This window comes from Pseudophryne corroboree, chromosome 5 (assembly GCF_028390025.1).
Source record: "Pseudophryne corroboree isolate aPseCor3 chromosome 5, aPseCor3.hap2, whole genome shotgun sequence".
Classification (NCBI taxonomy): domain Eukaryota; kingdom Metazoa; phylum Chordata; class Amphibia; order Anura; family Myobatrachidae; genus Pseudophryne; species Pseudophryne corroboree.
Genome location: NC_086448.1, coordinates 209,748,643 through 209,820,731, shown reverse-complemented (window position 1 = coordinate 209,820,731; position 72,089 = coordinate 209,748,643). Strand labels below are relative to the sequence as shown.

General features: G+C 44.8%; 1 protein-coding gene across 4 annotated transcripts; it reads left to right on the top strand.

Annotated features, from left to right (window-relative positions):
* The first annotated feature begins 43,948 nt into the window (after positions 1 to 43,948).
* On the top strand, positions 43,949 to 70,585 carry ZNF438 (zinc finger protein 438). 4 transcript variants are annotated; one of them, XM_063922065.1, is made up of 4 exons: positions 43,949 to 43,975; positions 44,447 to 44,542; positions 63,775 to 65,458; positions 66,307 to 70,585. In XM_063922065.1, the coding sequence occupies exons 2-4, from the start codon at positions 44,497 to 44,499 to the stop codon at positions 66,896 to 66,898; spliced, it is 2,322 nt and encodes a 773-aa protein (XP_063778135.1). In that variant the 5' UTR covers positions 43,949 to 43,975; positions 44,447 to 44,496; the 3' UTR covers positions 66,899 to 70,585. The 4 variants fall into 4 exon arrangements, with proteins under 4 accessions (XP_063778135.1, XP_063778134.1, XP_063778132.1 ...); XM_063922064.1 differs by lacking the exon at positions 43,949 to 43,975 and adding an exon at positions 44,063 to 44,255; XM_063922062.1 differs by lacking the exon at positions 43,949 to 43,975 and adding an exon at positions 44,064 to 44,223.
* Positions 70,586 to 72,089: the final 1,504 nt, after the last annotated feature.

Genomic DNA, 72,089 nt, shown 5'->3' with positions numbered 1-72,089 from the left:
TCATCTAATTCAGTATTAGATTCCAGCTCCTCCCCCTCTTCCACCTCCTCCTCGGAGTCCGAGAGTATATCAGGAAACCCCCTTTTTTGTGGTAATGGATTTGGAAGAGGAGAAACACGTCTGCTGTCTGCCTATTTTTTGTCAGAGCAGCCATAAACTGTTGTAACTGCTGCCTTTCCTGTCTGGCAGTAGTCAATTCATTGGACATGTCAGCCATCATAGTTTTTAATAGAACTGAGCCAAGCTGGCTCCTGCAAATCACTCCCAGAAGCCCCACTACCTTGTGAAGGCTGAGTGCATTGTTCACACATGAGAGAATCTGCAGGGGAGGGGGAAAACCTGGTGTGACAAATAGTGCACACAACTTTTTTCACCATTCTGACAGAGGACATTTACATTCACACACACATACACAGATACACAGGTACAAGCAAGCCTGCCTAGCCCAGTATGTGTGGAGAGACTCAGAGAGGAGGAACCAGCACTGGAACTAACAATTGTAACTTGAAACTAACAACTGAACCTAACAATTGTACAATTAGAAGAGAGGAAATTTGGTGTACAGTGCGTGAGGAGCCTAATACAAGGGTCCCCCAGCTTACTCTCTCCCTTAACTACACCCCTGTACCAGTGTCTGGCCGTGGAGAATCACTTGGAGGAGCTGACAGTCCTGCAGCAATGCTGAGAGTGCAGGAAATGGCGCCAGGAAGCCACTGGTCCCGCTCTGAGGAAGCTCCGCCCCTTGCAATGGCGCTGGAGCAACATGTATATTTATACTGACAAAAGTCCCCAATGTGTGTAAAATGAGGCACCAACACCTATTTTCACAACCGCTAGCCAGTCTACGCGGGGGGCTATAGGATCACCCCAAGGGGAGTCCGTATGCCCGTCCCGTGATCATGCCGCACAAAGAACCGGGGCCCCTGGTTGTCACTCACCAGTATGCCGACCTTCAGGCTCTGTACTGGGGGTGTGCTGTGTGCTGCGGGTGTGTGCGCGAGAGCGCAATGCCTGCGGTACACTGATCCTCAGGACCATTGTCCTGTCAGCGGGATCCAACTCAGCACTTCCAGGAGGCCAGTGTCCCCCCCACCCCCCAGTGTCCCTCAGTGCAGGTAAGCTGTTGCCCAAAAACTTACCTTAAAATAAAAAAAATTAAAATAAACTGAAGAAAAACTCTCTGGACTCCAGAGTGTACATCCTCTCCTAAGGGCACATTTTTCTAAACTGAGCTTTGAGGGAGGGCATAGAGGGGAGGAACCAGCATGCCCTGTTGAAGAAATTTAAAGTGCACCGGCTCCTTTGGACCTCATCTATACCTTGTCGTACTAAGTGTACCCAGTATCCCTTATGGATGATAGAGAAATAATCTATTAGAAAAAAATATCTTTTTGAGCTGTAAATTTCCTTTGAACAAATTTTCTGAATAGAGCTCATAATATTAATAATTATATCAGCATAAAACAAAAGACAAATTGTGGAATATTTTATAAATAGTGCAAAAATCTGAAAACGTTTGTTATAAAGTGTTTAGTGCAATGATTATACATTTTTACACCATATTCTATTAAAAGTCTTTATTTAGTTTTATTCATCAACATAAAAAAGCTATAAAGGTTTATTGAATATATTACAAAAAGAAACACTTCTAAAGACAATTTACGAAGTGACCATAAACAAAAAACTATGTAGGTATGTTTTATAGCAGTGGTTGAACGCACACCTAACTCAGAATAAACAGAGGAACAAAGGGAGTCGTTCCGACCCGATCGCTCACTGCAGTTTATTGCAGCGATGGGGTCGGAACTGTGCATGCGCCGGCGCCGCTGATTGACAGGCTGAAGCGGACGCTAGGCAGGAGGGGGCGACGCGGCAGCGTTTGGCCGCCATTATGTGAGCGCAGTCCGGCCAACGCAGGCGTGGCCGGACCGTGCGGGGGTGAGCATCACACGCAGCCGCTGCGACGATCAACTCCCAGTCAGCCGCAGGAGCTGCGCTGACCGGGAGTTACTCCACAACTACAAAAGCATCGCCACTGTGCGATGCTGTTGTACTTGTGAGGGGGGGGGGGGCGGACTGACATGCGGAGCGGACTAGCTCTGTGCTGGGCGTCCCCCCGCATGTTAGGGACGATGATCGTAGCTGTGCTAAATTTAGCACAGCTACGATCAACTCGGAATGACCCCCAATACCTGTTCTTATTCCACCCTTTACACAGCTGAGCTATATGTTTCTGCTCTTTAAATTAAACCTGTTTCAGGATTGTTACTGCATCTGATACATCCTCAGTTTCTTCAGTAAAATTGGGAGCTTCCTCTTTTTGTTTTGTATTTTTCAAACTACCCTTATTAGCCACTTATCCATAACTAAATGTTCACAAATACAAACATATAATAACTCAATCTCTTTATAGGGGACTTAAAGACAAGGACACCCAGCATTTAGTGGAGTCATCAAGGACAGTAGTCCAAAATGTCTGGAGTGAACCATCGGTGCAGCGGAAGATTGTCTGTGCGGAGTAGTTATTGCCAAATGTCGCCACACACGTCATTTGTTACAAACAAATTTGGGGCTACCATTAATTTTCTTTCGCCATTAGGCATTTTCATCTCATGGAACTTGTGATATCCCTTGGTGTTATGGCGAAACAAATTTCGAGGAAACACTGTGTTACATTATTGTGATACATATCCTTCTGTACCTTCTATTTAAAATTGTTTCTGTTTGCCTATTTCTGCCTAGCAAACCACACCATAAAGAAAAGGTTACATCTGAAGAAAAGGTTACATCTGTGCGTACGCATAGTAACACACACACTGCACATTACTCAGTCTGTATATATGAATGTTTTGAAGGGACTATAGTAATGCTGCTTATGTGATCCAGCCAGGGCCGGATTAAGCCTTGGGCGTGCCCAGGGCACTTTAGACAGGGGGGCCCTGGTGGAAGGGGGGGCTGTATATAAGATTGTGCATACCTCCCAACATGACCCATTTCAAGAGGGACGAAATGCTCTTACATGGACTTACCTCTTAATATAGGATTATAGTCACCTGTGTTGAACTATTTAAGTGATAAGAAAGGTGTTTCAACACAGGTGATTGCAATCATAACTTAAGAAGGAAGTCCAGGTAGAGAGCATTTTGTCCCTCCTGGAATGGGTCATGTTAGGATGTATGGATTGTGTATATTAAATTTTGGTGCATGTTAGATTTAAACTAAACACCTAATTGAAAGACAACTATTTTATAAAATGTTCTTGTAGTGTAATAAAGACAACTTAAACAACCTTAAAATATACATAGAAAAATAAAATCTATAATTTATCTTGTCACATGCAAAAATAGCTGCAGCCTCTGTACTACTTACACACTGGGACAGGACTCATGAGGACTCTGACTGTGTGTGTGTGTGTGTGTGTGTGTGTGTCTCTCTCTAGACCCTCATTAGATAACAAGTTACACAGGACTCAGAGACCCAGGTGTGGAGAGAGCTGTAAGTGACACAGGGATCCCACCCTGTGTCACTTACAGCTCTCTCACCCTCATATCTCTCCTCTGGTTGGGAAGCTCCATCGATAGTTCATGAAATTTGATACTCCTGTGTCTCTGCCTGCACTGCATACTGTCCTGCTCGCATTCTGGCTGTCTGGTTCTGCTGCTGCATAAGAGGGAAAGCTAGTGATGTCAGTGTACTCTGGCCGGGGGGGCCCTCTGACAGAGGGAGGCCGGGTTACAGTCTACCCTGCATCCCCCCCCTTAATCTGGCTATGGATCCAGCAATAAAACTTATTAACTTTAATTTGTATCAATATATTTTTATGGAATAATGGATCTTGAACAATTAATTGACCACATATATCCTACTATGCTATATAAATAACTGTTAATATATATATATATATATATATATATATATATAAATTATGATAAGTAAGGCAGGCATTCTTGTGTTGTATGGTGGACCATCCACATAGAGTATAGAGGCAGTGTCGTAGCCAGCTTTTGACATGAGGTTGAGCGAACATGAAAACAAAGGCTCCCCAGGCTGAAGTGTTTCTTATGTGCTCCTTATAGGGTTCATCAGACCCCTCACATGCCCCCTTTCAGTATGTCCTGTTTTGTGCCCCCCCCCCCAGATATCTGTATTGTTCTCCCATTCTTGAATTGTGTCCCCCCAAATAAAATCTATGTATTCTATCTATCTATCTATCTATCTATCTATCTATCTATCTATCTATCTATCTATCTATCTATCTATCTATCTATCTATCTATCTATCTGTGTGTCCTATATTGTGCCCTATCCCCTCATCTGTATGTCCTGAAGTGTATGTCAACATGCAGTGGCAAATTTCCCATTAGGCACGTGCCTAGGGGTGGCACTTGTTTGGGGGCAGTACTTGTAAACTTGTGTTGGTACTGTCAGCCCGAAACGTACCAGTAACTGCTAAATATTTCCACTGTACTGTACCATATGCCATCTTGATTGAAGTGTAAATGGGTAGGTCGTGCACATAGTGACCCTGTAAGCTGTCCTACTTATGACCCTTTCACACTGCACAAATAACCCGGTATATTGCCTGGTCGACACGGGTCACTGTGCAGTGTGAACGGGTCACTGCCGAATTCCTGGGTCGCCTGACCCGGTAAATAAACCCGGGAATAAAGAAGGGATATTACCGGGTCAGGTGCAGCGTGAACGGGTTACCCGAGTCGATGCGACCCAGTACCTGTTCACAGCATAGGGAGAGGTGGCGCAGAGATGATCTCATCTCCCAGCACCATCTCCGCACCTGCCTCCTATGCTGGTTTCGTCCCCGCCCCTGATGGCAACCCGAACCGGCATATTGATGGTTCAGGAAGCGAGTCTGAAAGGGTCTAATGCCTGGCACCCGGGAAGGACCCATTTTCAATTCCCAGGTATGACCCGGCATTTGCAGTCTGTAGTAAATATGTACACATAATTAAAAATAAAAAAATTTCACAGTCTGAGGCTTTTTTACATTATTCTATTAAATTGGCTATCAACAAATGGGCGCTTATAACCAATTAATAAAAATAATTAAAATAAGTAAGCGGGGGCGGACATCACTGTTGTGCCTAGTGGCGCCCTCACCCCTAAATCAGCCCCTGTCAACATGTATTATACTATTAGCAGTACTGCTTCTATTCTTACCATTAGTGTCAATCCAGGTATAAATATATCATACCATATATGCATTTATGATGGAAAAAGCTATAGATCCTCCCCAGGGACACATTTTCAGACTGTGTACATCTGGTATAGCTACATACTGAAAGCCAGTGACGTTGATAAGAGTGTGGGAACATCTGCCCCTGAGAGACACTGCAGTACAACAGCTGCTCATATCTATGTCCACAATGTGCTAAGTGAAAGAAAATATATGCACATTGTGCACAAAAACCCAAAAACTATTTTATTTATGATCCAACAAACACAATGGTGTATAAAACTATAAATGTGTCACACAAACCAGTCAGACAAGAACTTTGAGATTTTCTAAATGTGATTGTAATCTGCTTTCTAATGTCATACCTGATGATTTAAACTGGTGCATAATTCACTTTTAATGTTAAGATTAACATGGATAAATGTATACTGTGTACATTGTAAACATTCACAGTATTAGAAGACAGCTAAATACAATAAGAAAATTCATTATAACATATCCTCAAACGTAACCTAACCCAAGTCGACTGAAAATAAGAATTTACTTACCGATAATTCTATTTCTCATAGTCCGTAGTGGATGCTGGGGACTCCGAAAGGACCATGGGGAATAGCGGCTCCGCAGGAGACTGGGCACAAAGTAAAAGCTTTAGGACTAGCTGGTGTGCACTGGCTCCTCCCCCTATGACCCTCCTCCAAGCCTCAGTTAGGATACTGTGCCCGGACGAGCGTACACAATAAGGAAGGATTTTGAATCCCGGGTAAGACTCATACCAGCCACACCAATCACACCGTACAACTTGTGATCTGAACCCAGTTAACAGCATGATAACAGAAGGAGCCTCTGAAAAGATGGCTCACAACAACAATAACCCGATTTTTGTAACAATAACTATGTACAAGTAATGCAGACAATCCGCACTTGGGATGGGCGCCAAGCATCCACTACGGACTATGAGAAATAGAATTATCGGTAAGTAAATTCTTATTTTCTCTAACGTCCTAGTGGATGCTGGGGACTCCGAAAGGACCATGGGGATTATACCAAAGCTCCCAAACGGGCGGGAGAGTGCGGATGACTCTGCAGCACCGAATGAGAGAACTCCAGGTCCTCCTCAGCCAGGGTATCAAATTTGTAGAATTTAGCAAACGTGTTTGCCCCTGACCAAGTAGCTGCTCGGCAAAGTTGTAAAGCCGAGACCCCTCGGGCAGCCGCCCAAGATGAGCCCACTTTCCATGTGGAATGGGCTTTTACAGATTTTGGCTGTGGCAGGCCTGCCGCAGAATGTGCAAGCTGAATTGTACTACAAATCCAACGAGCAATCGTCTGCTTAGAAGCAGGAGCACCCAGCTTGTTGGGTGCATACAGGATAAACAGCGAGTCAGATTTTCTGACTCCAGCCGTCCTGGAAACATATATTTTCAGGGCCCTGACTACGTCCAGCAACTTGGAATCCTCCAAGTCCCTAGTAGCCGCAGGCACCACAATAGGTTGGTTTAAGTGAAATGCTGAAACCACCTTAGGGAGAAATTGAGGACGAGTCCTCAATTCTGCCCTGTCCGTATGAAAAATTAGGTAAGGGCTTTTATAGGATAAAGCCGCCAATTCTGATACACGCCTGGCTGAAGCCAGGGCTAACAGCATTACCACTTTCCATGTGAGATATTTCAAGTCCACAGTGGTGAGTGGTTCAAACCAATGTGATTTTAGGAATCCCAACACTACATTGAGATCCCAAGGTGCCACTGGAGGCACAAAAGGAGGCTGTATATGCAGTACTCCCTTGACAAACGTCTGAACTTAAGGAACAGAAGCTAGTTCTTTTTGGAAGAATATCGACAGGGCCGAAATTTGAACCTTAATGGACCCTAATTTGAGGCCCATAGACAGTCCTGTTTGCAGGAAATGCAGGAATCGACCCAGTTGAAATTCCTCCGTAGGGGCCTTCCTGGCCTCGCACCACGCAACATATTTACGCCAAATACGGTGATAATGTTGTACGGTTACATCCTTCCTGGCTTTGATCAGGGTAGGGATGACTTCATCCGGAATGCCTTTATCCTTCAGGATCTGGCGTTCAACCGCCATGCCGTCAAACGCAGCCGCGGTAAGTCTTGGAACAGACATGGTCCCTGCTGGAGCAGGTCCTGTCTTAGAGGTAGAGGCCACGGGTCTTCCGTGAGCATCTCTTGAATTTCCGGGTACCAAGTCCTTCTTGGCCAATCCGGAGCCACGAGTATAGTCTTTACTCCTCTCCTTCTTATGATTCTCAGTACTTTTGGTATGAGAGGAAGAGGAGGGAACACATACACTGACCGGTACACCCACGGTGTTACCAGAGTGTCCACAGCTATTGCCTAAGGGTCCCTTGACCTGGAGCAATATCTGTCCAGTTTATTGTTGAGGCGAGACGCCATCATGTCCACCTTTGGTTTTTCCCAACGGTTTACAATCATGTGGAAGACTTCTGGGTGAAGTCCCCACTCCCCCGGGTGAAGATCGTGTCTGCTGAGGAAGTCTGCTTCCCAGTTGTCCACTCCCGGAATGAACACTGCTGACAGTGCTATCACATGATTTTCCGCCCAGCGAAGAATCCTTGCCACTTCCGTCATTGCCCTCCTGCTTCTTGTGCCGCCCTGTCTGTTTACGTGGGCGACTGCCGTGATGTTGTCCGACTGGATCAATACAGGCTGACCCTGAAGCAGAGGCCTTGCCTGACTTAGGGCATTGTAAATGGCCCTTAGTTCCAGGATATTTATGTGAAGTGACGTTTCCATGCTTGACCACAAGCCCTGGAAATTTTTTCCCTGTGTGACTGCTCCCCAGCCTCTCAGGCTGGCATCCGTGGTCACCAGGACCCAATCCTGAATGCCGAATCTGCGGCCCTCTAGGAGATGAGCACTCTGTAACCACCACAGGAGAGACACCCTTGTCCTTGGAGACAGGGTTATCCGCTGATGCATTTGAAGATGCGATCCGGACCATTTGTCTAGCAGATCCAACTGAAAAGTTCTTGCGTGGAATCTGCCGAATGGAATCGCTTCGTAAGAAGCCACCATCTTTCCCAGGACCCTTGTGCACTGATGCACTGACACCTGGCCTGGTCTTAGGAGTTTCCTGACTAGGTCGGATAACTCCCTGGCTTTCTCTTCCGGGAGAAACACCTTTTTCTGTACTGTGTCCAGAATCATCCCTAGGAACAGCAGACGTGTCGTCGGAATCAGCTGCGATTTTGGAATATTTAGAATCCATCCGTGCTGTCGTAGTACTATTTGAGATAGTGCTACTCCGACCTCTAACTGTTCTCTGGACCGTGCCCTTATCAGGAGATCGTCCAAGTAAGGGATAATTAAGACGCCTTTTCTTCGAAGAAGAATCATCATTTCGGCCATTACCTTGGTAAAAACCCGGGGTGCCGTGGACAATCCAAACGGCAGCGTCTGAAACTGATAGTGACAGTTCTGTACCACAAACCTGAGGTACCCTTGGTGAGAAGGGCAAATTGGGACATGGAGGTAAGCATCCTTGATGTCCAGAGACACCATGTAGTCCCCTTCTTCCAGGTTCGCTATCACTGCTCTGAGTGACTCCATCTTGAACTTGAACCTTTTTATGTAAGTGTTCAAGGCTTTCAGATTTAAAATGGGTCTCACCGAGCCGTCCGGCTTCGGTACCACAAACAGCGTGGAGTAATACCCCTTTCCCTGTTGTAGGAGGGGTACCTTGATTATCACTTGCTGGGAATACAGCTTGTGAATGGCTTCCAAAACCGCCTCCCTGTCGGGGGTAGACGTTGGTAAAGCAGACTTCAGGAACCGGCGAGGGGGAGACGTCTCGAATTCCAATTTGTACCCCTGAGATACTACCTGCAGGATCCAGGGGTCCACTTGCGAGTGAGCCCACTGCGCGCTGAAATTCTTGAGACGGGCCCCCACCGTGCCTGAGTCCGCTTGTAAGGCCCCAGCGTCATGCTGAGGACTTGGCAGAAGCGGGGGAAGGCTTCTGTTCGTGGGAAGAAGCTGTCTGTTGCAGTCTTTTTCCCCTTCCTCTGCCCCGGGGCAGATATGAGTGGCCTTTTTCCCGCTTGCCCTTATGGGGACGAAAGGACTGAGCCTGAAAAGACGGTATCTTTTTCTGCTGCGAGGTGACTTGGGGTAAAAAGGTGGATTTCCCAGCCGTTGCCGTGGCCACCAGGTCCGATAGACCGCCCCCAAATAACTCCTCCCCTTTATACGGCAATACTTCCATATGCCGTTTGGAATCCGCATCCCCTGACCACTGTCGCGTCCATAATCCTCTTCTGGCAGAAATGGACATCGCACTTACTCTTGATGCCAGAGTGCAAATGTCTCTCTGTGCATCTCGCATATATAGGAATGCATCCTTTAAATGCTCTATAGTCAATAATATATTGTCCCTGTCCAGGGTATCAATATTTTCAGTCAGGGAATCCGACCAAGCCACCCCAGCACTGCACATCCAGGCTGAGGCGATTGCTGGTCGCAGTATAACACCAGTATGTGTGTATATACTTTTAAGGATATTTTCCAGCCTCCTATCTGCTGGCTCCTTAAGGGCGGCCGTTTCTGGAGACGGTAACGCCACTTGTTTTGATAAGCGTGTGAGCGCCTTATCCACCCTAGGGGGTGTTTCCCAACGAGCCCTAACCTCTGGTGGGAAGGGATATAGTGCCAATAATTTTTTAGAAATTAACAGTTTTTTGTCGGGGGTAACCCACGCTTCATCACACACTTCATTCAATTCATCTGATTCAGGAAAAACTACGGGTAGTTTTTTCACACCCCACATAATACCCCTTTTTGTGGTACTTGCAGTATCAGAGATGTGCAAAACCTCCTTCATTGCCGTGATCATGTAACGTGTGGCCCTACTGGAAAATACGTTTGTTTCTTCACCGTCGACACTGGAGTCAGTGTCTGTGTCTGGGTCCGTGTCGACCCACTGAGGTAACGGGCGTTTAATAGCCCCTGACGGTGTTTGAGACGCCTGGACAGGCACTAACTGAGCTGCCGGCTGTCTCATGTCGTCAACAGTTTTCTGTAACGTGCCGACACTGTCACGTAATTACGGCCATCCATTCAGGTGTCGACTCCCTAGGGGGTGACATCACCATTATAGGCAATTGCTCCGCCTCCACATCATTTTCCTCCTCATACATGTCGACACACACGTACCGACACCCATCACACACACAGGGAATGCTCTGATAGAGGACAGGACCCACTTAGCCCCTTGGGGAGACAGAGGGAGAGTTTGCCAGCACACACCAGAGCGCTATATATGTATAGGGACAACCTTACAATAAGTGTCTATCCCTTATAGCTGCTTATATCTGTTATTTTGCCAAATAAGTGCCCCCCTCTCTTTTTTACCCTGTTTCTGTAGTTGCAGGATGCAGGGGAGATTCTGGGAGCCTTCCTACCAGCGGAGCTGTGTGGGAAAAATGGCGCTGTGTGCTGAGGAGATAGGCCCCGCCCCCTTCACGGCGGGCTCTTCTCCCGCTTTTTACTGGAAAACTGGCAGGGGTTAAATACATCCATATAGCCCAGGAGCTATATGTGATGTATTTTTTGCCAAATAAGGTAAATTCATTGCTTCCCAGGGCGCCCCCCCCCAGCGCCCTGCACCCTCAGTGACCGAAGTGTGAAGTGTGCTGAGAGCAATGGCGCACAGCTGCAGTGCTGTGCGCTACCTTATGAAGACAGGAAAGTCTTCTGCCGCCGATTTATGGACCTCTTCTTGCTTCAGCATCTGTAAGGGGGCCGGCGGCGCGGCTCCGGGACCCATCCATGGCTGGGCCTGTGATCGTCCCTCTGGAGCTAATGTCCAGTAGCCTAAGAAGCCCAATCCACTCTGCACGCAGGTGAGTTCGCTTCTTCCCCCCTTAGTCCCTCGATGCAGTGAGCCTGTTGCCAGCAGGTCTCACTGAAAATAAAAAACCTATTTAAACTTTTACTCTAAGCAGCTCAGGAGAGCCACCTAGATTGCACCCTTCTCGTTCGGGCACAAAATCTTAACTGAGGCTTGGAGGAGGGTCATAGGGGGAGGAGCCAGTGCACACCAGCTAGTCCTAAAGCTTTTACTTTGTGCCCAGTCTCCTGCGGAGCCGCTATTCCCCATGGTCCTTTCGGAGTCCCCAGCATCCACTAGGACGTTAGAGAAATATTCTTGGTATTTTAACAGTGTTATGTACAAAAGCTAAGCCATCTGATGCATGGGGATACATATGATATCCCATCGGATGAGATGCCGGCGGTCATATGACTGACACTGGTATCCCAAAGCAGAGACTCCCAACGAGTCGTATAAGTATATTAACCCTCCCTCCCTCCCTCCCTTCCCGCAGCCTAGTCCCCCCTCCCCACAGCCTAACCCTAACCCTCTCTTCCCCGCAGCATAACCCTAACCCTCTCCCCACAACGTAAACCTAACCTTTACCCCCGGCTTACCAAGCAGGAGTCCCAGAAGAGCTTGATCGGGATTCCGGCGTTCGGGATCCCGACGTCGGCATTTGAATCCATGTCGGCATGCCGAATGGTATCCTGAATGGATCCTGATGCAGAAGCAGTTCTCCTTTATATGTACTTTGAGAGTACAGATATAAAGTGTGGCGTTTGGAGAAGACCGCCCTCCTTTTGTCAACTGTCCTGTCAGCATTATCAATATATTTGCAGGGAAAACTGCTGCATACACATACTGAGGTCATCGGATCGTGCAGCTGGAAATTAGCTGATTGGCCGGATTATTGCATTGTGTGTACCTAGATGCTTAGAAATAAAAATTAACAATGCCAATTAGCTAATATTGATTAAACACAATGTGGCTGATGTAGAAGTGAAACAGGTGGGATGCATCTTGAGTGGTTCCGCAGCTGATTACAGCGAGCAGGCAATGCAAAGCCAATTACATCTCAGACATCAGGCAATTTGTAATAGCCTGAGAGGTACAGACTGTTCACGAATTCTCGCGAGCCTGCCCGTATTTTTAAAGTGGCAATCATTTACAAGACACATGCCTTGTAGATAATTTCCGCTTCAAAATTACGAGTAGACTCGACAGAATTCCCAAACATCTTGCTACTCGCAGGCTATTACATATTGCCTATTATTTTCACTTGTGGCTGAAGCGGTGTAACTGACTGGGAATGGGGTATTTGACCGTAGGCAAAGTTCACAGAGAGCATGTCAATGGGACTGTGAGCTATGAAGAGTCATCATGTGAATATATGACTATTTCCAGACGGATGTTTTGCACCAAGGATAGGGTTGATACAAGAGCTATGAAATCAAGTGGGGCAGTCTGACTGCATATATATATATATATATATATATATATATATAAGATAGCATGGGTCCGGCACTCCTCGATGAAATTCACTATTGCATCGGTGCCTTCACATGTACTGCTGTACACAAATATAGTTACCCCAGTGCGGCACTCGATTCATAACAAACGGACTCTGGAGACCAGTAAAGTTCAACAACGTTTCAGTGCTCGCAAGCACTATCGTCAGGTTTATATCATATAAACCTGACGATAGTGCTTGCGAGCACTGAAACGTTGTTGAACTTTACTGGTCTCCAGAGTCCGTTTGTTATGAATCGAGTGCCGCACTGGGGTAACTATATATATATATATATATATATATAAAATGTCCGGCACTCAGCACACACAGCAACACGCTGGGGTGCCCGAATAATGAATGAATATAAGACAGTGGGTAAACGGCACTACACAGACTTTTAACAAAGTTGACACTACTCCAAGAGACATCTCTTGGAGTAGTGTCAACTTTGTGTTAAAAGTCTGCGGTCTGTGGAGTGCCGTTTACCCGCTGTCTTATATATATATATATATATATATATGTGGAAAAGAGAATAATGGAGGGCACAATGGTAAGTATAAAATCACAAGTAATTTACTGGCATCATAATCACTCACGTACATTCAAAGTATAAAATAACCAGCGCGATGTCGATCATCAGTGGAGCCTCCGGATACCCACACCGATGAACCCCCGCGCCGACACTTCAAACGCTGGATCCAAGTACCTCGTCCTGCTGGCCACGCGTGGCCAGCAGGACGAGGTACTTGGATCCAGCGTTTGAAGTGTCGGCGCGTGTGGTCCGTGAATTGAGTCCGTGCGGCTAGAAGGATTTAGCGGCTGTTGGTATCCGGAGAGCGACGGGGTTCATCGGTGTGGGTATCCGGAGGCTCCACTGATGATCGACATCGCGCTGGTTATTTTATACTTTGAATGTACGTGAGTGATTATGATGCCAGTAAATTACTTGTGATTTTATACTCACCATTGCGCCCTCCATTATTCTCTTTTCCACATGTGCTGAGGAGTACGGGTTTACTCCTAAAGGAGGATTGCTGCAATAATACATATGGACTGACATATACTTCAAAGACTTTGTGTTGGATTGCGCGACTACTTTCTGTTTAAATATATATATATATATATATATATATATATATATATATATATATTCTGGCTGACTTGCATTGAAATATGAATCAGCCACACTAACAAAAATACAATAACTATGAATAACGCATAACTGTAGTGATATGTAGGGTTTTATGAAAGTTTTACAATTGAGTATTGTTTTTTATTTGTGCTTTGTATAAAAGGACATTGTCTTTGCATAAGTTATACAACTGCACACTCTTAATTATTGAAAAAAGATTTTAATAAATGTGTTATATTAGAACTACTGGTTTGTTGGTTAGGATATAATTATACATTTTCCAGTGTGCGCCCTCAGAAAACTGTATGGATAGTATCGAGGTGCAGCCCATCCACAGCGCAAGATAAGGGTTATCTGTTTATAAATAAATATATATATATATATATATATATATACACATATACATACATACATATTCTGGCTGACTTGCATTGAAATATGCATCAGCCACACTAACAAAAACACAATAACTATGAATAACGCATAACTGCAGTGATATAAACTTTTCCGCAGCTTTCAATCACTTCAAATCACCAAGCAGGGTCACTTTGAGTAATGTTTATAACAAGACGAGAACAGTTGTGTAAAAATATACCCAGACTTTTCTATCTTCAGATAGTTTGTAAACTGTGCTTTTCAGTTTAATACATAAAGGGCAATATTCAAATGATATATCACGCCCAATCTCCTTTCTAAAGTGATCCCTATTATCGCGCATATTGCACCCATAGTAATAAGGTTTAGCTGCATAAAGGGTTGGACACCCTCGCTACCCCAGGGGTAGCGAGTTGAAATGATTATACCACTCCCGTCAGCAGAAACAGAACGGGTGTAGAAGGGGGTGAAAAGAATTGAATACCGCCCAATATGTCAAAAGTGATAATATTTTAACGTAAAAGTTCGGCCACCTCCATCCACGCTACTATACATTGTACACAATATCCATATCTGCTTGCATAATGTCTGAAATACTGTAAGAGTTGCTCGTAATTTATCACAAAATAGCACCATGTCCCCAAAACTACTGAAATGTGCAGTTTCCACTTTAGAAACAATGTATGTTCAGTTTTCCTAAAGAGTGTGTCAGGAAACAAAGCTACTGTAGATGTGTGATAAATATTTCAGGTAATAAGAAAATGCTTAAAATCTAGCGAAGCTATGCAGTGGGAAGTATATGTGAGTCATCAATTAACCAAACAGTGCATTTCACTTAGGCATACAGTAATGTAAGCCCTATTCTAGTTTTGCTTATTACAGTATTATAATATTGAAGTGCCAATAATTTTTTTTTTAAAAAGTCTGCTGTAAATTTTGTTCATGTCCAGCTGTTTGTGTCCAAATGTAACATAACATACAGCACATGTTATTGCAACCAAAGGCAGAATATAAATAATGGATGCTTTTACATTAAAGTTAGGGATTAGTCTAAAGGTGGGTACACACTAGATGGTGAGCGACATCGCCTAGTGTATCCCCCTTCTGGGCCACCCGACGAAGGGCATACACACTGTGCTATATCGCTAGCGACACTGTACAGTGACGTCATGCCGCGGCTGGCCGTAGCATGTGGCTTTGGACGATGAGTCCAAATTGAGCTGAATGCTAGAGATGTGCACCGGAAATTTTTCGGGTTTTGTGTTTTGGTTTTGGGTTCGGTTCCGTGGCCGTGTTTTGGGTTCGAACGCGTTTTGGCAAGACCTCACAGAATTTTTTTGTCGGATTCGGGTGTGTTTTGGATTCGGGTGTTTTTTTCAAAAAACCCTAAAAAACAGCTTAAATCATAGTATTTGGGGGTCATTTTGATCCCAAAGTATTATTAACCTCAATAACCATAATTTCCACTCATTTTCAGTCTATTCTGAACACCTCACACCTCACAATATTATTTTTAGTCCTAAAATTTGCACCGAGGTCGCTGGATGACTAAGCTCAGCGACCCAAGTGGCCGACACAAACACCTGGCCCATCTAGGAGTGGCACTGCAGTGTCACGCAGGATGGCCCTTCCAAAAAACACTCCCCAAACAGCACATGACGCAAAGAAAAAAAGAGGCGCAATGAGGTAGCTGTGTGACTAAGCTCAGCGACCCAAGTGGCCGACACAAACACCTGGCCCATCTAGGAGTGGCACTGCAGTGTCACGCAGGATGGCCCTTCCAAAAAACACTCCCCAAACAGCACATGACGCAAAGAAAAAAAGAGGCGCAATGAGGTAGCTGTGTGAGTAAGCTAAGCGACCCTAGTGGCCGACACAAACACCTGGCCCATCTAGGAGTGGCACTGCAGTGTCAGGCCGGATGGCCCTTCCAAAAAATACTCCCCAAACAGCACATGACGCAAAGAAGAAAAAAAAGAGGCGCAATGAGGTAGCTGTGTGACTAAGATAAGTGACCCTAGTGGCCGACACAAACACCTGGCCCATCTAGGAGTGTCACTGCAGTGTCACGCAGGATGGCCCTTCCAAAAAATACTCCCCAAACAGCACATGACGCAAAGAAAAAAAAAAAAGAGGCGCAATGAGGTAGCTGTGTGACTAAGATAAGCGACCCTAGTGGCCGACACAAACACCTGGCCCATCTAGGAGTGGCACTGCAGTGTCACGCAGGATGGCCCTTCCAAAAAACACTCCCCAAACAGCACATGACGCAAAGAAAAATGAAAGAAAAAAGAGGTGCAAGATGGAATTGTCCTTGGGCCCTCCCACGCACCCTTATGTTGTATAAACAGGACATGCACACTTTAACCAACCCATCATTTCAGTGACATGGTCTGCCACACGACTGTGACTGAAATGACGGGTTGGTTTGGACCCCCACCAAAAAAGAAGCAATTAATCTCTCCTTGCACAAACTGGCTCTACAGAGGCAAGATGTCCACCTCATCATCATCCTCCGATATATCACCGTGTACATCCCCCTCCTCACAGATTATCAATTCGTCCCCACTGGAATCCACCATCACAGCTCCCTGTGTACTTTGTGGAGGCAATTGCTGCTAGTGAATGTCTCCATGGAGGAATTGATTATAATTCATTTTAATGAACATCATCTTCTCCACATTTTCTGGAAGTAACCTCGTACGCCGATTGCTGACAAGGTGAGCGGCGGCACTAAACACTCTTTCGGAGTACACACTTGTGGGAGGGCAACTTAGGTAGAATAAAGCCAGTTTGTGCAAGGGCCTCCAAATTGCCTCTTTTTCCTGCCAGTATACGTACGGACTGTCTGACGTGCCTACTTGGATGCGGTCACTCATATAATCCTCCACCATTCTTTCAATGGTGAGAGAATCATATGCAGTGACAGTAGACGACATGTCCGTAATCGTTGTCAGGTCCTTCAGTCCGGACCAGATGTCAGCATCAGCAGTCGCTCCAGACTGCCCTGCATCACCGCCAGCGGGTGGGCTCGGAATTCTGAGCCTTTTCCTCGCAACCCCAGTTGCGGGAGAATGTGAAGGAGGAGATGTTGACAGGTCGCGTTCCGCTTGACTTGACAATTTTCTCACCAGCAGTTCTTTGAACCCCTGCAGACTTGTGTCCGCCTGAAAGAGAGATCCAAGGTAGGTTTTAAATCTAGGATCGAGCACAGTGGCCAAAATGTAGTGCTCTGATTTCAACAGATTGACCACCCGTGAATCCTTGTTAAGCGAATTAAGGGCTCCATCCAAAAGTCCCACATGCCTAGCGGAATCGCTCAGTGTTAGCTCCTCCTTCAATGTCTCCAGCTTCTTCTGCAAAAGCCTGATGAGGGGAATGACCTGATTCAGGCTGGCAGTGTCTGAACTGACTTCACGTGTGGCAAGTTCAAAAGGTTGCAGAACCTTGAACAACGTTGAAATCATTCTCCACTGCGCTTGAGACAGGTGCATTCCACCTCCTATATCGTGGTCAGTTGTATAGGCTTGAATGGCCTTTTGCTGCTCCTCCAACCTCTGAAGCATATAGAGGGTTGAATTCCACCTCGTTACCACTTCTTGCTTCAGATGATGGCAGGGCAGGTTCAGGCGTTTTTGGTGTTGCTCCAGTCTTCTGTACGTGGTGCCTGTACGCCGAAAGTGTCCCGCAATTCTTCTGGCCACCGACAGCATCTCTTGCACGCCCCTCTTGTTTTTTAAATAATTTTGCACCACCAAATTCAAGGTATGTGCAAAACATGGGACGTGCTGGAATTTGCCCATATTTAATGCACACACAATATTGCTGGCGTTGTCCGATGCCACAAATCCACAGGAGAGTCCAATTGGGGTAAGCCATTCTGCGATGATCTTCCTCAGTTGCCGTAAGAGGTTTTCAGCTGTGTGCGTATTCTGGAAAGCGGTGATACAAAGCGTAGCCTGCCTAGGAAAGAGTTGGCGTTTGCGAGATGCTGCTACTGGTGCCGCCGCTGCTGTTCTTGCGGCGGGAGTCAATACATCTACCCAGTGGGCTGTCACAGTCATATAGTCCTGAGTCTGCCCTGCTCCACTTGTCCACATGTCCGTGGTTAAGTGGACATTGGGTACAACTGCATTTTTTAGGACACTGGTGAGTCTTTTTCTGAGGTCTGTGTACATTTTCGGTATCGCCTGCCTAGAGAAATGGAACCTAGATGGTATTTGGTACCGGGGACACAGTACCTCAATCAAGTCTATAGTTGGCTCTGCAGTAATGATGGATACCGGAACCACGTTTCTCACCGCCCAGGATGCCAAGGCCTCAGTTATCCGCTTTGCAGCAGGATGACTGCTGTGATATTTCATCTTCCTCGCAAAGGACTGTTGGACAGTCAATTGCTTGGTGGAAGTAGTAAAAGTCGTCTTACGACTTCCCCTCTGGGATGACCATCGACTCCCAGCAGCAACAACAGCAGCGCCAGCAGCAGTAGGCGTTACACGCAAGGATGCATCGGAGGAATCCCAGGCAGGAGAGGACTCGTCAGAATTGCCAGTGACATGGCCTGCAGGACTATTGGCATTCCTAGGGAAGGAGGAAATTGACACTGAGGGAGTTGGTGGGGTGGTTTGCGTGAGCTTGGTTACAAGAGGAAGGGATTTACTGGTCAGTGGACTGCTTCCGCTGTCGCCCAAAGTTTTTGAACTTGTCACTGACTTATGATGAATGCGCTGCAGGTGACGTATAAGGGAGGATGTTCCGAGGTGGTTAACGTCCTTACCCCTACTTATTACAGCTTGACAAAGACAACACACGGCTTGACACCTGTTGTCCGCATTTCTGTTGAAATACTTCCACACCGAAGAGCTGATTTTTTTGGTATTTTCACCAGGCATGTCAATGGCCATATTCCTCCCACGGACAACAGGTGTCTCCCCGGGTGCCTGACTTAAACAAACCACCTCACCATCAGAATCCTCCTTGTCAATTTCCTCCCCAGCGCCAGCAACACCCATATCCTCCTCATCCTGGTGTACTTCAACACTGACATCTTCAATCTGACTATCAGGAACTGGACTGCGGGTGCTCCTTCCAGCACTTGCAGGGGGCGTGCAAATGGTGGAAGGCGCATGCTCTTCACGTCCAGTGTTGGGAAGGTCAGGCATCGCAACCGACACAATTGGACTCTCCTTGTGGATTTGTGATTTCGAAGAACGCACAGTTCTTTGCTGTGCTTTTGCCAGCTTAAGTCTTTTCATTTTTCTAGCGAGAGGCTGAGTGCTTCCATCCTCATGTGAAGCTGAACCACTAGCCATGAACATAGGCCAGGGCCTCAGCCGATCCTTGCCACTCCGTGTGGTAAATGGCATATTGGCAAGTTTACGCTTCTCCTCCGACGATTTTATTTTAGATTTTTGAGTCCTTTTTTTACTGATATTTTGTGTTTTGGATTTTACATGCTCTGTACTATGACATTGGGCATCGGCCTTGGCAGACGACGTTGATGGAATTTCATCGTCTCGGCCATGACTAGTGGCAGCAGCTTCAGCACGAGGTGGAAGTGGATCTTGATCTTTCCCTATTTTTGGAACCTCAACATTTTTGTTCTCCATATTTTAATAGGCACAACTAAAAGGCACCTCAGGTAAACAATGGAGATGGATGGATACTAGTATACTTATGGATGACGAGTGACTGACGACACAGAGGTAGCTACAGCTGTGGACTACCGTACTGCGTCTGCTAGTATAGAGATGATAATGATATAAAAAATATATATATATCACTACTGCAGGTATATATAATATAATGACGGACCTGCTGGACACTGTCAGCAGACTCCTAAACTACTAGTATGAAGAAGATAGAAAAAAAAACCCCACCACAGGTAGGTATACAATTATGGACGAGCACTGACGACACAGAGGTAGCTACAGCCGTGGACTACCGTACTGCGTCTGCTAGTATAGAGATGATAATGATATAAAAAATATATATATATCACTACTGCAGGTATATATAATATAATGACGGACCTGCTGGACACTGTCAGCAGACTCCTAAACTACTAGTATGAAGAAGATAGAAAAAAAAAAACCACCACAGGTAGGTATACAATTATGGACGAGCACTGACGACACAGAGGTAGCTACAGCCGTGGACTACCGTACTGTGTCTGCTAGTATAGAGATGATAATGATATTAAAAAAAAATATATATATCACTACTGCAGGTATATATAATATAATGACGGACCTGCTGGACACTGTCAGCAGACTCCTAAACTACTAGTATGAAGAAGATAGAAAAAAAAAAACCACCACAGGTAGGTATACAATTATGGACGAGCACTGACGACACAGAGGTAGCTACAGCCGTGGACTACCGTACTGCGTCTGCTAGTATAGAGATGATAAGGATATAAAAAATATATATATATCACTACTGCAGGTATATATAATATAATGACGGACCTGCTGGACACTGTCAGCAGACTCCTAAACTACTAGTATGAAGAAGATAGAAAAAAAAACCCCACCACAGGTAGGTATACAATTATGGACGAGCACTGACGACACAGAGGTAGCTACAGCCGTGGACTACCGTACTGCGTCTGCTAGTATAGAGATGATAATGATATAAAAAATATATATATATCACTACTGCAGGTATATATAATATAATGACGGACCTGCTGGACACTGTCAGCAGACTCCTAAACTACTAGTATGAAGAAGATAGAAAAAAAAAACCCACCACAGGTAGGTATACAATTATGGAGGAGCACTGACGACACAGAGGTAGCTACAGCCGTGGACTACCGTACTGCGTCTGCTAGTATAGAGATAATGATCTAAAAAATATATATATATCACTACTGCAGGTATATATAATATAATGACGGACCTGCTGGACATTGTCAGCAGACTCCTAAACTACTAGTATGAAGAAGATAGAAAAAAAAACCCCACCACAGGTAGGTATACAATTATGGACGAGCACTGACGACACAGAGGTAGCCACAGCCGTGGACTACCGTACTGCGTCTGCTAATATAGAGATGATAAAGATGATAGAGATGAACAAAAATAATATAACACTACTGCAGGTAAATATTTATATAATATAATGAATGACGGACCTGCTGGACACTGTCAGCAGAATGCGTTTATAGAATAAAAAAAAAAACACCACAGGAGTGTTTAACTTTTTCAGGCAGACAATATACTGGTGGTCACTGGTCAGTCACACTGGCAGCAAAAGTGTGCACTGTACTCCTGCTATAACTGCACCCCAGTCTCCCCCACAATTCAGCTGTGTGAGCAGTGAGCACTCAGCACAGTCAGATATACATATAGATGATATTATCATGCAGCACACTGAGGCTGAGCACAGATATGGTATGTGACTGTGTATCGTTTTTTTTCAGGCAGAGAACGGATTATATTAAATAATAAATAAAACTGGTGGTGGTCAGTCACTAGTAACTATCAGCAAAACTCTGCACTCTGAGTACTCCTAATGCTCCCCAAAATTACTAAGTAATCAACTCAAGTGTCTCTATCTATTCTAACGGAGAGGACGCCAGCCACGTCCTCTGCCTATCAATCTCAATGCACGTGTGAAAATGGCGGCGACCCGCGGCTCCTTATATAGAATCCGAGTCTCGCGAGAATCCGACAGCGGGATGATGACGTTCGGGCGCGCTCGGGTTAGCCGAGCAAGGCGGGAAGATCCGAGTCTGCCTCGGACCCGTGTAAAAAGGCTGAAGTTCGGGGGGGGTTCAGATTCCGAGGAACCGAACCCGCTCATCTCTACTGAATGCACGGCCAAGATCGAAGGTCATTAATGCCCCGCGGGGCCGCGCATTGCTCGTCGTTTACAGCGTATACACTAGTTGATATAGTCAACGACGTCACTCAGGAAGGGTCTAAATGAGCGACGTTGTTTACTTTGTCGACTAGTGTGTACGGGCCTTAAATCTCTTGTGAGAGAATAGTAATTAATCCATGCAGATCTATGCTTCACATGAGCACCTGATGGGCCATTTTTTTTCTCCTTAGTCAGAGCCCTATCTATGGGTATTGCAGAATTTGTTCCCTGTCTATCCTTCATAGACCAGGTTAAGAATGCATGTATGTGCAGTATTAATATACATATATACGTTGCCCATGGCATTTGATGGCCATTGTGGACAACGTAATATACACAAGCAATAGATGGTTGCAGACTAGCGCTGAGTTTAAAAATAATGAAATTTATAAACAACTTGAGACTTTTCAATCTTCGTCCAAAGTTTCTTTCAAGCTCTTTCCACACATCAGAAAGACACTCACTTTATTATTCTGTCTCGCTTTCATGTAAAGGTATCTTTCTATCACCATACATCCACGGTACACTTCACTTGCAATGGACTTAGCTATTGGAATAACACTTACATTAGTGTCCTATCCCGCGTACACATCAAGGCATCTTTCGTATCCCTCACAGTATGGGCGGCAGGAATAAGGCAGACCAGTATTTTTCCAAAAAACACACACGGCTTCTTTATTCATCCAATACAGCAAGTAAGTGATCTGGTATGATGGTTAGCAGCAAACTTCAACGCGTTTCGGGGATACCCTCCCCTTCCTCAAGAAGTAAAATGTATGTTCTAATCAGCCCGGTTATATTTAGGCTTCACAAGGTCACATGATCCATTTTGACCAATCCCTCACCATAGACAATTAACAGGTGTATATGTTTAAACAATTAAGAACTCCCACAACAGGAGTAACTTGCACATAAATCATACAACATGTTTTCAATACACAGATTAAAAATATATAAACATAATTAAACACATTTAGCGTTGGTAATGATTAGGATCAGAATGTTTGATCCTCATAAGCAAAACATGCATTGCAGCAGACCTGTTTAGTTTTCAGAAAACAAGCAGTACAAAACCAAAACGCACTGTTTAGTTTATGTGCCCATATAGAGCGCTAGAGACGTGGAGAATATTCTCTCACTAGATACGATATAAATAGGACCCGCTGTATGTTAAGCACAGTTAAACTCAGATAGGTTTCCAGATATTAAACCGGCAAATAGCCGGCGATGCGGGTTTAATATACCCAAGTAAAAATAATTTGGAGGATAAATGCAGAAAATAAATGCAGTCGGCAGATGACTGGCGGTGCAGATAAAACGGACCCGAATGGGAATGCTCTCTTGGCGTATATAATACTCGTTTTCTGACTTAAACAGACCCCCCGACATATAAACTGTGGCACAACATTGTAGAGATATCATATTGTAACAGACGTCCAGGAGTCATTGGGTGCAGAATGCTTCATCTGGTTGTCTCAAACGGTGCTGGATTGTTGTTACAGTTCTTGTCTTCCGTGGGTCAGTTTTTTTATTCCGCATAAAGCACATGATTGTGACTCAAAGATGAAACATGAAAGATGACAGAGACAACACAAAAAAAAGAGAATTTAGGAGCGGCAGACTACAATACATATAGCATTACAGAAACCATTTAATCTCGAACTCTAAATTTAAACCACTTGGTGTTAGAGTTCTCAAGTGGTGTATAGTTTTCATTTCTGTTTGTGCTAAAAGTTTCTCTGTGCACCGAGATCTCCAGTTATTTTTAACTGTTTTTATGCCTATAAAACTTTTTAGACCTCCGAGGTTGCAGTTGTGCTTATTTTTAAAATGGTTAGATACACTGTGCAACTCGTACCCCTTCTTTATATTCCTAGTGTGTTCTGATAGGCGTTCTTTTAGCATTCTTCCCGTTCTCCCCACATATTGCAGTCCACAATGACACTCTAGAAGGTATATGACATTCTTTGTGCAGCAGGTAATAAAATCCTTAATCGGATATGTGGTCTGTGTCTGATTTGATGTGTATTCTGTTATTTTTCTATTTACATTACAGCTTTTACACATAGGGCAGAAGCCACATCGAAAAAAACCTTTTGAGGTGATTCTAGTTTGCATTCTTTCGATGGGCAAAGCACTCTTTACGAGCATATCTTTTAAGTTTTTAGCTTTACGGTAAATGAATCTTGGGCGATTCCTAATATTACCAGACAGTAACGGATCCTTCATTAATATATGCCAATATTTTCCAATAATCTGCTCTAACTGTTTATGTTGAGAGTTAAATTGGGTTATGAATGCTACTTCTTGATTCATACGGGGATCCTTTTTCTGACTATTAAGCATGGTGGAGCGTTCTAACATCCGAGTCTCAGCACGAGCTTTAGTGACTATTACAGGATTATATCCTTTATCTAGGAATTGTTTCTCCATAATTTCAGCATGTGCATCATATGCACTTATATCCGTACAGTTCCTACGTAATCTCCTAAACTGGCTTTTGGGTATACTCCTCAGCCAGTTGGAGTGGTGATTGCTGTCGGAATTCATAAAGGAGTTACAATCTGTTGGTTTTGTAAAATTCCTTGTAACCAATCTTTCACCCTCTGGGTATATGCATAAATCTAAAAAATTAATCTCTGTAGTATTAATATTAAATGTAAATTCAATATTTCTGTTGTTTGAATTGAGGTATGCACAAAACGTTTCCAAGGATGGACGATCTCCGTCCCAAATGAACAGGACGTCATCTATATATCTCGTCCAGAGTACTAGACTGGCACCCCACTGGTGATCAGACCAAATCGTCTGATTTTCCCAGTGGGCCATAAATAAATTAGCATAACTAGGTGCCAGTCTAGTACCCATCGCCGCTCCGAGCAGCTGTAAGTAAAAATCTCCCTCATACCAGAAAAAGTTATTGTGCAATATGAGTGATACTCCCTCCAAGATAAATTGTATATCTACAACAGGGGTGTTTGCTTCAGTTAAGAAATGTTGGAGTGCCTCTAATCCCTGATCGTGTGAAATAATCGTATATAAGGACTTCACATCTGCTGTTACCAAGAGGTAATGTGATTTCCATTGTACAGCAGCCAACTTATTGATGACTGATATAGTGTCTCTTAAATAGGATTTTGTGTCCACTACAAGCGGTTGAATTTTTTGGTCTAAAAATTCTGATAAATTTGAAAGGGCGGAGCCAATCCCAGCTACAATGGGACGGCCTGGGGGTCGATCTATACTTTTGTGGACCTTGGGTAAAACGTACAATGCCGGAATGGCAGGATTATCGATTTTGATATAATTTTGTTCATCCAAAGTTAATGTCCCTAGTGTCGTATATAAACCCATAAATGTGTCTAGTTTTTTTGTGATTGTCGTGGATGGGTCTCCCTTCAGTTTTTTGTAAGTAGTGGTATCCGACAGCTGGCGTACCACTTCTGTATGATAGTCATCCCTATTCAGGATGACTATCCCCCCGCCTTTATCGGCGGGTTTAATTACTATTTGATCATTACTTCTAAGGGTCCCTATTGCGTTCCTCTGATTTTTGGTTAAATTGCATTTTTTAGGGGGCTTAAAGTGAGTTTTTTCTAGATCTTCCTTAACTAACCGTTCAAAGGTTTCGACAAAACAACCCCTTTTATGTTTAGGGAAAAAGGTGGATCTCTTTTTAAAGACCTTTGCTTGTTCTTGTTCTTCATCTTTGAGAGTATTACCATCTGTTGTGTCCGCAAAAAATCTTTTTAAAGTTAATTTGCGGATGAAACACTGTAGGTCTATGTAGGTACCAAAGTTATCAATTTTACTGGAGGGGGCAAATTTTAAACCCTTTTCCAGGAGATCTTGTTCGTCCTTTGACAGACTGTAACTACTCAAATTGTATATCTTGGTTTTACTCTGTTCTTTCTGTATAATTTCTAATGGCTGGTCATTTTGTTTTCCCTCTTTCTTCAGGAGTAGTCTTTTCTTTTTTGACATTCCTTTGAATTTGCCCGCTCTACAACCTCTTATATTTTTGTTAGTGTTAAGCTTTCCTTTTACTTTTGTCTGTATTTTGTGGGTCGTCTCTCTAAAAAAGTATTTTTATCGTACTGTCTTTTATGGCTGATATTTTCCTCCCTTTCTTCACGGTAACCTAAATCACCAATTTCCTTATCGTGAACAGGTGGTCTTCTCATGAGATATTCATTTCTGCTAGGTGAAGCTCTTCCTACATATTTACGATTAATATTAGAATGATTCGTGTTTCTATCCTCAAAACGTCTCTTTTGATTAGGTGTGGCACTATCCCTATATGATGGGAACCGACCTCTCCTTAACCAACGGGATCTCTGTTCACGAGGTATATCATTGCTATAATTGTCAGGTCTCAACATGTTACGACCCGAAGGGGGATTTTGTACATCCCGATCGGGTGGAGCTGTTGTGACCCCCACATTGGTATTAACCTCGTGCACATTACCTTCTTTATAATCGTTTTTGTCTCTATTGTACTTTTTTTGTTTCTTTTTCATAAGTTCTTGTTCATTTCTTCTTACTCTAATCGAGATACGGTCTTCTAGTTCTTTATAATCTTTCAAATCGGATGATGGTTTAATTAAGGATTCAGTCATTTCAATTTCTTTCTCTATATCTACAAGCATGTGCTTTTTTTCTTTAATTATATGTTCCATCAATTTAAATGAACAAGAATCCAGAATTGAAAACCACTCCTTTTTGAAAGTGTCCGATTCCCCTTCGAAAGAGGGATATTTATTAAGTCTTAATCCCCGTGGTATAAGGTTATCTTTAATATACCTTTCTAAGGTGGCAATTTCCCACCATAAATTCCCCTCCTTTAGAAGTAATTTTTCTAATTTGCGCATTGCACTCTCTAGAGTATCATCTTGCAATGTAATATCTTTACCATTGGGATCAAATACACTCTGTAGTAAATCCCTACGTTCTCTCCTGTGTTTAAACATGTTAATAGACAAAGTTTAATACTACTAAAACAAGGTTAAATTAGGATAAAAGGCGGCAGCTGGGCCACACAGCAAGGGAACACACACTCTGACAGTATTAAACTTTGTCTATTAACATGTTTAAACACAGGAGAGAACGTAGGGATTTACTACAGAGTGTATTTGATCCCAATGGTAAAGATATTACATTGCAAGATGATACTCTAGAGAGTGCAATGCGCAAATTAGAAAAATTACTTCTAAAGGAGGGGAATTTATGGTGGGAAATTGCCACCTTAGAAAGGTATATTAAAGATAACCTTATACCACGGGGATTAAGACTTAATAAATATCCCTCTTTCGAAGGGGAATCGGACACTTTCAAAAAGGAGTGGTTTTCAATTCTGGATTCTTGTTCATTTAAATTGATGGAACATATAATTAAAGAAAAAAAGCACATGCTTGTAGATATAGAGAAAGAAATTGAAATGACTGAATCCTTAATTAAACCATCATCCGATTTGAAAGATTATAAAGAACTAGAAGACCGTATCTCGATTAGAGTAAGAAGAAATGAACAAGAACTTATGAAAAAGAAACAAAAAAAGTACAATAGAGACAAAAACGATTATAAAGAAGGTAATGTGCACGAGGTTAATACCAATGTGGGGGTCACAACAGCTCCACCCGATCGGGATGTACAAAATCCCCCTTCGGGTCGTAACATGTTGAGACCTGACAATTATAGCAATGATATACCTCGTGAACAGAGATCCCGTTGGTTAAGGAGAGGTCGGTTCCCATCATATAGGGATAGTGCCACACCTAATCAAAAGAGACGTTTTGAGGATAGAAACACGAATCATTCTAATATTAATCGTAAATATGTAGGAAGAGCTTCACCTAGCAGAAATGAATATCTCATGAGAAGACCACCTGTTCACGATAAGGAAATTGGTGATTTAGGTTACCGTGAAGAAAGGGAGGAAAATATCAGCCATAAAAGACAGTACGATAAAAATACTTTTTTAGAGAGACGACCCACAAAATACAGACAAAAGTAAAAGGAAAGCTTAACACTAACAAAAATATAAGAGGTTGTAGAGCGGGCAAATTCAAAGGAATGTCAAAAAAGAAAAGACTACTCCTGAAGAAAGAGGGAAAACAAAATGACCAGCCATTAGAAATTATACAGAAAGAACAGAGTAAAACCAAGATATACAATTTGAGTAGTTACAGTCTGTCAAAGGACGAACAAGATCTCCTGGAAAAGGGTTTAAAATTTGCCCCCTCCAGTAAAATTGATAACTTTGGTACCTACATAGACCTACAGTGTTTCATCCGCAAATTAATTTTAAAAAGATTTTTTGCGGACACAACAGATGGTAATACTCTCAAAGATGAAGAACAAGAACAAGCAAAGGTCTTTAAAAAGAGATCCACCTTTTTCCCTAAACATAAAAGGGGTTGTTTTGTCGAAACCTTTGAACGGTTAGTTAAGGAAGATCTAGAAAAAACTCACTTTAAGCCCCCTAAAAAATGCAATTTAACCAAAAATCAGAGGAACGCAATAGGGACCCTTAGAAGTAATGATCAAATAGTAATTAAACCCGCCGATAAAGGCGGGGGGATAGTCATCAAAATCGATAATCCTGCCATTCCGGCATTGTACGTTTTACCCAAGGTCCACAAAAGTATAGATCGACCCCCAGGCCGTCCCATTGTAGCTGGGATTGGCTCCGCCCTTTCAAATTTATCAGAATTTTTAGACCAAAAAATTCAACCGCTTGTAGTGGACACAAAATCCTATTTAAGAGACACTATATCAGTCATCAATAAGTTGGCTGCTGTACAATGGAAATCACATTACCTCTTGGTAACAGCAGATGTGAAGTCCTTATATACGATTATTTCACACGATCAGGGATTAGAGGCACTCCAACATTTCTTAACTGAAGCAAACACCCCTGTTGTAGATATACAATTTATCTTGGAGGGAGTATCACTCATATTGCACAATAACTTTTTCTGGTATGAGGGAGATTTTTACTTACAGCTGCTCGGAGCGGCGATGGGTACTAGACTGGCACCTAGTTATGCTAATTTATTTATGGCCCACTGGGAAAATCAGACGATTTGGTCTGATCACCAGTGGGGTGCCAGTCTAGTACTCTGGACGAGATATATAGATGACGTCCTGTTCATTTGGGACGGAGATCGTCCATCCTTGGAAACGTTTTGTGCATACCTCAATTCAAACAACAGAAATATTGAATTTACATTTAATATTAATACTACAGAGATTAATTTTTTAGATTTATGCATATACCCAGAGGGTGAAAGATTGGTTACAAGGAATTTTACAAAACCAACAGATTGTAACTCCTTTATGAATTCCGACAGCAATCACCACTCCAACTGGCTGAGGAGTATACCCAAAAGCCAGTTTAGGAGATTACGTAGGAACTGTACGGATATAAGTGCATATGATGCACATGCTGAAATTATGGAGAAACAATTCCTAGATAAAAGATATAATCCTGTAATAGTCACTAAAGCTCGTGCTGAGACTCGGATGTTAGAACGCTCCACCATGCTTAATAGTCAGAAAAAGGATCCCCGTATGAATCAAGAAGTAGCATTCATAACCCAATTTAACTCTCAACATAAACAGTTAGAGCAGATTATTGGAAAATATTGGCATATATTAATGAAGGATCCGTTACTGTCTGGTAATATTAGGAATCGCCCAAGATTCATTTACCGTAAAGCTAAAAACTTAAAAGATATGCTCGTAAAGAGTGCTTTGCCCATCGAAAGAATGCAAACTAGAATCACCTCAAAAGGTTTTTTTCGATGTGGCTTCTGCCCTATGTGTAAAAGCTGTAATGTAAATAGAAAAATAACAGAATACACATCAAATCAGACACAGACCACATATCCGATTAAGGATTTTATTACCTGCTGCACAAAGAATGTCATATACCTTCTAGAGTGTCATTGTGGACTGCAATATGTGGGGAGAACGGGAAGAATGCTAAAAGAACGCCTATCAGAACACACTAGGAATATAAAGAAGGGGTACGAGTTGCACAGTGTATCTAACCATTTTAAAAATAAGCACAACTGCAACCTCGGAGGTCTAAAAAGTTTTATAGGCATAAAAACAGTTAAAAATAACTGGAGATCTCGGTGCACAGAGAAACTTTTAGCACAAACAGAAATGAAAACTATACACCACTTGAGAACTCTAACACCAAGTGGTTTAAATTTAGAGTTCGAGATTAAATGGTTTCTGTAATGCTATATGTATTGTAGTCTGCCGCTCCTAAATTCTCTTTTTTTTGTGTTGTCTCTGTCATCTTTCATGTTTCATCTTTGAGTCACAATCATGTGCTTTATGCGGAATAAAAAAACTGACCCACGGAAGACAAGAACTGTAACAACAATCCAGCACCGTTTGAGACAACCAGATGAAGCATTCTGCACCCAATGACTCCTGGACGTCTGTTACAATATGATATCTCTACAATGTTGTGCCACAGTTTATATGTCGGGGGGTCTGTTTAAGTCAGAAAACGAGTATTATATACGCCAAGAGAGCATTCCCATTCGGGTCCGTTTTATCTGCACCGCCAGTCATCTGCCGACTGCATTTATTTTCTGCATTTATCCTCCAAATTATTTTTACTTGGGTATATTAAACCCGCATCGCCGGCTATTTGCCGGTTTAATATCTGGAAACCTATCTGAGTTTAACTGTGCTTAACATACAGCGGGTCCTATTTATATCGTATCTAGTGAGAGAATATTCTCCACGTCTCTAGCGCTCTATATGGGCACATAAACTAAACAGTGCGTTTTGGTTTTGTACTGCTTGTTTTCTGAAAACTAAACAGGTCTGCTGCAATGCATGTTTTGCTTATGAGGATCAAACATTCTGATCCTAATCATTACCAACGCTAAATGTGTTTAATTATGTTTATATATTTTTAATCTGTGTATTGAAAACATGTTGTATGATTTATGTGCAAGTTACTCCTGTTGTGGGAGTTCTTAATTGTTTAAACATATACACCTGTTAATTGTCTATGGTGAGGGATTGGTCAAAATGGATCATGTGACCTTGTGAAGCCTAAATATAACCGGGCTGATTAGAACATACATTTTACTTCTTGAGGAAGGGGAGGGTATCCCCGAAACGCGTTGAAGTTTGCTGCTAACCATCATACCAGATCACTTACTTGCTGTATTGGATGAATAAAGAAGCCGTGTGTGTTTTTTGGAAAAATACTGGTCTGCCTTATTCCTGCCGCCCATACTGTGAGGGATACGAAAGATGCCTTGATGTGTACGCGGGATAGGACACTAATGTAAGTGTTATTCCAATAGCTAAGTCCATTGCAAGTGAAGTGTACCGTGGATGTATGGTGATAGAAAGATACCTTTACATGAAAGCGAGACAGAATAATAAAGTGAGTGTCTTTCTGATGTGTGGAAAGAGCTTGAAAGAAACTTTGGACGAAGATTGAAAAGTCTCAAGTTGTTTATAAATTTCATTATTTTTAAACTCAGCGCTAGTCTGCAACCATCTATTGCTTGTGTATATTTCGTGTGGTTCATAGGGATAAATAAGGGAATATCCCACGTGTTGCAAACAGGCTGCTTTTAACTGTCAGCGCAGGGCTGCATACAAAAACTATTGTCAGATTGTGGACAACGTGTCTATTTATTTAAAAGTAAATAAAGCAAAAATTAGCACAAAAATTGCCACTTTTTGCTTTGCAAATTTCTCTGAATTTACATGTGTTTTAGCAGCGGGACAGGCCTTACGGTAAAGGGTTATCCCTGTGAGGAAATTTAAAACATATCTGAATGCTGCACATATGCGCAGATCAATCCTGGTGACGTGAGCCCTTTGTTGATCGGCGAAGCTGGCCGGTGAGTTTAGGGTAGCGCCAAGATTCCCTTCACTGAAAGGACCATTCCCATCAGGCACTGGGTCAATGCCATCAAGGACCGTTCCCATCAGGCACTGGGTCAATGCCCCCAAGGACCGTTCCCATCAGGCACTGGGTCAACGCCCTCTTCTATGAAGCTGGGTCAACGCCCTCTTCAGTGGAGGCCAAATAACACAAAAATACCCTACAAAAAAATCTACATTTGAGAAAAAAATAAGAATTTACTCACCGGTAATTCTATTTCTCGTAGTCCGTAGTGGATGCTGGGAACTCCGTAAGGACCATGGGGAATAGCGGCTCCGCAGAAGACTGGGCACAACTAAGAAAGATTTAGGACTACCTGGTGTGCACTGGCTCCTCCCACTATGCCCCTCCTCCAGACCTCAGCTAGGATACTGTGCCCGGAAGAGCTGACACAATAAGGAAAGGATTTTGGAATCCCGGGTAAGACTCATACCAGCCACACCAATCATACCGTATAACTTGTGATACTATACCCAGTTAACAGTATGAAAAATAACTAAGCCTCTCAACAGATGGCTCTAAACAATAACCCTTTAGTTAGGCAATATACAAGTATTGCAGACAATCCGCACTTGGGATGGGCGCCCAGCATCCACTACGGACTACGAGAAATAGAATTACCGGTGAGTAAATTCTTATTTTCTCTGACGTCCTAGTGGATGCTGGGAACTCCGTAAGGACCATGGGGATTATACCAAAGCTCCCAAACGGGCGGGAGAGTGCGGATGACTCTGCAGCACCGAATGAGCAAAAGCAAGGTCCTCCTCAGCCAGGGTATCAAACTTGTAGAACTTAGCAAACGTGTTTGAACCCGACCAAGTAGCAGCTCGGCAAAGTTGTAAAGCCGAGACCGCTCGGGCAGCCGCCCAAGAAGAGCCCACTTTCCTCGTGGAATGGGCTTTTACAGATTTAGGATGCGACAGTCCAGCCGCAGAATGTGCAAGTTGAATCGTACTACAGATCCAGCGAGCAATAGACTGCTTTGAAGCAGGAGCACCCAGCTTGTTGGGCGCATACAGGATAAATAGCGAGTCCAGCCGTCCTGGAAACATAAATTTTCAGGGCCCTGACTACGTCCAGCAACTTGGAATCCTCCAAGTCCTTAGTAGCCGCAGGCACCACAATAGGTTGGTTCAAATGAAAAGCAGATACCACCTTAGGAAGAAATTGGGGACGAGTCCTCAATTCTGCCCTATCCATATGGAAAATCAGATAAGGGCTTTTACATGACAAAGCCGCCAATTCTGACACACGCCTGGCCGAAGCCAAGGCCAACAGCATGACCACTTTCCACGTGAGATATTTTAGTTCCACGGTTTTAAGTGGCTCAAACCAATGTGACTTAAGGAAATCCAACACCACGTTGAGATCCCAAGGTGCCACTGCAGGCACAAAAGGGGGCTGAATATGCAGCACTCCTTTAACAAACGTCTGAACTTCAGGCAGTGAAGCCAGTTCTTTTTGGTAGAAAATCGACAGAGCCGAAATCTGGACCTTAATGGAACCTAATTTGAGGCCCATAGTAACCCCTGACTGTAGGAAGTGCAGAAATCGACCCAGCTGAAATTCCTCCGTTGGGGCCCTTCTGGCCTCACACCACGCAACATATTTTCGCCATATGCGGTGATAATGGTTTGCGGTCACCTCCTTCCTAGCTTTAATCAGCGTAGGGATGACCTCCTCCGGAATGCCCTTTTCCTTCAGGATCCGGCGTTCAACCGCCATGCCGTCAAACGCAGTCGCGGTAAGTCTTGGAACAGACAGGGTCCCTGCTGCAGCAGGTCCTGTCTGAGTGGCAGAGGCCATGGGTCCTCTGAGATCATTTCTTGAAGTTCTGGGTACCAAGCTCTTCTTGGCCAATCCGGAACCACAAGTATAGTTCTTACTCCTCTCCTTCTTATTATTCTCAATACCTTGGGTATGAGAGGCAGAGGAGGGAACACATAAACCGACTGGTACACCCACGGTGTCACTAGAGCGTCCACAGCTATCGCCTGAGGGTCCCTTGACCTGGCGCAATATCTTTTTAGCTTTTTGTTGAGGCGGGACGCCATCATGTCCACCTGTGGCCTTTCCCAACGGTGTACAATCATTTGGAAGACTTCTGGATGAAGTCCCCACTCTCCCGGGTGGAGGTCGTGCCTGCTGAAGAAGTCTGCTTCCCAGTTGTCCACTCCCTGAATGAACACTGCTGACAGTGCTAACACATGATTTTCCGCCCATCGGAGACTCCTTGTGGCTTCTGCCATCGCCATCCTGCTTCTTGTGCCGCCCTGACGATTTACATGGGCGACCGCCGTGATGTTGTCTGACTGTATCAGCACCGGCTGGTGTTGAAGCAGGGGTCTTGCCTGACTTAGGGCATTGCAAATGGCCCTTAGTTCCAGAATATTTATGTGTAGGGAAGTCTCCTGACTTGTCCATAGTCCTTGGAAGCTTCTTCCCTGTGTGACTGCCCCCCAACCTCGAAGGCTGGCATCCGTGGTCACCAGGATCCAGTCCTGTATGCCGAATCTGCGGCCCTCTAGAAGATGAGCACTCTGCAGCCACCACAGTAGCGACACCCTGGCCCTTGAAGACAGGGTTATCAGCCGATGCATCTGAAGATGCGACCCGGACCACTTGTCCAACAGATCCCACTGAAAGATCCTTGCATGGAACCTTCCGAATGGAATTGCTTCGTAAGAAGCCACCATCTTTCCCAGGACTCGCGTGCAGTGGTGCACCAACACCTGTTTTGGTTTTAGGAGGTCTCTGACTAGAGACGATAACACCTTGGCCTTCTCCTCCGGGAGAAACACTTTTTTCTGTTCTGTGTCCAGAACCATCCCCAGGAACAGTAGACGCGTTGTAGGAACCAGCTGCGACTTTGGAATATTCAGGATCCAGCCGTGCTGTTGTAGCACTTCCCGAGCTAGTGCTACTCCGATCAACAACTGTTCCCTGGACCTCGCCTTTATAAGGAGATCGTCCAAGTATGGGATAATTAAAACTCCCTTTTTCCGAAGGAGTATCATCATTTCGGCCATTACCTTGGTAAATACCCTCGGTGCCGTGGACAGACCAAACGGCAACGTCTGGAATTGGTAATGACAGTCCTGTACCACAAATCTGAGGTACTCCTGGTGAGGAGGGTAAATGGGGACATGCAGGTAAGCATCCTTGATGTCCAGTGACACCATGTAATCCCCCTCGTCCAGGCTTGCAATCACCGCTCTGAGCGATTCCATCTTGAACTTGAACCTTCTTATATAAGTGTTCAAAGATTTTAAATTTAAAATGGGTCTCACCGAACCGTCCGGTTTCGGTACCACAAACATTGTGGAATAGTAACCCCGTCCTTGTTGAAGGAGGGGTACCTTGATTATCACCTGCTGAGAATACAGCTTGTGAATCACCTCCAGCACTGCCTCCCTGTCCGGGGGAGCTGTCGGCAAGGCAGATTTGAGGAAACGGCGAGGGGGAGACGTCTCGAATTCCAGCTTGTACCCCTGAGATACTACCTGTAGAATCCAGGGATCCACCCGTGAACGAGCCCACTGGTTGCTGAAGTTCTTGAGACGGGCCCCCACCGTACCTGGCTCCGCCTGTGGAGCCCCAGCGTCATGCGGTGGACTTAGAGGAAGCGGGGGAGGACTTTTGTTCCTGGGAACTGGCTGTATGTTGCAGCTTTTTCCCTCTACCTCTGCCTCTGGGCAGAAAGGACGCGCCTCTAACCCGCTTGCCTTTCTGGGGCCGAAAGGACTGTACCTGATAATACGGTGCTTTCTTTGGCTGTGAGGGAACATGGGGTAAAAATGCTGACTTCCCAGCTGTTGCTGTGGAAACGAGGTCCAAGAGACCATCCCCAAACAACTCCTCCCCCTTGTAAGGCAAAACTTCCATGTGCCTTTTAGAATCTGCATCTCCTGTCCACTGCCGAGTCCACAATCCTCTCCTGGCAGAAATGGACATTGCGTTTATTTTAGATGCCAGCCGGCAAATATCCCTCTGTGCATCTCTCATGTATAAGACAGCGTTTTTAATATGCTCTACGGTTAGCAATATAGTGTCCCTGTCTAGGGTATCAATGTTTTCCGACAGGGAATCTGACCACGCAGCTGCAGCACTGCACATCCATGCTGAAGCAATAGCCGGTCTCAGTATAATTCCTGAGTGTGTATATACAGACTTCAGGATAGCCTCCTGCTTCCTATCAGCAGGTTCCTTTAGGGCGGCCGTGTCCGGAGACGGTAGTGCCACCTTCTTTGACAGGCATGTGAGCGCTTTATCCACCCTAGGGGATGTCTCCCAACGTGACCTATCCTCTGGCGGGAAAGGGTACGCCATTAGTAACTTTTTGGAAATTACCAGTTTCTTATCGGGGGAAGCCCACGCTTCTTCACATACTTCATTTAATTCATCAGAAGGGGGAAAAACCACTGGTAGTTTTTTCTCCCCAAACATAATACCCTTTTTTGTGGTACCTGGGGTAATATCAGAAATGTGCAACACATTCTTCATTGCCGTAATCATGTAACGGGTGGCTCTATTGGAATGTATACTAGTCTCATCATCGTCGACACTGGAGTCAGTATCCGTGTCGACATCTGTGTCTGCCATCTGAGGTAGCGGGTGTTTTAGAGCCCCTGATGGCTTTTGAGACGCCTGGGCAGGCACGAGCTGAGAAGCCGGCTGTCCCACATCTGCTATGTCGTCAAACCTTTTATGTAAGGAGTTGACACTGTCACGTAATTCCTTCCACATGTCCATCCATTCAGGTGTCGACCCCGCAGGGGGTGACATCACATTTATCGGCCCCTGCTCCGCCTCCACATAAGCCTCCTCATCAAACATGTCGACACAGCCGTACCGACACACCGCACACACGCAGGGAATGCTCTGAACGAGGACAGGACCCCACAACGTCCTTTGGGGAGACAGAGAGAGAGAGTATGCCAGCACACACCAGAGCGCTATATAATGCAGGGATACACACTACACAAGTGATTTTTCCCTATAGCAGCTATATATATATTATATGCGCCTAAATTTAGTGCCCCCCCTCTCTTTTTTACCCTATGTAGTCTGGAAACTGCAGGGGAGAGCCTTGGGAGCGTCCTTCCAGCGGAGCTGTGAGAGAAAATGGCGCCAGTGTGCTGAGGGAGATAGCCCCGCCCCTTTTCCGGCGGACTTCTCCCGCTTTTTAAATGTATATTTGGCAGGGGTATTTTACACATATATAGTCTTTATGACTATATTATGTGGTATTTGCCAGCAAGGTACTCTTATTGCAGCCCAGGGTGCCCCCCCCAGCGCCCTGCACCCATCAGTGACCGGAGTATGTAGTGTGCATGGGGAGCAATGGCGCACAGCTGCAGTGCTGTGCGCTACCTTGATGAAGACCGAAGTCTTCTGCGGCCGATTTCCAGGAATGTCTTCTTGCTTCTGGCTCTGTAAGGGGGACGGCGGCGCGGCTCCGGGACCGGACGACCGAGGCTGGGCCTGTGTTCGATCCCTCTGGAGCTAATGGTGTCCAGTAGCCTAGAAGCCCAAGCTAGCTGCAAGCAGGTAGGTTCGCTTCTCTCCCCTTAGTCCCACGTAGCAGTGAGTCTGTTGCCAGCAGATCTCACTGAAAATAAAAAACCTAAAATATACTTTCTTTTCTAGGAGCTCAGGAGAGCCCCTAGTGTGCATCCAGCTCGGCCGGGCACAAGATTCTAACTGAGGTCTGGAGGAGGGGCATAGAGGGAGGAGCCAGTGCACACCAGGTAGTCCTAAATCTTTCTTAGTTGTGCCCAGTCTCCTGCGGAGCCGCTATTCCCCATGGTCCTTACGGAGTTCCCAGCATCCACTAGGACAACAGAGAAAATATAAACGCTGTAAGGGCATAAAAGAAATTCTGCCCTCACCTGATGTCACATCCGGGTCCTGTCAGCAAAGTGAATATAGATTCAACCGTGTGCATAGAGAAGTGGGAGACGGTGGTGCAGGTAATAAGACACATAAAGCCATCTAGAGATGGTGTTATATTTCTCAATAAATATGAGCGAAGCATTTCATTACCCTCTGCACAATACCATGAAATGTGCTTTAATATCATTCACAAAGCATACTATTCACCAAATAGGCAATATTTAGCGGCAATGACCGACTCTGAGGAATGCCAGAAATGTTGTACCCCGAAAGCAGACTTGTTCCATTGCTTTTGTTTGCCCAATGCTTCACAGGTTTTGGATTGAAATTAGGAATTACACTACTGAACATTTGATACATTATCTTCCCTTTACACCTGAATGGACAATCTTTGGGATTATCCCCGACAATAAAAGGATTACGGGGGGCTGCAAAAAGTTGCTTATGGCTATAAATGCGGCAGCTCGAAAATCTATTGTGCAATTGTGGATTCTTCCTAGTCTTCTCACTTTGGCTTTATTTAAGGGGAAGTTGCACCATCTCTTCCAAATGGATTTACTGGAGACAACATTACAAAAAGATAAGAGGGCTTGGAAATTCATTGGGGGAGATTCAAATGTTTGAAAAGTCAGTTGGGAGTCTGTTTTTTCCTACCTAATAGACAGTAAAAAAACAGACACCCCAACCGACTTTTCAAACATTTGAATCTCCCCCTTTGAGTCCTGGGAGAGCTACATTGCTAATCTCCAGATAACCAATGCAGAATTAGAAACTCTCTCAAAAATACAGAATGGTATGAAACGAGGCTATTAGGGGACACTCCTATTGTGTTGGAGACATAGGTGCCGATTTATGTTTTTGCTGGTGGGTGCTCGGCAGGAGGCGGCAGCGGGAATGAACGGGCGGCTGCGGCAGTGACTAATGCCCATTACACATTATGACACACACACAGTAATGCCCATTACACATTATGCAACACACCGTAATGCCCATTACGCAATATGCCACACACCGTATTGCCTTTTACGCATTATGCCACACACCGTAATGCCCATTACACATTATGCCACACACCATAATGCCCATTACGCAATATGCCACGCACCGTAACACATTATGCCACACACCGTAATGTCTATTACACATTATGCCACACACCGTAATGTCTATTACACGTTATGATACACACCGTAACACCAATCACATATTATGCCACACACAGTTTTGGCCCTGACACAATTTTATGCCCCACACAATAATGCCCCTTACACATTATGCCACACAGTAAGGCTTCTAATTACTTTTAAATTACCTGCCTGTTGTCAGGGGTCTCATGCTCGTTGCCAAGGGTGTCATGCACATTATCAGGGATTTCATGCTCTCAATCCCGCGGTGGATTGAGATGTGGATTGAGATGCGCTGCGGGCTGTAGAAGCGCTTCCGTCCATTGCAGCGTAAAAAAAAACCCTTAAAATACCCGCAGCAGAGGAGACAGGCGCTAGAGGTCAAATTTGACCCCTTGCGTCTGTCTATTCCTTGGCGGCAGCCATTTTTGGTGGGTTTTTTACACTGCAATGGACAAAGTGCTTCTGCAGCCCCTAGGGCGTCTCAATCCACTGCAGGGGCCAGCGGTAACTTTACTGGGGCAGCGGCTGGTTCTGTGGGTGCTCCTCATTGTCCGTGGGTGCTCAGGCCTGGGAGCACCCACGGAATCGACGCCTATGGTTGGAGACATAAACTAAACATACACTATACAATTATCTGGCAGATCTGGCTGGTTGCAATGAAAATGTGGCAATGCATGAGAGTTAAAGACAATCGACCATTTGCTCCCAAACACTGGAACACAGACAAAACTTGCCATGGATTTAATTAAATTGTATGAACAACAGTTTTTGTCCATTTTCCAGAGTTTGGGAGCAAATGGTGGATTATCATTTGCTGTCATCCATTACCAGCTTTTTATTCTAACCAGCCAGATCTGGCAGATGATCTGCCAGATAATTGCATACCTCCCAACATGACCATCTCCAGGAGGGACAAAATGCTCTGCTCCTGGACTTTTCTCTTAATTGGTGATTTCCATCACCTGTTTTGAACAGGTTAATGGATAAGCAAGGTGTTTCAGCACAGGTGGCAATCATACATTAAGCGGGAAATCCAGGAGCAGAGCATTCTGTCCCTCCTGGAGAGGGTCCTGTTGGGAGGTATGCACTATTTCACAGGCTCTCAAACTCGGTCCTCAGGACCCCACACGATGCATGTTTTGCAGGTCTCCTCACAGAATCACAAAACAAATAATTAGGTCCACCTGTGGACCTTTTAAAATTGCAGGTAACCGAGCAGGTCCATCTGTGCACCTGCTGGGTTACCTGCAAACAGTGCCAGATTAAGGTTCTCAAGGGCCTGGAGCTGAAATTTCTAAAGGGCCTATTGTATGCTACTGCAGGGGGTGTGACCAGCATGACGGGTGTGTGGCTACTGATAATGGGGGTATGATCAGTGTATATATTTTATATGCGTGTGTGCGTGCATGTGCGTGTACGTACGGGTCTGGGACTCAGGGTCGACAACAATTAGGCCGACACCACTAAGGTCGACACCAATTGGTAAACACACCTTAGGTCGACACCTGAAAAATGTCGACGTGGAAAATAGGTCGACGTGAACAAAGTCGACATGGAAAAGGGTCGACATGAGTTTTTCATGTTTTTTTGGTGTCGTTTTCTCCGTAATGTGACCGGGAACCCCAATTAGTGCACCGTGTCCCCTATCATGGATCGCTTCACTCGCCATGCTTCGGGCTAGGTGCCTCGCTGCACTCGGCACAGGTTACCATTTCCAATTGTAGTCCACGTGGATCGTAAAGTATGAAAAAGTTCTAAAAATGAAAAAAAAGTTAAAAACCCATGTCGAACTTTTTCCATGCCGACCTTGTTCATGCCGACCTATTGTCTGTGTCGGCCTATTTGAGGTGTCGGCCAATTTGTGTCGACCTAAGTGGTGTCGACCTGGAATCCGGATACCGTACGTACGTACGTACGTACGTACGTACGTACGTACAGTATGTATGTATGTATGAGTTTGAAAAATAGAAAACTTTCAACACTTAAATGTCCAATTATCTAAAAAAAACAAAAATTTTTAAACAAACATACACAGAAAATATAACAAGAAGGGAGGTAATCTGCGCACTGGGGTGGTTTTACTGTATGGGATGTGCTGCTAGTCAAAAGGGTGCATCATTTCACGAGTACTCAAATTGTAGGGGATGAGCGCAGTCAGGTGAAAACCAGATATCCATACACAGAAAATAGAAAAATTCAAAAAATGGAAATCAGATAAAACAAATGTGGTCATCATCATCCTTAATTAATGGTATGTATATATATATATATATATATATATAAAGAAGCAAGGGAGGAGGTATAGCGCCACTTGTGAAGTATAATCTCAGTAAATACAACTTAAGATATAGTTAAAATTGTTTAAACATTACCATAATAAAACACACATAACCTCATTAAAGGTGTCTGCCGGGCCCTAAGTATGCAGTGCCGGTATCGCACTGCTGGGCGTATGGAAAAATGGAGAGATAGGGTTCGGCGCTCAGTGTTGCTAAAAAATGGTGAGTTTAAAAGCCAAAAAATATATGCATGTATAAAATTTATAAAAATAATTTTTAATATATATGAGAGTAAAAAAGTTCTTATTACAAAAAGCATAAAAGGCATAAAAACATACAAACATAAAAAGTCAGGACCAAGTTTTAAAAGGATAAGGAGTTTAACTTAACTCAAGAACAGCAAGGGGTTAGTGCAGGAAACCCAACGCGTTTCGTCTCATCAGACTTCTTCAAGGGGTAGCTAATCACACCTGCCCTATGGAAGTTGCAAACTTCCCATCTGAGTATTACCTCCAAATGAATTATGAAGTGTCTGTGTATGGAAACACTTTAGCGACATGCCCGGGACACCCTCATAGCACGACCTTGAGAAAGACTAATAATGTCCTGTTATCGTGTATTAACACATGGAATCCGGGATTAAGTATCCGGACTCATTTGTTACCGCAACTCCAAGGGCTGCTGATCGGGGATTATGTTTTTGGTGCCCCAATAAGTGGCAGGTATTGGGGCTAACTGAATAGCCCCAGGCGAAGCAATTAGCTGCAGTAAATTACCACAGATAATTGAATACCAGCCACGTTTCGGTCCCCTAAGGACGTTTGTCAAGACCTCAGAGCTTGTTAGCCAGAACAAACAAACAAACAAACCCTATTACCTGTGCAAGTAGGTCTATAAATACTACTGGGGCACCCTGACTGCCTCCACGTACAGACATCACTGGAAACGAGGTCATCAGTGCATCTCCTACATTAGCAAACTTCATCTAGCCTCAGAACCTAATCATAATAATAATAGTAATATTTATTGGACTCAAGATATCCACCTAGTTAAATCTCACCCATGCTGGCTCTCAAGATTACCCAACAACATAGATAACAAATCTGCATGTGTTCCATTACAGCAGAACGCATAACCAGAAGTCCGCTGCTACTGGAACTTTCAGCCCTGCGCTCAATCCGGCTGAAATGCACGGCACTATGCCTCCAGAGCGCTGTGTTCCCACGTTTCCGGCTTGTGTTCTACCCAAGTGAAATGCACAGCCCTCCCATAATTATAGGACCACCATATCGCCACCACAGGGCACAGTGTATACACACACATATATATAAAAAATATATGATTATATATATATATATATATATATAGATATATATATAGATATATATAGATATAGATACATATAATATATATACTCTACATACACACACAATATATATTTATATACATATTATATATATACACATACATATAATATATATATATACACATATGCTCCCAACGGACCGGCACTTCCTCCTTCACTTGTTGCAATGGCTCCGGTGCCCTCCAGACAGATTCACATAAACCAGACAAGAAGAGGCGGCACTCGGAGGCTTTGAAGTACAAATAGTGTATTCAACAGAGAAACCTTTCTCTGTTGAATACACTATTTGTACTTCAAAGCCTCCGAGTGCCGCCTCTTCTTGTCTGGTTTATATATACACATATATACATACACATAATATATATATTGTACATATACACACACATATATAATATATATTATATATATATATATATATATATACACATATAATATATATATATACATATATACATACATATAATATATACATATGTACATATGTACATACATATAATATATATATATATATATATATATATATATTTATATATATATATATATATGTATTAAAGTCAGCGCCTAAATAATCGTTATTTTAGCAGCAGTGCAGGAGTCAGCAGGACTACACCTCACCTCAGGACAGGAGTATCTTTATAGAGCAGCCTACTCAGAGGCCGTCACTGTGCAGCAGCTGCTGCTTCCTTCAGATCATGTGCGGTGGTGCCGGGGCGGCGCTCTACGACGTCACACATCCTGACGTCACTGTGTATGCGGCGCAAGGAGCCGGGGGAGCCAATGCAGGTGAAGCAAGCCTTCCATTGCGCCGCTGTAAGGGCACAGTTTATGCCGCCGCTGCTGACGGAGGGGGTGAGAGGGGGTTGCGGCCAGAGGGCGGGACCTTGGCAGGCTGCTGTAGCAGGAATTTTTTTTCCTGTCTACAGCAGCAGCACAGCAGATGCAGTGGGCCTATTTTGATGGGGGGCTTGGAGCTGCAGCTCCATCCGCCCCATTGTTAATCCGGCTCTGCCTGCAAAACATGCACTGTGTGGGGTTCTGAGGACCAAGTTTGAGAACCTGTGCACTACGATTGCCATCACCTGTGGTGAGCTAGTTAATTGTTAAGAAAGGTGTTTCACCACAGGTGATGGCAATCATACATTACCAGGAAAGTCCAAGAACAGAGCATTTTCTCCCTCATGGAGAGGGTCAGGTAGGAAAGTATGCACTATTTTAGCTAATGTTCAGGATCCCACCCATGGTTTCTGATCCCTAATAACATGACCCTCTCCAGGTGCTCTGCTCCTGGACTTCTCTCTTAATTTATGATTGCCATCACCTGTGCTGAAACACCTTTATCATCAAGTAACTAGTTCAGCACAGGGGAGGGCAATCCTACAGTAAGAGGGAAGTCCAGGAGCAGAGCATTCTGACCCTCCTGGAGAGGGTCATGATGGGAGGTATGGCACCGTCAACCACATCATTACAGAGTGTCACGAAGGACACATGCCGAATCTGGCCGCCTCCCCGACCCGCTGTTACAGGCTGCCAGACTGGGTACACTACAGCGATCGCTTTCAGTGGGCGGAGCCAGTGTAGAACGTTTTCCTGGGAAGTAGCGCGAGGGGTGTGACGTCATGCGGAAGAGGAACAGACCCGGGGAAGGTTGCTGCTGCTGTAGCGCTGAGTGCAGCACTGCGCAGTGAATGTATGTGTGACATAGCTGACTCCGCAGTGAATGTATGTGTGACATAGCTGACTCCTGGCTGGTGTCAGGTGGGCAGCCTAGCGTCTCTCCCCAGTGTGATGTTACGGCACTCTTATTGTTGCTCTAGATGTATAAAGTGACTTAGATGTTGTTGGCATAGGGCTGTCCTGGTTGTCTGTTCTGTCTCTTCTGTAAATTGTGATTTGTAACTTGCATTTTGCAGGAGCTGTCTGTTATGCACGGTTCTCCTGCAGAGAGAATTAAAACTACAGTATGCAGCAAGTCCAGGAGATATGTGTGGGAAAAACCGCATCTCCAGGTATTTACTGTCTTTTTTTTCAATGTACAGTCTATGTATGTGCTTGTCACAGTCCAGTGATTCAGTTCAATGCCTAGAAATCATCAAATAAGGGAAACTTTTCCTTCAAGTGTTGGCACCTTTAACATTAACATGCACGAGTCCTTAATATATATTGCTGAGTCGCATCATTATTCAGATGAATGCTTTACATAGGTTCCCTGCCAAAAAAGTAATAATTCCAAACTACCATAATGTTTAAAACCAGGTGAAAATAGGTCTGGCTACAGCAGATCACAGGGCTAGTGATGTCATCATTAAATATTTGTTTTGGAGAACTATATACCCCATTATCTTTTTAGATTTTGATACTTAATCAGTGCATTTAACATTTATTTTCTTTAGTTCTGTTCCTGTGTTGAATTCTGGCGTTATCCAAAATATGTTAAGATAGTAACTGGTCTTTTCCTGGATTACAATAATTGTAACAAAAGGCTCCAAGGGATAATCGTAGACAGTGAATTAAATCCTCATTAACCCTCTTTTATGGCTCAACAATTATACATTTATATAATTTTTTGGGGATTGTGCCATTAAAATGGAAAGTTACAGTAGCTTTTTCATTTATTTTGCAGCTCTGAGATGTTCTTCCTGTCATCAGGAGCTGGAAGCACAACCACAAAATAAACAAACCTACCGTACATTCTCCATCTCCGCAAATAAGAAAAACATTTTCTCTCCCAGTTTGTTACGAGATTAGAAGATGTTGAGATGTACTTAGGTTATGGATCACTGGGTCAACAGTCAAAAGGTTGACCACTATTAGTCGACATTGACATGGTTGTCCCATGAAAAGGGTCGACATGGGACAGTTCGACACCTCAAAAGATCGACATTACAGTTTTATACTTTTTCGGTGACGCTTTTTGTGCAACATGACCAGGAATACCAATTAGTGTGCCGTGTCCCTTTTAATCTGAGGGCAAGTTGGCTCGCTGCACTGTGTTTGGCACAGGTTACTATTCCCAATCGTAGTCTACGTGGATGGTAAAGAATGAAAAAGTGAAAAATCTAAAAAAAAGTTTAAAAATGCCATGTTTTTTGCATGTGTCAACCTGTTCCGTGTCGACTATTTTAATGTGTTGCTCTTTTTCCTGTGTTGACCATATCAATGTCTACCTACCATCCAAATACCATTAGGAAGTTGATGGTCACTTTGTCAATAGTGATGGTCTCGACAGCAGAATTCTGGCGGCAGTACACCAACACGACTAAAATGTTACTTATAGCATTTTTACTAAGTGGGTAGTAGAATGCCCGCACTGTAATAATGCTTTAAGTAGAATTTCTCTAACGTCCTAGTGGATGCTGGGGACTCCGTAAGGACCATGGGGAATAGACGGGCTCCGCAGGAGACCGGGCACTCTAAAGAAAGATTCAGTACTATCTGGTGTGCACTGGCTCCTCCCTCTATGCCCCTCCTCCAGACCTCAGTTAGAATCTGTGCCCGGCCAGAGCTGGGTGCTCCTAGTGGGCTCTCCTGAGCTTGCTAGAAAAGAAAGTATTTTGTCAGGTTTTTTATTTTCAGAGAGCTTCTGCTGGCAACAGACTCTCTGCTACGAGGGACTGAGGGGAGAGAAGCAAACCTACTCACGACAGCTAGGTAGCGCTTCTTAGGCTACTGGACACCATTAGATCCAGAGGGATCGAACACGGGTACCTAACCTTGATCGTCCGGAGCCACGCCGCCGTCCCCCTCGCAGAGCCAGAAGTACAGAAGCAGCAGAAGCATGAAGACCTCGAAATCGGCGGCTGAAGACTCCTGTCTTCACTTAAGGTAGCGCACAGCACTGCAGCTGTGCGCCATTGCTCCCACAGCACACCGCACACTCCGGTCACTGTAGGGCGCAGGGGGGGGCGCCCTGGGCAGCAATTAATTACCTTTTTGGCAAAAATAGACACATATACAGTCTGGGACTGTATATATGCCCGAGCCCCCGCCATTTTTTACACATTAAAGCGGGACATAAGCCTGCCGCTGAGGGGGCGGGGCCTTCTTCCTCAGCACACCAGCGCCATTTTCTCTTCACAGCTCCGCTGGAAGGACGCTCCCCAGGCTCTCCCCTGCAATATACAGGTGCAATAAAGGGTAAAAAAGAGAGGGGGGGCACATAAATTTAGGCGCAGAGATATATTTAACAGCAGCTACGGGGTAAACACTAAGGTACAGTGTAATCCCTGGGTTATATAGTGCTGGGGTGTGTGCTGGCATACTCTCTCTCTGTCTCCCCAAAAGCCTTGTGGGGTCCTGTCCTCAGTCAGAGCATTCCCTGTGTGTGTGCTGTGTGTCGGTACGCCTGTGTCGACATGTTTGATGAGGAAGGATACGTGGAGGCAGGACAAGTGCAGCTGAGTGTGGTGTCGCCGCCGACGGTGCCGACACCTGATTGGATGGATATGTGGAAGGTGTTAAATGATAATGTAAACTCCTTGCATAACAGATTGGATAAAACTGTAACCTTGGGATAGTCAGGGTCTCAACCCATGCCTGATCCTACAGCGCAGAGGCCCTCAGGGTCTCAAAAGCGCACACTATCCCAGATAGTTGACACAGATGTCGACACGGAATCTGACTCCAGTGTCGATGACGATGAGGCAAAGTTGCAGCCTAAAATGACTAAAGCCATCCGCTACATGATTGTAGCAATGAAGGATGTATTACACATTTCTGAGGAAAATCCTGTCCCTGACAAGAGGATTTATATGTATGGGGAGAAAAAGCATGAAGTGACTTTTCCCCCTTCACATGAATTAAATTAATTATGTGAAAAAGCGTGGGATTCCCCTGACAGGAAGGTGATAATTTCCAAGAGATTACTTATGGCGTATCCTTTCCCGCCAACGGACAGGTTACGCTGGGAATCCTCCCCTAAGGTCGACAAGGCGTTGACACGCTTGTCTAAGAAGGTGGCCCTGCTGTCTCAGGATACGGCCGCCCTAAAGGATCCTGCGGATAGAAAGCAGGAAGCTATCCTGAAGTCCGTTTATACACATTCTGGCACACTGCTGAGACCAGCAATTGCTTCGGCCTGGATGTGTAGTGCGGTAGCTGCATGGACGGATACTCTGTCTGAGGAGATAGATACCCTGGACAGGGACACTGTTCTACTGACCCTGGCACATATCAAGGACGCGGTCCTATATATGCGGGATGCCCATAGGGACATTTGCCTACTGGGCTCTAGAGTAAACGCAATGTCCATTTCTGCCAGAAGGGTCTTATGGACTCTGCAATGGACAGGGGATACCGACTCTAAAAAAACACATGGAGGTTTTACCTTATAAGGATTAGAAATTGTTGGGGACGGTCTCTCGGACCTAGTTTCCACCGCTACAGCTGGGAAGTAAAATTTCTTGCCTTGTGTCCCTCCACAGCCTAAGAAAGCACCGTATTACCAAATGCAGTCCTTTCGTTCTCAGAAGAGCAAGAAGGTCAGAGGTGCGTCCTTTCTTGCCAGAGGCAGGGGTAGAGGAAAAAAGCTGCACCATGCAGCTAGTTCCCAGGAACAAAAGTCTTCCCCGGCTTCCACTAAATCCACCGCATGACGCTGGGGCTCCACAGGCGGAGCCAGGAGCCGTGGGGGCGCGTCTCCGACATTTCAGCCACCAGTGGGTTCGCTCACAGGTGGATCCTTGGGCTATACAAATTGTGTCTCAGGGATACAAGCTGGAATTCGAGGTGACGCCCCCTCACCGTTACCTAAAATCGGCCTTACCAACTTCCCCCATGGAAAGGGAGATAGTGTTGGCGGCAATTCACAAACTTTTTCTCTAGCAGGTGGTGGTAGAGGTTCCCCCCCCCCCCTTCAACGGGGAAGGGGCTACTATTCCACTATGTTTGTGGTACCGAAACCGGACGGTTCGGTCAGACCCATTTTAAATTTAAAATCCCTGAACATTTATCTGAAGAAGTTCAAGTTCAAAATGGAATCGCTCAGAGCGGTCATTGCAAGCCTGGAAGAGGGGGATTTTATGGTGTCTCTGGACATCAAGGATGCTTACTTGCATGTCCCCATTTATCCGCCTCATCAGGAGTACCTCAGGTTTGAGGTACGGGACTGTCATTACCAATTCCAGACGTTGCCGTTTGGCCTGTCCACGGCACCGAGAGTTTTTACCAAGGTGATGGCGGAAATGATGGTGCTCCTTTGGAAGCAAGGGGTTACAATTATCCCATACTTGGACGATCTCCTCATAAAGGCGAGGTCCAGGGAGCAGTTGCTGATCAGCGTAGCACACTCTCAGGAAGTGTTGCGTCAGCACGGCTGGATTCTGAACATTCCAAAGTCGCAGCTGATTCCTGCGACGCGTCTGCCCTTCCTGGGCATGATTCTGGACACAGACCAGAAGAAGGTGTTTCTCCCGGAGGAGAAGGCTCAGGAGCTTGTGACTCTGGTCAGAGACCTCCTAAAGCCAAAACAGGTGTCAGTGCATCACTGCACACGAGTCCTGGGAAAGATGGTGGCGTCATACGAAGCCATTCCCTTCGGCAGGTTCTATGCGAGGATCTTTCAGTGGGATCTGCTGGACAAATGGTCCGGATCGCATCTTCAGATGCATCGGATGATCACCCTGTCCCCCAGGGCCAGGGTGTCTCTTCTGTGGTGGCTACAAGGTGCTCACCTCCTCGAGGGCCGCAGATTCGGCATACAGGACTGGGTCCTGGTGACCATGGATGCAAGTCTCCGAGGGTGGGGGGCAGTCACTCAAGGAAGAAACTTCCAAGGGCTGTGGTCAAGTCAGGAGACTTGTCTGCACATAAATATCCTGGAGCTACGGGCCAGATACAACGCCCTGAGTCAAGCGGAGCCTCTGCTTCGAGACCAACCAGTGCTGATTCAGTCAGACAACATCACGGCAGTCGCTCATGTAAACCGCCAGGGCGGCACAAGAAGCAGGGTGGCAATGGCGGAAGCCACCAGGATTCTTCATTGGGCGGAGAATCACGTGCAAGCACTGTCAGCAGTGTTCATTACGGGAGTGGACAACTGGGAAGCAGACTTCCTCAGCAGACACGACCTCCACCCGGGAGAGTCGGGACTTCATCAAGAAGTCTTCACGCAGATTGTAAATCGATGGGAACTGCCACAGGTGCACATGATGGCGTCCCGCCTCAACAAAAAATTTAAGAGGTATTGCGCCAGGTCAAGAGACCCTCAGGCGATAGCTGTGGACGCACTGGTGACACCGTGGGTATTCCAGTCGGTCTATGTGTTTCCTCCTCTTCCTCTCATACCCAGGGTACTGAGAATCGTAAGAAAAAGAGGAGTGAGAACAATACTCATTGTTCCGGATTGGCCAAGAAGGACTTGGTACCCGGAACTGCAAGAAATGCTCACAGAGGACCCATGGCCTCTGCCTCTCAGACAGGACCTGTTGCAACAGGGGCCCTGTCTGTTCCAAGACTTACCGCGGCTGCGTTTGACGGCATGGCGGTTGAACGCCGGATCCTAGCAGAAAAGGGCATTCCGGATGCAGTTATTCCTACGCTGATAAAGGCTAGGAAGGACGTGACTGCAAAACATTATCACCGTATATGGCGAAAATATGTTGCTTGGTGTGAGGCCAGGAAGGCCCCTACAGAGGAATTCCAGCTGGGTCGATTCCTGCCCTTCCTACAGTCAGGTGTGACTATGGGCCTAAAATTAGGGTCCATAAAGGTCCAGATTTCGGCCCTATCCATTTTCTTTCAAAAAGAACTGGCTTCGCTGCCTGAGGTTCAGACGTTTGTTAAGGGAGTGCTGCATATTCAGCCTCCTTTTGTGCCCCCAGTGGCACCTTGGGATCTTAACGTGGTCTTGGGTTTCCTGAAATCCCACTGGTTTGAGCCACTTAAGACAGTGGAGCTAAAGTATCTCACGTGGAAAGTGGTCATGCTGTTGGCCGTAGCTTCAGCTAGGCGTGTGTCAGAATTGGCGGCTTTGTCATGTAAAAGCCCCTATCTGGTTTTCCATATGGATAGGGCAGAATTGCGGACTCGTCCGCAGTTTCTGCCACAGGTGGTGTCATCTTTTCATTTGAACCAACCCTTTGTGGTGCCTGCGGCTACTCGTGACTTGGAGGATTCCAAGTTGCTTGATGTAGTCAGGGCTTTGAAGATCTATGTTGCCAGGACGGCTGGAGTCAGGAAAACTGACTCGCTGTTTATCCTGTATGCGTCCAACAAGCTGGGTGCTCCTGCTTCAAAGAAAACCATTGCTCGCTGGATCTGTAACACGATTCAGCAGGCTCATTCTGCGGCTGGATTGCCGCATCCAAAATCAGTGAAAGCCCCTTCCACAAGGAAGGTGGGCTCTTCTTGGGCGGCTGCCCGAGGGGTCTCGGCATTACAGCTTTGCCGAGCTGCTACTTGGTCGGGTTCAAACACATTTGCAAAATTCTACAAGTTTGATACCCTGGCTGAGGAGGACCTGGTGTTTGCCCATTCGGTGCTGCAGAGTCGTCCGCACTCTCCCGCCCGTTTGGGAGCTTTGGTATAATCCCCATGGTCCTTACGGAGTCCCCAGCATCCACTAGGACGTTAGAGAAAATAAGAATTTACTCACCGGTAATTCTATTTCTCTAACGTCCTAAGTGGATGCTGGGAACTCCGTAAGGACCATGGGGAATAGCGGCTCCGCAGGAGACTGGGCACAACTAAAGAAAGCTTTAGGACTACCTGGTGTGCACTGGCTCCTCCCTTTATGACCTTCCTCCAGACCTCAGTTAGAATTTTGTGCCCGGCCGAGCTGGATGCACACTAGGGGCTCTCCTGAGCTCCTAGAAAAGAAAGTATATTTTAGGTTTTTTTATTTTCAGTGAGATCTGCTGGCAACAGACTCACTGCTACGAGGGACTTAGGGGAGAGAAGCGGACCTACCTGCTTGCAGCTAGCTTTTGGGCTTCTTAGGCTACTGGACACCATTAGCTCCAGAGGGATCGAACACAGGCCCAGCCTCGGTCGTCCGGTCCCGGAGCCGCGCAGCCGTCCCCCTTGCAGAGCCAGAAGCAAGAAGAACGTCCAGGAAATCAGCGGCAGAAGATTCCGGTCTTCATTAAGGTAGCGCACAGCACTGCAGCTGTGCGCCATTGCTCCCTGTGCACACCACATACTCCGGTCACTAATGGGTGCAGGGCGCTGGGGGGCGCTGGGGGAAGGGGCGCCCTGGGCAGCAATTAGAGTACCTTAAGAGTGGCAAATCACACATAATATAGCCTAATAAGCTATATATGTGTAAAATACCCCTGCCACATTATGATTATAAGAGCGGGAGAAGTCAGCCGAAAAAGGGGCGGGGCTATCTTCCTCAGCACACTGGCGCCATTTTCTCTTCACAGTGCAGCTGGAAGACCGCTCCCCATGCTCTCCCCTGTAGTTTTCAGGCTCAAAGGGTTAAAAAGAGAGGGGGGGGCACTAAATTTAGGCGCAAATCTGTGTATTATAGCAGCTATAAGGGAAAAATCACTGTGGGTAGTGTGAATCCCTGCATTATATAGCGCTCTGGTGTGTGCTGGCATACTCTCTCTCTGTCTCCCCAAAGGACTTTGTGGGGTCCTGTCCTCAGTCAGAGCATTCCCTGTGTGTGTGCGGTGTGTCGGTACGGCTGTGTCGACATGTTTGATGAGGAGGCTTATGTGGAGGCGGAGCAGATGCCGATAAATGTGATGTCACCCCCTGCGGGGTCGACACCTGAGTGGATGGACATGTAGAAGGAATTACGTGACCGTGTCAACTCCTTACATAAAAGGTTTGACGACGTAGCAGATGTGGGACAGCCGGCTTCTCAGCCCGTGCCTGCCCAGGCATCTCAAAAGCCATCAGGGGCCCTAAAACCCCCACTACCTCAGATGGCAGACACAGATGTCGACACGGATACTGACTCCAGTGTCGACGACGATGAGACTACTGTACATTCCAATAGAGCCACCCGTTGCATGATTACGGCAATGAAAAATGTGTTGCACATTTCTGATATTACCCCAGGTACCACAAAAAAGGGTATTATGTTTGGGGAGAAAAAAGCTTCCAGTGGTTTTTCTCTATCGTCCTAGTGGATGCTGGGGTTCCTGAAAGGACCATGGGGAATAGCGGCTCCGCAGGAGACAGGGCACAAAAAGTAAAGCTTTACGATCAGGTGGTGTGTACTGGCTCCTCCCCCTATGACCCTCCTCCAAGCCTCAGTTAGATTTTTGTGCCCGGCCGAGAAGGGTGCAATCTAGGTGGCTCTCCTAAAGAGCTGCTTAGAAAAGTTTAGCTTAGGTTTTTTATTTTACAGTGAGTCCTGCTGGCAACAGGATCACTGCAACGAGGGACTTAGGGGAGAAGAAGTGAACTCGCCTGCGTGCAGGATGGATTGGCTTCTTGGCTACTGGACATTAGCTCCAGAGGGACGATCACAGGTACAGCCTGGATGGTCACCGGAGCCTCGCCGCCGGCCCCCTTGCAGATGCTGAAACGAGAAGAGGTCCAGAATCGGCGGCAGAAGACTCCTCAGTCTTCTTAAGGTAGCGCACAGCACTGCAGCTGTGCGCCATTTTCCTCTCAGCACACTTCACACGGCAGTCACTGAGGGTGCAGGGCGCTGGGAGGGGGGCGCCCTGGGAGGCAAATGAAAACCTTTTTTGGCTAAAAATACCTCACATATAGCCTCCGGGGGCTATATGGAGATATTTAACCCCTGCCAGAATCCACTAAAGAGCGGGAGACGAGCCCGCCGAAAAAGGGGCGGGGCCTATCTCCTCAGCACACAGCGCCATTTTCCTCACACAGCTCCGCTGGTCAGAAAGGCTCCCAGGCTCTCCCCTGCACTGCACTACAGAAACAGGGTAAAACAAGAGAGGGGGGGCAAAATTGTGGCAAAACTATATTATTAAAGCAGCTATACAGGGAGCACTTATTATAAGGCTATCCCTGTCATATATAGCGCTTTTGGTGTGTGCTGGCAAACTCTCCCTCTGTCTCCCCAAAGGGCTAGTGGGGTCCTGTCTTCGTTAAGAGCATTCCCTGTGTGTCTGCTGTGTGTCGGTACGTGTGTGTCGACATGTATGAGGACGATATTGGTGTGGAGGCGGAGCAATTGCCAAATATGGGGATGTCACCTCCTAGGGGGTCGACACCAGAATGGATGCCTTTATTTATGGAATTACGGGATAGTGTCAACACGCTAAAGCAGTCGTTTGACGACATGAGACGGCCGGACAATCAATTAGTGCCTGTCCAGGCGCCTCAAACACCGTCAGGGGCTGTAAAACGCCCTTTGCCTCAGTCGGTCGACACAGACCCAGACACAGGCACTGATTCCAGTGGCGACGGTGACGAATCAACCGTATTTTCTAGTAGGGCCACACGTTATATGATTTTGGCAATGAAGGAGGCGTTACATATTGCTGATACTACAGGTACCACAAAACAGGGTATCATGTGGGGTGTAAAAAAAACTACCTATAGTTTTTCCTGAATCAGATGAATTAAATGAGGTGTGTGATGAAGCGTGGGTTGCCCCCGATAAAAAAATGCTAATTTCAAAGAAGTTATTGGCTTTATACCCTTTCCCGCCAGAGGTTAGGGCGCGCTGGGAAACACCTCCTAGGGTGGACAAGGCGCTCACACGCTTATCAAAACAAGTGGCGTTACCCTCTCCTGAGACGGCCGCACTTAAAGATCCAGCAGATAGGAGGATGGAAAATATCCAAAAAAGTATATACACACATACAGGTGTTATACTACGACCAGCTATAGCGACAGCCTGGATGTGCAGTGCTGGGGTAGCTTGGTCAGAGTCCCTGATTGAAAATATTGATACCCTGGATAGGGACAATGTTTTACTGTCTTTAGAGCAAATAAAGGATGCATTTCTTTATATGCGTGATGCACAGAGGGATATCTGCACACTGGCATCACGGGTAAGTGCTATGTCCATCTCGGCCATAAGAAGTTTATGGACGCGACAGTGGTCAGGCGATGCGGACTCAAAACGGCATATGGAAGTTTTGCCGTATAAAGGGGAGGAGTTATTTGGTGTCGGTCTATCGGATTTGGTGGCCACGGCTACAGCCGGGAAATCCACCTTTTTACCTCAAGTCACTCCCCAACAGAAAAAGACACCGACTTTTCAACCGCAGCCCTTTCGTTCCTTTAAAAACAAGAGAGCAAAGGGATATTCATATCTGCCACGAGGCAGAGGAAGGGGGAAGAGACAGCAACAGGCAGCTCCTTCCCAGGAACAGAAGCCCTCCCCCGCTTCTACAAAAGCCTCAGCATGACGCTGGGGCTTCTCAAGCGGACTCGGGGGCGGTGGGGGGTCGTCTCAAGAATTTCAGCGCGCAGTGGGCTCACTCGCAGGTAGATCCCTGGATCCTGCAGATAATATCTCAGGGGTACAGGTTGGAACTAGAGACGGATCCACCTCGCCGTTTCCTGAAGTCTGCTTTACCAACGTCCCCCTCCGACAGGGTGACGGTCTTGGAAGCCATTCACAAGCTGTACTCTCAGCAGGTGATAGTCAAGGTACCCCTTTTACAACAAGGAAAGGGGTATTATTCCACTCTATTTGTGGTACCGAAGCCGGATGGCTCGGTAAGACCTATTCTAAATCTGAAATCCTTGAACCTGTACATAAAGAAGTTCAAGTTCAAGATGGAGTCACTCAGAGCAGTGATAGCGAACCTGGAAGAAGGGGACTTTATGGTATCCTTGGACATCAAGGATGCGTATCTCCACGTTCCAACTTACCCCTCACACCAGGGGTACCTCAGGTTCGTCGTACAGAACTGTCACTATCAGTTTCAGACGCTGCCGTTCGGATTGTCCACGGCACCTCGGGTCTTTACCAAGGTAATGGCCGAGATGATGATTCTTCTTCGAAGAAAAGGCGTATTAATTATCCCATACTTGGACGATCTCCTAATAAGGGCAAGGTCCAGAGAACAGCTAGAGATGGGATTAGCACTGTCTCAAGAAGTGCTAAAACAGCACGGGTGGATTCTGAATATTCCAAAATCCCAGTTAATTCCGACAACACGTCTGCTGTTCCTAGGGATGATTCTGGACACGGTTCAGAAAAAGGTTTTTCTCCCGGAGGAAAAAGCCAAGGAGTTATCCGAGCTTGTCAGGAACCTCCTAAAACCAGGAAAGGTGTCTGTACATCAATGCACAAGAGTCCTGGGAAAAATGGTGGCTTCTTACGAAGCAATTCCATTCGGCAGATTCCACGCAAGAATTTTCCAGAGGGATCTGTTGGACAAATGGTCAGGGTCGCATCTTCAGATGCACCAGCGGATAACCCTGTCTCCAAGGACAAGGGTATCTCTTCTGTGGTGGTTGCAGAGTGCTCATCTATTGGAGGGCCGCAGATTCGGCATACAGGATTGGATCCTGGTGACCACGGACGCCAGCCTGAGAGGCTGGGGAGCAGTCACACAAGGAAGAAACTTCCAGGGCGTGGGGTCGAGCCTGGAAACGTCTCTTCACATAAACATTCTGGAACTAAGAGCAATCTACAATGCTCTAAGCCAGGCAGAACCTCTGCTTCAAGGAAAACCGGTGTTGATCCAGTCGGACAACATCACGGCAGTCGCCCATGTGAACAGACAGGGCGGCACAAGAAGCAGGAGTGCAATGGCAGAAGCTGCAAGGATTCTTCGCTGGGCAGAGAATCATGTGATAGCACTGTCAGCAGTGTTCATCCCGGGAGTGGACAACTGGGAAGCAGACTTCCTCAGCAGACACGACCTTCACCCGGGAGAGTGGGGACTTCATCCAGAAGTTTTCCACATGCTGGTAACCCGTTGGGAAAGACCAATGGTGGACCTGATGGCGTCTCGCCTCAACAATAAACTGGACAGGTATTGCGCCAGGTCAAGAGATCCGCAGGCAATAGCTGTGGACGCGCTGGTAACGCCTTGGGTATACCAGTCGGTGTATGTGTTTCCTCCTCTGCCTCTCATACCAAAAGTATTGAGAATTATACGGCAAAGAGGCGTAAGAACGATACTAGTGGTTCCGGATTGGCCAAGAAGGACTTGGTACCCGGAACTTCAAGAGATGATCACGGAAGATCCGTGGCCTCTCCCTCTGAGAAGGGACTTGCTTCAGCAGGGTCCCTGTTTGTTTCAAGACTTACCGCGGCTGCGTTTGACGGCATGGCGGTTGAACGCCGGATCCTAAAGGAAAAAGGCATGCCGGAAGAAGTCATTCCTACTTTGATTAAAGCAAGGAAGGAAGTAACCGCGCAACATTATCACCGCATTTGGCGAAAATATGTTGCGTGGTGCGAGGATCGGAGTGCTCCGACGGAGGAATTTCAACTGGGTCGATTCCTACATTTCCTGCAATCAGGATTGTCTATGGGTCTCAAATTGGGATCTATTAAGGTTCAAATTTCGGCCCTGTCGATTTTCTTCCAAAAAGAATTGGCTTCAGTTCCTGAAGTCCAGACTTTTGTTAAGGGAGTGCTGCATATACAGCCCCCTGTGGTGCCTCCAGTGGCACCGTGGGATCTCAATGTTGTTTTGGACTTTCTCAAATCTCATTGGTTTGAACCACTAAAAACTGTGGATTTGAAATATCTCACATGGAAAGTGACCATGCTACTAGCCCTGGCTTCGGCCAGGAGAGTGTCAGAACTGGCAGCTTTATCTTACAAAAGCTCATATCTGATTTTCCATTCGGACAGGGCAGAACTGCGGACTCGTCCGCATTTTCTCCCTAAGGTGGTGTCAGCATCTCATCTGAACCAACCTATTGTAGTGCCTGCGGCTACAAGCGACTTGGAGGACTCCAAGTTGTTGGACGTTGTCAGAGCTTTAAAAATATACATTTCAAGGACAGCTGGAGTCAGGAAATCTGACTCGCTGTTTATACTATATGCTCCCAACAAGTTGGGCGCTCCTGCGTCTAAGCAGACTATTGCTCGCTGGATTTGTAGTACGATTCAGCTTGCACATTCTGTGGCAGGCCTGCCACAGCCAAAATCGGTAAAAGCCCACTCCACAAGGAAGGTGGGTTCTTCTTGGGCGGCTGCCCGAGGGGTCTCGGCATTACAACTCTGCCGAGCGGCTACGTGGTCGGGGGAGAACACGTTTGTAAAATTCTACAAATTTGATACCCTGGCTAAGGAGGACCTGGAGTTCTCTCATTCAGTGCTGCAGAGTCATCCGCACTCTCCCGCCCGTTTGGGAGCTTTGGTATAATCCCCATGGTCCTTTCAGGAACCCCAGCATCCACTAGGACGATAGAGAAAATAAGAATTTACTTACCGATAATTCTATTTCTCGGAGTCCGTAGTGGATGCTGGGCGCCCATCCCAAGTGCGGATTATCTGCATTACTTGTACATAGTTACAAAAATCGGGTTATTATTGTTGTGAGCCATCTTTTCAGAGGCTCCGCTGTTATCATACTGTTAACTGGGTTTAGATCACAGGTTGTACGGTGTGATTGGTGTGGCTGGTATGAGTCTTACCCGGGATTCATAAATCCTTCCTTATTGTGTACGCTCGTCCGGGCACAGTACCTAACTGAGGCTTGGAGGAGGGTCATAGGGGGAGGAGCCAGTACACACCACCTGATCGTAAAGCTTTACTTTTTGTGCCCTGTCTCCTGCGGAGCCGCTATTCCCCATGGTCCTTTCAGGAACCCCAGCATCCACTACGGACTCCGAGAAATAGAATTATCGGTAAGTAAATTCTTATTTTCCCCCATCTGATGAACTAAATGTGTGAAGAAGCGTGAGTTTCCCCCAATAAGAAACTGGTAATTTCTAAAAGGTTACTAATGGTGTACCCTTTCCCGCCAGAGGATAGGTCACGTTGGGAGACATCCCCTAGGGTGGATAAAGCGCTCACACGTCTGTCAAAGAAGGTGGCACTACCGTCTCAGGACACAGCCGCCCTAAAGGAGCCTGCAGATAGAATGCAGGAGGCTATCCTGAAGTCTGTATATACACACTCAGGCATTATACTGAGACCATCTATTGCTTCAGCATGAATGTGCAGTGCTGCAGCTGCTTGGTCAGATTCTCTGTACCTTAGACAGGGACACTATATTGCTAACCATAGAGCATATTAAAGACGCAGTCTTATACATGAGAGATGCACAGAGGGATAATTGCCGACTGGCATCTAAAATAAACGCAATGTCCATTTCTGCCAGGAACTCGGCAGTGGACAGGTGATGCTGATTCTAAAAGGCACATGGAAGTTTTGCCTTACAAGGGTGAGGAGTTGTTTGGGGATGGTCTCTCGGACCTCGTTTCCACAGCTCCAGCTGGGAAATCAACATTTTGCCCCATGTTCCCTCACAGCCAAAGAAAGCACCGTATTATCAGGTACAGTCCTTTCGGCCCCAGAAAGGCAAGCGGGTTAAAGGCGCGTCCTTTCTGCCCAGAGGTAGAGGGAAAAAGCTGCAGCATACAGCCAGTTCCCAAGAACAAAAGTCCTCCCCCGCTTCCTCTAAGTCCACCGCATGACGCTGGGGCTCCACAGGCGGAGCCAGGTACGGTGGGGGCCCGTCTCAAGAATTTCAGTGACCAGTGGGCTCGCTCACGGGTGGATCCCTGGATTCTACAGGTAGTATCTCAGGGGTACAAGCTGGAATTCGAGACGTCTCCCCCTCGCCGTTTCCTCAAATCTGCCTTGCCGACAGCTCCCTCAGACAGGGAGGCAGTGCTGGAGGCAATTCACAAGCTGTATTCGCAGCAGGTGATAGTCAAGGTACCCCTTCTTCAACAGGGACGGGGTTACTATTCCACAGTGTTTGTGGTACCGAAACCGGACGGTTCGGTGAGACCCATTTTAAATTTGAAATCCTTGAACACTTATATACGAAGGTTCAAGTTCAAAATGGAATCGCTCAGGGCGGTTATTGCAAGCCTGGACGAAGGGGATTACATGGTATCACTGGACATCAAGGATGCTTACCTGCATGTCCCCATTTACCCCCCTCACCAGGAGTACCTCAGATTTGTGGTACAGGACTGTCATTACCAATTCCAGACGTTGCCGTTTGGTCTGTCCACGGCACTGAGGGTATTTACCAAGGTAATGGCAGAGATGAGGATACTCCTTCGAAGGAAGGGAGTTATAATTATCCCGTACTTGGATGATCTCCTTATAAAGGCGAGGTCCAGGGAACAGTTGTTGATCGGAGTAGCACTAGCTGGGGCAGTGCTACAACAGCACGGCTGGATCCTGAAGTCATCTCTAGTCAGAGACCTCCTAAAACCAAAACAGGTGTCGGTGCACCATTGCACGCGAGTCCTGGGAAAGATGGTGGCTTCTTACGAAGCAATTCCATTTGGAGGGTTCCATGCAAGGATCTTTCAGTGGGATCTGTTGGACAAGTGGTCCGGATCGCATCTTCAGATGCATCGGCTGATAACCCTGTCTCCAAGGGCCAGGGTGTCGCTGTTGTGATGGCTGCAGAGTGCTCATCTTCCAGAGGGCTGCAGATTCGGCATACAGGACTGGGTCCTGGTGACCACGGATGCCAGCCTTCGAGGTTGGGGGGCAGTCACACAGGGAAGAAACTTCCAAGGACAATGGTCAAGTCAGGAGACTTCCCTACGCATAAATATTCTGGAACTAAGGGCCATTTGCAATGCCCTAAGTCAGGCAAGACCCCTGCTTCAAAACCAGCCGGTGCTGATCTAGTCAGACAACATCACGGCGGTCGCCCATGTAAACCGACAGGGCGGCACGAGAAGCAGGATGGTAATGGCAGAAGCCACAAGGATTCTCCGATGGGCGGAAAATCATGTGTTAGCACTGTCAGCAGTGTTCATTCCCGGAGTGGACAACTGGGAAGCAGACTTTCTCAGCAGACACGACCTCCACCCGGGAGAGTGGGGACTTCATCCAGAAGTTTTCCAAATGATTGTACACCATTGGGAAGGGCCACAGGTGGACATGATGGCGTCCCGCCTCAACAAAAAGCCAAAATGTTATTGCGCCAGGTCAAGGGACCCTCAGGCGATAGCTGTGGACGCTCTGGTAACACCGTGGGTGTACCAGTCGGTGTATGTGTTCCTTCCTCTTCCTCTCATACCCAAGGTACTGAGAATAATAAGAAGGAGAGGAGTAAGAACTATACTCGTGGTTCCGGATTGGCCAAGAAGATCTTGGTACCCAGAACTTCAAGAAATGATCTCATAGGACCCATGGCCTCTGTCGCTCAGACAGGACCTGCTGCAGCAGGGGCCCTGTCTGTTCCAAGACTTACCGCCGCTGCGTTTGACGGCATGGCGGTTGAACACCGGATCCTAAAGGAAAAGGGCATTCCGGATAAAGTCATTCCTACGCTGATTAAGGCTAGGAAAGATGTGACCGCAAAATATTATCACCGCATGTGGCGAAAATATGTTGCTTGGTGTGAGGCCAGGAAGGCCCCAACGGAGGATTTTCAACTGGGTCGATTTCTGCACTTCCTACAGTCAGGAGTGACTATGGGCCTAAAATGGGTTCCAGTAAGGTCCAGTTTTCGGCTCTGTCCATTTTATTCCAAAAAGAACTGGCTTCATTGCCTGAAGTTCAGACTTTTGCTAAGGGAGGGCTGCATATTCAGCCCCCGTTTGTGCCTCCAGTGGCACCGTGGGATCTCAACGTGGTGTTGGATTTCCTGAAGTCACATTGGTTTGAACCACTTAAATCCGTGGAGCTAAAATACCTCACGTGGACAGTGGTCATGCTGTTGGCGTCGGCCAGGCGTGTATCAGAATTGGCGGCTTTGTCATGCAAATGCCCTTATCTGATTTTTCATAAGGATAGGGCGGAATTGAGGACTCGTTCCCAATTTCTCCAAAAGGTGGTTTCAGCTTTTCATTTGAACCAGCCTATTGTGGTGCCTGCGGCTACTCGTGACTTGGAGGATTCCAAGTTGCTGGACGTAGTCCGGGCCCTAAAAATCTATGTTTCCAGGACAGCTGGAGTCAGAAAGACTGACTCGCTATTTATCCTTCATGCACCCAACAAGTTGGGTGCGCCTGCTTCAAAGCAGACTATTGCTCGCTGGATCTGTTGCACGATTCAACTTGCACATTCTGCGGCTGGACTGCCGCATCCTAAATCTGTAAAAGCCCATTCCACGAGGAAGGTGGGCTCTTCTTGGGCGGCTGCCCGAGTGGTCTCTGCTTTACAACTTTGCCGAGCAGCTACTTGGTCGGGGTCAAACACATTTGCTAAAGTCTACAAGTTTGATACCCTGGCTGAGGAGGACCTAGAGTTCGCTCATTCGGTGCTGCAGAGTCATCCGCACTCTCCCGCCCGTTTGGGAGCTTTGGTATAATCCCCATGGTCCTTACGGAGTTCCCAGCATCCACTTAGGACGTTAGAGAAAATAAGATTTTACTCACCGGTAAATCTATTTCTCGTAGTCCGTAGTGGATGCTGGACGCCCATCCCAAGTGCGTATTGTCTGCAATACTTGTATATAGTTATTGTTTAACTAAAGGGTTATTGTTGAGCCATCTGTTGAGAGGCTCAGTTATATTTCATACTGTTAACTGGGTATACTATCACGAGCTATACGGTGTGATTGGTGTGGCTGGTATGAGTCTTACCCGGGATTCCAAATCCTTTCCTTATTGTGTCAGCTCTTCCGGGCACGGTATCCTAACTGAGGTCTGGAGGAGGGTCATAGAGGGAGGAGCCAGTGCACACCAGGTAGTCCTAAAGCTTTCTTTAGTTGTGCCCAGTCTCCTGTGGAGCCGCTATTCCCCATGGTCCTTACGGAGTTCCCAGCATCTACGGACTACGAGAAATAGATTTACTGGTGAGTAAAATCTTATTTTCTCGTAGTCCGTAGTGGATGCTGGGCGCCCGTCCCAAGTGCGCACTTTCTGCAATACGTGTATATAGTTATTGCTTAACAAAGGGTTATGGTTATGTAGCATCGGTTGAGTGATGCTCAGTTGTTGTTCATACTGTTCACTGGGTAAGTTTATCACAAGTTGTACAGTGTGATTGGTGTGGCTGGTATGATTCTTACCCTGGATTCCAAAATCCTTTCCTTGTAATGTCAGCTCTTCCGGGCACAGTTTCCTTAACTGAGGTCTGGAGGAGGGGCATAGAGGGAGGAGCCAGTGCACACCAGATAGTACTGAATCTTGCTTTAGAGTGCCCAGTCTCCTGCGGAGCCCGTCTATTCCCCATGGTCCTTACGGAGTCCCCAGCATCCACTACGGACTACGAGAAATAGAATTACCGGTGAGTAAATTTTTATTTTTTGCTTTGTTCAGAGGCTGCCCCAGCATTCTTCTGTCAGTCTCCTCACTGTCGACAAAGTAACCATAGACCTAAGGAAATAAACTATTTAGTCCCTGGTGAAATTCCTAAAGACAAAAATGTGTTACAGCAAAAATAGATGAAAACCGTGTTTTGTTTTTTAATTAGTGCAACATGACCAGGAATACCAATTAGTGTGCCGTGTCCCTTTAATCTGAGGGCAAGGTGGCTCGCTGCACTGTGTTTGGCACAGGTTACTATTCCCAATCGTAGTCTACGTGGATGGTAAAGAATGAAAAATCTAAAAAAAAGTTTAAAAATGCCATGTTAACCTTTGCATGTGTCAACCTGTCCCGTGTCGACTATTTTAATGTGTTGCTCTTTTTCCTGTGTTGACCATATCAATGTCTACCTACCATCCAAATACCATTAGGAAGTTGATGGTCACTTTGTCAATAGTGATGGTCTCACTGTCGACAAAGTAACCATAGACCTAAGGAAATAAACTATTTAGTCCCTGGTGAAATTCCTAAAGACAAAAATGTGTTACAGCAAAAATAGATGAAAACCGTGTTTTGTTTTTTAATTAGTAAGAATGGTGAGGTCTGACACTAGGATTATTTCTTATTTTTCCTAATGAGCACCACTCACGAATTATTCAAAAAGGGACAAATGACTCTATGTAGATAGCTTAACTCAGTAAGACAGAAACCATAACCCATTCAATAACTAATCAGGGTTTACCTCACAATTACAACTGTAAAACTATGATAAAACTTTGTTCACGAGCCCTCAGGTGCATTTGTTAATTCATGTTAGTGCATCGCTGTGAGCCTTGTATGTTATAACATGTCCTTCTTAAAACTATTGGTTGAGAAGAACAAAACAAACAATAATTTTTTGGATAAATTGTAAGCAGGTCAGTTAAATGTAATAATCGCAGTAAACCTTTTCTAACCTACTTGTCATTTGTATACGTACTTTATATTTTTACAGAGGAAACGAAGACTCCGCTTGGATCCACTGGAACGACTGGCAGGAAAATTGTGTCTAACACAACCCATTTTAGAACCATTGCCCCGAAAGTTTCACCAAAGATTGTTTCTTCCTGTGTGTCATCCAGTTATCCACCTTCTGTGTCAGACATCGCACTATCCAGTCCTAAACCCTTAATTATTAACACACAGAACTATACTTTGATGAAAGTAGCCAGTCATGATGGTACTTTCTCTCTTGTAGCTTTACCACAAGTCTCTCCACCTTTGGGTGGGTCGGTCCTCCAATCCACAGGCATACCTCTCCACGAAAATCCCAAATTGCCCATCCCAAGATACCAACCTGCACAAAGCAAGAAGCTACTAAACAAAAAGGCAAATGTTCTAAACAAACCTAAATTAGTAAACACGGAGAGTATTATAGCTTTTGAACCTAAACAAGAGACTGAGACTACAAAACCTGCTCCTGTGACGGCAACCGAGGCGAATTCTGAAAGTAGCATTTTTCTAGGTATTGGAACTGAAGAAGGTAAAGTAGATACTTGTGCTTTGGCATGCGTTGAAAAACTTCAGCCTGTCACATTTGGCACAGGTAGTCCTATAAGGCTCAATGTTAATGTTGAGAGGATAGACAATGGAACATTGGTAAGATGTGAAAGAAATAAAGTGGTTGATTCTACAAACTCTTTAGCAGTCCTCTCTCCGATGATGTTTGGCAGCCCGGTTCATCTCCAATCTATTCCAAAAGGAAAATTACCCATCTTGCCTTATTCAAAGATTACAAAATCCTCTATTTCTAAATGTAAGGACTTGGCAAGTTTAGTAGATGTTCCACTTTTGAATGTAGGGCAACCTGGAGTTCAGACTGTTACGTGTGAAGTCCAAGCTCCCCCTCCTACAGTCACAGTTTCAAATGTCTCCACACCTGACAGTCCACAACAGTCCGTTCTGGAGCATGATGTGGGCAATTTGAGCAAACAAAATGGCACTATAGGAAAGAAAAAAGTAAAGAAACGAAAAGCATCTAGTGAGACTAGCTGCCAACCTAAGATTAAACTGGAGAGTGGCAAGCTAATTATGTCCAAGGATAAAGTCAGAGCTGAGATTGTCGATATGAGTGATGAAAACGTTGTATCAGTGAAGAAATACAGAAACATTATGCCAAAGCCAATAGTGGAAATACACAACTTGTCATCACTGGGTGCGTCCACTTCTGTATTACAAGCACACTCTGCAGAATCTCCCATTAGAAATCGGTTGCTCAGTATCAGGCCACATAGGTGGAGGCAAATTGATCAAAACAACGACAGTCAAATTTTGTCTTCAGTAGCAAAGGTGTATTATACATGTCATATCTGCAATCGTAGTTTTCAGTTTAAACATCACCTACAAGATCACTTGAACAGCCACACGAACAAAAGGCCATACCATTGTCGTCTGTGCCGAAAAGCCTATGTGCACTCGGGCAGTCTCAGCACGCACATGAAACTTCACCACAGCGAGAGCCGTCTCAAGAAGTTGATGTGTTGTGAGTTCTGTGCCAAAGTGTTTGGCCACATTAAAGTATATTTTGGTCATCTTAAAGAAGTGCATCGAGTTATCATCAGTACGGAGTCTTCAGTTAAACAACTTGAGAAAAAAAATTTGACCCTCAATGTAAAGAATGAAGTCAACTCATTGGACAGGTGAGTGTTTGACTGATATACTTTGGAGAGCAAATTATTTTTGTTAAAGGAGGTGACCATATCCAAACATCTATCACCAACTGCCAGGCTTTTTTTTTTTTTTTTTTGGGGGGGGGGGGGGGGGGGGGGGGGTATTCAATCATTTCCAGGGAAACACTAACATTTTTTAGTTGTTGTTCAGTAAATCGGATCATCTCTATTGGCAGGCTAAAAATCTATAGGGTGGTCTTTTCAGTGCAAACTTACAGGAATGGTTTATGGCCTACATTCTGGATGAGAGGTAGTCCTAAATTTGTAATTTGCCTCATAGTTCAAAAGTGCAAATTTCTCCCATAGGAGTCTTCTGATCGGTGTAAAGCATTATTTCCAAACTCATTTTATGTAAAGTAGAAAGCCATAAAATATCTTTGTATCCTTTGATTCCTTCCTTCTTTCCTCAAGTACTCCAACAGTTTGGGCGATAATCATACTGAGACATCAGCTCCCACGTTCAGCCATAAATGATTCTATGAAAATCTGGTGGGTGGAAACTAAAGAGACCTGGTTGTAATTGCTATATATACATAGGGGTGAAATTCTTTTGAAAGTACAGTTGTTACTTTAAACAACCAGTACCTAGCTGTTTGTGCACTTTTTATTTAATGTGTTGTTGTCTCTCTGTGTATGTTTGTTAATAGCTTAGCCTGGAACCTGTCCTTTGTTTTCCATCTCACAATACATTTTGAAGCCATCGACTAGGAGACAAAAACTTAAAATTAAAACGCATTGAAGTTTTGTTAGAACTTTTTTTTTTTGTTTTATTGTGGCTACTGTTTTATTTAATAGCACTGAGGTCTTTTTCTCTGCAGGAAGAAGAGTGGTAATAATGAAGATGACTATATTCCAGGACAAGCAGAGAAGATCAGACTGAAGATAAAATGTGGGCTGTGTCATTTGATAGCGCCTACATTTTCAGATATAAAGCTTCATTTGCTTTCTGTACATGGAAAAGAATTTCATGAAATACTGCAAGAAGGTGTTTTGGAGAACCGACAGGGCGCGCAAGAGGAATTGATTAAACAAGCAGCCCACTACTGGAAATTGCTTAACGAGAGACGAAATCTGGTGAAGTGTAGTAGCTATGATGAGGAGCTTGTAGCTTCTAGTAGATTGAAGAAACCTCTGTGTTTTTCTGACGCAGCTCACAGTGACTTTGCGGAAGATTTATCCTCGCCATCAATTGAAGAACAAGAAAACTGTCAGGAAAAATCTCTTCCTGGGTTGTGTACAGAAATTCAGTTCTGCTGTGGAAATCATTTCAACTGCCTGTTGTGTAAGCAAGTATTTAAAGCCCAAAATGAACTATTTGAGCATTGGGAGAAGCAGCACAACTGTGAGAATCCCTTAGTGCTTTGGACAGTCTTTAGTACATTGCTCAAAAACCAGAAAGAAACTTCATAGGAAACGTTTGAATTGTTTTGCAACCTGTCGGTAAAGTGGAAGGAAGTCAAGTTTAGCACTGATGCGGGGTCAGTCACACTGCAGTGACCATGAATTCCGAATTTTTGATTTTGTATGTGTCACATTTCTGTGAATTTCTTGAATGTTTTTTTTTTTTCTCCTATTCTGTTTGCTTGGGAGATGCTGATATTAGTCAGGAGAAAGTTGGGGTATACAGCAATTCTATTATATACATGGTTATTTACTAATTGTGTCTCACCTTTTGCACAGCTGTTGAAGTGTGTAATATATTATTGCTTTGGCCTATATATCCAGACACAATTTATTTACCCCCTTGGACTACAGGAACATGGCCCTGAAAGCAGGACATATCTAATAAGCTATCCATGATGTGATCTGTTTGTGGTTTCCACTCTTTCACTTGCATGTTGAAGAAAATTCTAGTACATTAGTAAGAGGGTAATTCATTTTAGCGCAAGGTGCTGCCGCAGTGTTTGATGTTTAATGCAGCACCAAACATTGCTAATTTTCATGTGCACTTCTATGGGCATTGTGTCAAAATTAGCAAAGTGCCTTGACCTGCCTGTTGCAGGGGTAATTTAACATTATCGTGCTGAATTGAATTCCCCCCTTAGTGTCTTGGTAATTTATATTTTGTAGTATTTTTACTACATAATCCCATAAACATTAAGCACTTTCTTTATACTATGGTAGAATGTCTTTTGGCAAAGTGTATACACTCACTAGCATGAATATGTCACCATACATATTATATGCTGATTCCATCAAGAACATAGACAATGAACCTGGTATTATTCTACCACTATAGATAATGGTATAATCTTTACACACAGATGAGTAAAGGAGTATAGTCACAGCACTATAGCAAGAATTGGCCTTGAACACTTTCTAATTAAGGGTATAAAGGGGGATATATTGCTGTGCCTTTATTCATTTATCCAAACATGTATTGGGGGAAGCTATGATTTTGCAGAGTATTTCCCTAATTACACTTTGTAGCTGGCAGCACTAGAAAATTCATTGGAGGTTGCTGGTTGGATTGCCCAATCTGCTGATAAGTTCCATTACTTTCCCCTATTTCATCCTGTTTCTCTGCAAATGCAAAATAGGGGCCCTTTAATTTTGATTAAATGTTTTTTCTTTTTCTGCCATTTTCAAAAGTTGATATAAGCAATAATTAAGTCAGATTAATACAAAAGAAGGTGAGTCTACACTTAACAAACTGGATTTTTGTTTTATTATATGATTAACACTCAGAGTTGTGCTTTAGTATCTTTACTCAAACCTGTCTGGCATAGTTGCAATGTGGTTAGCTTGATGCCTCAATACTGTGGCCATGGGTTCCATTCTGACGAGGCACAATCTATGTTACTTAACCATCCATTAGAATTTGCCATCTATTATTTGCCTGTTATATTTAGTAGTGCCTTTTAAAAATAAGTTTCAAAATTCCTTGATAAATTAGGGAAAGGTTCAAATCTGATCAACATGTCATGGACACTAAAGATATCTGGTTAAGCTGAGGCATTCTCATACTGTAAATATAACTCAAATCTAGGGCGCTAAATATTAAACTAGTTGAATAGTTAAGCAAGTTACTTTTTTTCTTCTATTTTGTGGTCCGTTTTATAGCAGACCTTCTGTTTAAATACAACGGTATTTTCAACTTCATTATATAGAAAACATTCATTACCATATATAAATGCAAACTTTTTTTTTTTTAACCCATCCACACTGTCTAGCCTATGTCTATTCTAATCATAGTTTAATTAGGGTCTTTAATGGTCTTTGTACCTCACAGTTTGGAAGTTCAGTATGTGACACTTAAGATTTGGTTAGCGATGTACAGTCTACTCGAGCGGTGTGGAATAACATTGCGTCTATCAGAGACTGTAAAAAGCAAAATGCTTAAACATCTCCTTTATCTCTCTTGTCCAAAACATTTTCAATAAGGAAAATTAGTAATTTTTTTTTTTTTTTTTTTTTTTTTTAATATGTATGTTTTCATTAATATGTATCCACTTTAGAATTCACTAGTAAGAATAGTCATCCACATTTACTAATTTTTATTCTTTTATTTGGTGGCTTTTTTTCTTTAACTTAATCGAAACTGCAGCAGGCTTGAGAGTCTTTAAAAAATGGATGTAAAGTTAATTACATCAATTAACTATGCATAGTAATACAAACTAAATACAGTATAAAGAAGAGTATACTGTATCATACAAGCATTTCGTAATCTACAGAATATTATCAATTTGCTGCGAGGCTGGAATACTTATCTCTGGCATTGTCATTGACCAAAAAGGATATAAATTAAATTAATTAACCACTATTATTTCTAATGGACGAGTGAACATGAAAACTAGCTAGATGATAGAATGTGTAAATATCTTTTCCCCTACTGTTTTAATTACAGTAGTCCATATGCTTCTTAGTTTATCTAGAAAACCTTATGTTCTGAAAACTAAAGAACCTTAAGTGAAGAACTGTTTTTCATTTAATTGTGCACCTCCCATAAAGGATTCAGTGAAACCCTCCTCAAACCACGGATGTGACGTGTTTACACGTGCTGAACCCAGTAGGAAAGGTCTAGCACGGATTGTAAGGGGGTCCTGTACATTCTGGGAATCCATTAAATCCTAACCATTGTCTGGGCAGATTTGAATTATGATACTGCTGCTGCTGGGACCAGCATCTGCAAACAAAATGGCAATGGCAGAAATCCAGGGGAACACCAAATGCAGAATCACTAATGGAATAAACAAGCCTTTTAAGTGGAGCATAAACAGAATATAGTTATATTTGTATGCAGAATATAGACATGTTGAGTCTACTCCAAAGTTCCAGTGGGACTTGCATCAGCCCTTGAAACTGAATGGAATTGGGTATTGCTGTGTTTGCTGAAGAATCAAGTACATTATAGGATGATTAAGGGTTACTTTTTATTTGCTGCACCAGTAAAAAAAAGTCTAATAGGATTACTATTTATTTTTGTATTTTAGGTACTGTCTATTTGAATAGTCCAGTGCTGCAAATTAGTGAAATTATTCAGTGACAACTCATGGAACTTGGTACATTAATTTGCACAGAAAGACACATATACAGTAGTAGTTCGAGGATTATAATGTTTCCTAGAAAATCCAGAACCCCAGTGCCTTATACATTGGTGGCTTAGAGTCCTTTTGTATGTGCAGCTATGTTTATAGCACTTTTTTTCATTTGCAACCAGGATATGCCTATAGCTCTAGCAAACATTAAAAAGAAACACAAAATTGAATGTTTAAGGGTTGCTAAATGTGATCATCTGTATATTATTTCCTTTGTCTCTTTGCACTAACATTGTTGCCTTAAATTACGCTTGTGCTGGGCTTATTAGTATTTCAGATTTGAAGTTGCACAACTAAAACCATCAACCACAACTGTGGAATTATTTATTTGCACAATTATTATTAAACCGTGGATAATTTGCAAAATTAGCATATTCAGTTTTGTGGTTGAAAGACAATGCTTGTTGGTTCATATTTTTTTTGGTATGTTGATACACTGTTCTAGTGACTATTGGAATTGTCTATAAATAAAGTACCAGCATTTGTTTATTTTTAATATACTAATATATGTAAATTATTTGTTGGCGAAAAATATATGCTTGTTATTGGTGATTTATAAGTTGTCATTTTCATTGTGTCTCAAACATTTTAATTCATAGTTCGTGTTTGGGTAATGCAGGTTACAGGTTATATAAACCAACTTGTGTATTTCTATGAGGCCTGTAGTTCATGTTAAGGGGTTTGTAGTGAAACCACATTTTAGTGCAAAATGTGCAGCAAATCTTATACAACCTGACACGGTCTCTATTGAAAAACTTGTACAAGTGGGCTAAAGGAGTAGCCCACTTTACAACAACCCTGCCGTTTCAGTTGTGCACCTATCAGTATGTGGCGGTTATTGTCACACACAGAAGAACTAGAAAAACGATTCTGAGTCGCAATGAATCTGGTAAAGCAGACTCATCTACCGATTTAAACTGTGCATACATTTGAATGAGAGAACTTGGTGTGCGCATGTTCTGCAAGATGAGTTTGTAGCAAGTAGGTGTGTCCATGTTGAATCTTGTGCCTACCGTAATTATTAAGACGCATGGAGCAGCTGTTTTTGATGGAAGTGTGATGGGCGTACATTGCGACTTCAATGCTTTAGTTAGGTGTTCGGAAGCAGCTGCGACGTCTGTTGCAGATGGTACACAGAATAGGGTTGGTACAAGTCCAGATAAATAAATGACAACTAGGGTGCAGGATATCACACTAATAAAAACATAGGCCCTCATTCCGAGTTGTTCGCTCGTTCTTTTCCTTCGCATCGGTGCGATTTTCCGCTAACTGCGCATGCGCAATGTTCGCACTGCGGCTGCGCCAAGTAAATTTGCTAAGAAGTTTGGTATTTTACTCACGGCATTACGAGGTTTTTTTCTTCGTTCTGGTGATCGTAGTGTGATTGACAGGAAGTGGGTGTTTCTGGGCGGAAACTGGCCGTTTTATGGGAGTGTGTGAAAAAACGCTGCCGCTTCTGGGAAAAACGCGGGAGTGGCAGGAGAAACGGGGGAGTGTCTGGGCGAACGCTGGGTGTGTTTGTGACTTCAAACCAGGAACGACAAGCACTGAACTGATCGCACTGGAAGAGTAAGTCTGGAGCTACTCAGAAACTGCAAAGAAAAATCTTTTCGCAATATTGCGAATACTTCGTTCGCAATTCTGCTAAGCTAAGATTCACTCCCAGAGGGCGGTGGCTTAGCGTGTGCACTGCTGCGAAAAGCGGCTAGCGAGCGAACAACTCGGAATGAGGGCCATAGACCGCTACAAGCTTAGGCCATAGATTGTCACAGTGGATGCACATTTGGACACTACTACGTCTGACTCGGGGCCTCATTCAGACCTGATCGCAGCAGTAAATTTGTTCTCTATTGGGCAAAACCATGTGCACTGCAGGGGGAACAGATATAACGTGCTACCCAGACTCTGTACCTCAGGGGAGTGCCAGTGGCTGCAAGCCGGAAATAGAGGTAGCAGTGGAGAAGTGTACTAGTGAGGGCTGAAAAACTAGGGTTTGCTTAAAAGTGGACTATTTCCTTTATGCCAATATTGAGAGAATTCTCGCTTTAAAAGTGTTTTTCTCT

Bases quoted from the DNA above. Each gene is read 5' to 3' on its own strand.
- ZNF438 (XM_063922065.1), top strand. From the start codon at position 44,497: ATGCAGCAAGTCCAGGAGATATGTGTGGGAAAAACCGCATCTCCAG. The intron at 44,543-63,774 runs GTATTTACTGTC...ATATTTTTACAG, and splicing joins GGGAAAAACCGCATCTCCAG to AGGAAACGAAGACTCCGCTT. The intron at 65,459-66,306 runs GTGAGTGTTTGA...TTTTCTCTGCAG, and splicing joins GAAGTCAACTCATTGGACAG to GAAGAAGAGTGGTAATAATG.